Source organism: Cololabis saira, chromosome 14 (genome assembly GCF_033807715.1).
Source record: "Cololabis saira isolate AMF1-May2022 chromosome 14, fColSai1.1, whole genome shotgun sequence".
In the NCBI taxonomy this organism is placed as follows: Eukaryota; Metazoa; Chordata; class Actinopteri; order Beloniformes; family Belonidae; genus Cololabis; species Cololabis saira.
The window spans coordinates 31,291,248-31,351,784 of record NC_084600.1 but is presented as its reverse complement, the minus strand read 5'-3'; the positions used below and the strand labels follow the sequence as shown (position 1 = coordinate 31,351,784).

At 40.8% G+C, this 60,537-nt stretch overlaps 2 protein-coding genes and 2 non-coding genes across 7 annotated transcripts; 2 read left to right on the top strand and 2 right to left on the bottom strand.

Moving 5' to 3' along the window:
• The first annotated feature begins 10,411 nt into the window (after window positions 1-10,411).
• Window positions 10,412-41,356, top strand: timd4 (T cell immunoglobulin and mucin domain containing 4). 4 transcript variants are annotated; one of them, XM_061740388.1, is made up of 14 exons: window positions 10,412-10,502; window positions 11,885-12,015; window positions 14,101-14,710; window positions 17,114-17,322; window positions 20,427-20,541; window positions 21,008-21,194; window positions 21,342-21,461; window positions 31,959-32,140; window positions 34,902-35,064; window positions 35,342-35,437; window positions 37,055-37,134; window positions 37,218-37,329; window positions 40,506-40,539; window positions 40,787-41,356. In XM_061740388.1, exons 3-14 carry the CDS (start codon window positions 14,243-14,245, stop codon window positions 40,869-40,871), a joined length of 1,851 nt encoding a protein of 616 aa, XP_061596372.1. In that variant the 5' UTR covers window positions 10,412-10,502; window positions 11,885-12,015; window positions 14,101-14,242; the 3' UTR covers window positions 40,872-41,356. The 4 variants fall into 4 exon arrangements, with proteins under 4 accessions (XP_061596372.1, XP_061596373.1, XP_061596375.1 ...); XM_061740389.1 differs by having other exon boundaries at window positions 14,091-14,710; XM_061740391.1 differs by lacking the exon at window positions 14,101-14,710 and having other exon boundaries at window positions 40,787-41,354.
• Window positions 41,357-42,834: 1,478 nt separating this feature from the next.
• Window positions 42,835-42,907, top strand: trnav-aac (transfer RNA valine (anticodon AAC)). Its single transcript has one exon. It is a non-coding gene; the product is annotated as a tRNA-Val (tRNA).
• Window positions 42,908-44,137: 1,230 nt separating this feature from the next.
• Window positions 44,138-44,210, bottom strand: trnav-cac (transfer RNA valine (anticodon CAC)). Its single transcript has one exon. It is a non-coding gene; the product is annotated as a tRNA-Val (tRNA).
• Window positions 44,211-46,327: 2,117 nt separating this feature from the next.
• LOC133459956 (early growth response protein 1-like) lies at window positions 46,328-50,286 on the bottom strand. The gene is made up of 2 exons (XM_061740387.1): window positions 49,874-50,286; window positions 46,328-48,103 (listed from the first exon to the last, which is right to left on the bottom strand). The coding sequence occupies exons 1-2, from the start codon at window positions 50,019-50,021 to the stop codon at window positions 46,995-46,997; spliced, it is 1,257 nt and encodes a 418-aa protein (XP_061596371.1). The 5' UTR covers window positions 50,022-50,286; the 3' UTR covers window positions 46,328-46,994.
• Between the last annotated feature and the right edge of the window lie 10,251 nt (window positions 50,287-60,537).

The following is a 60,537-nucleotide window of genomic DNA, read 5'->3' as shown; positions in this document are numbered from 1 at the left end:
CGCAACAAGTCAAGACAGAGCTGCAACAAGTCAAGACAGAGCCGCAACAAGTCAAGACAGAGCCGCAACAAGTCAAGACAGAGCCGCAACAAGTCAAGACAGAGCCGCAACAAGTCAAGACAGAGCCGCAACAAGTCAAGACAGAGCCGCAACAAGTCAAGACAGAGCCGCAACAAGTCAAGACAGAGCCGCAACAAGTCAAGACAGAGCCAACAAGTCAAGACAGAGCCGCAACAAGTCAAGACAGAGCCGCAACAAGTCAAGACAGAGCCGCAACAAGTCAAGACAGAGCCGCAACAAGTCAAGACAGAGCCGCAACAAGTCAAGACACAGCCGCAACAAGTCAAGACAGAGCCGCAACAAGTCAAGACAGAGTCAACAAGTCAAGACAGAGCCGCAACAAGTCAAGACAGAGTCAACAAGTCAAGACAAAGCCGCAACAAGTCAAGACAGAGCCGCAACAAGTCAAGACAGAGCCGCAACAAGTCAAGACAGAGCCGCAACAAGTCAAGACAGAGCCGCAACAAGTCAAGACAGAGCCGCAACAAGTCAAGACAGAGCCGCAACAAGTCAAGACAGAGTCAACAAGTCAAGACAGAGTCAACAAGTCAAGACAGAGCCGCAACAAGTCAAGACAGAGTCAACAAGTCAAGACAGAGCCGCAACAAGTCAAGACAGAGCCGCAACAAGTCAAGACAGAGCCGCAACAAGTCAAGACAGAGCCGCAACAAGTCAAGACAGAGCCGCAACAAGTCAAGACAGAGCCAACAAGTCAAGACAGAGCCAACAAGTCAAGACAGAGCCGCAACAAGTCAAGACAGAGCCGCAACAAGTCAAGACAGAGCCGCAACAAGTCAAGACAGAGCCGCAACAAGTCAAGACAGAGCCGCAACAAGTCAAGACAGAGTCAACAAGTCAAGACAGAGTAAACAAGTCAAGACAGAGCCGCAACAAGTCAAGACAGAGCCGCAACAAGTCAAGACAGAGCCGCAACAAGTCAAGACAGAGCCGCAACAAGTCAAGACAGAGCCGCAACAAGTCAAGACAGAGCCGTAACAAGTCAGGACAGAGCTGCAGCTGTTGTGTTGAAATTCTTTTGTAACATTCCTCCTCGTGGTATCTCCTTTGCACACACTTTGCAAACTGCAAATTTGTTGTCCTATTCGGACATTGTAAAACATCTGGATATCTATCTGAAGACATAATGAACACAATACAACTACTTCAGATTGCAGCTATTCCTCCCTGTGAATGACGTCCTCAGTCTGAGGACGTCATTCGCTGAGGACGTCATTCGCTGAGGACGTCATTCGCTGGGCATAGACTCTGGTTTTCCCAGATAAAAAAGGGGCGGACGTGATAGTGCGATATGATTTGTCGTCCCGATGTGAAAGACAGTTGAAGAAGCTTTCTGTTGTTTCTCCCTACGTAACTGTTGAACTTCAAACTCTTTGTGGTGTATAACCGCCTTTAACTCCCTGTTCTCTCCCTTACACTTTGTACTGGTCTGATACGCGTCATTTACAATCGAAACCGTAGGTCTTCTTTTGCGATACATTGTAGTCAGCTTTCTTTTAATTGAGTGATAACCGTCTGCGACCATTGCCGTAAAAGAGTTGATGTCACCCCTTTTTAAGTTTTGGGGTTTCAGGGCACATTTTTTAACTTTTTCCGCCATTTCCTTGCCAAGGTACTCCTGCGTTATCGCAATCACGTCGTCTTTATAATTCCCTCTTTCAAGAATGTATTCAGAACTTTGGTTCCATCTATGGTTTTGGTATATTAGTGGGACGGGCCTGCTCCGTTTCTCCCCGTGTTTGTTGATATAGAAATCTTCCTCTTGATCTTCTTGTTTAGAGGAAGGTTTGGTGTGGTCACCATCATCATCATCATCATCATCATGACCACCATCACCACCATCATCATCACCACCATCACCTTCATCACCACCAACAGCTTCACCACCATCACCTTCAACACCACCATCACCACCATCACCACCATCATCATCACCACCATCACCTTCATCACCACCAACAGCTTCACCACCATCACCTTCAACACCACCATCACCACCATCACCACCATCATCATCACCACCATCACCTTCATCACCACCAACAGCTTCACCACCACCAACACCTTCACCACCTTCACCACCATCACCACCATCACCACCATCACCACCACCATCACCTTCATCACCATCACCACCATCACCTTCATCCCCATCATCACCATCACCTTCATCCCCATCATCATCATCACCTTCATCATCGCTTCCATGGGATGTCTTTTGTGGTTTCGTCGTCATCAGTTCTGATTCAACTAATCTATTCGATATGATATACTTTGTAGCATGTTTTTTATTCAGTTTTTCAGTTGATTTTAGTTGTTTTTGTAACATACTAATTTTAAGTTCTAGTTCACCAATGTGTTTGGTAATTTCTAACACAATGAGCTTATTTTTTGCTTCATACTCTTTGTACTGCTTTTGGGACCATTCCTCTCTTGCTTTTGAACTCTGAATGTGATTCCGTTTTACTTTACTTATCTTTTCCTTGCACTTGGCATCTGCATTGGCATAATCTGCATCCACTTTTGATTTCTGCTTCAGCAAATCTTCATATGCATCCGTGAGAACGTCCTGTTCCTTTTTCATTTCCTTTTGTTCCTCAATTAAAACGTCAATTTTTAGTTGAAATTGAGATTTCTCCTTCAGCATGTTTTTATTTGCAATTTTCATTTTTTCAAATGAATTTTTAGATTTTTTGATTTCTTCTATCAAAGCGTCATGTTTTTGTTGAAATTTAGATTTCTCCTTCAGCACGTTTTTTTGCTTAATTTTCAATTCCTCATGTGCCTTTTTTGTTTTTTCCAATTCAACATTTTTTTTATTCAATTCTTCCTTGATATTTTTGAAATCGCTGTTTCTTTGATCTGTTTTTTGTTTCTGCTTATACATTTGTGTCTGTAATTTCCTGTTCGTCTCCCTTAAACCAACAAACGTTACATCGTTTTGAGCAATAACATCATTAAGACAATCATTTTCTTTTTGAAGTCTAGCGTTGTCTTTCGTAATAACATTGTATTTTTCTTGTTCTTTCCGAATTGTTTCTTGGAAATGTTCCAACATTGCGTTGAGATCTCTCTGATATCCGTTTTTCAGCATGTCCTGGTATTTGCTTTCCGGCATTTTGCTTAGCTGAACTTGTGCATGCGCTGCATTCAGATGTTTGCTGTGGACTGAATTTGATTTTGAATTAATCACTTTACCAGAACCAAACAAGGCGAGGGCGCGTTCCACCAGTGTTCGTTCCTCACTGCCGGTGTTTGTTTCTTGTGTTAGGTATTTTGGTTCCGGCATAGTTTCCTGGACCGTTGATGATTTATGAGAAGACATCTCGGTTCTGAGTTAAATGTCTTGTCTCTAATCTTCTTTGCTTAATAATACTGTTATTTTTATTATTTCTTTCTCTTTCTACTTATTTCATAAGTCTTTTTGGAAGAAAGTTGTACTGTATCTAGTGTTGTATGTTCCAACCATTGGCAGTAACGGTAATGCGCTATCTTCTGAATAGAGGATCTTTGGCTGGAATGAGCGGATGGAAAGAATTAACACGTTTATATAGTGTACCGGCGTGACGTGAGAACCACGTCATTCGCTGACGCGTAGCCACAGCTGCGCGTGACTAGATCGCTTTGATGTTTGGTTTGTCAATATATTTCCGCGTTCCATTTGTCCTCGGAAGTGGGGATTTCCTAGTTCCCAGTCGGAATTTTCAACTGGAACGCCCCTCGAAGTGGGATTTCCCACTGGGAAAGTGGGAGAGTCTTCACCACCCCCCGGGTTCACATTCCAAGATGGCTGTCCCGGTTGTAAACAGTAGAAGAGTGTTCTGTAAAAATTCGTGGCACTTCATTCTAGTTTTGGTCACACTAAATCAGTCGTATACAAGTATTGTTCGGCATATATATGCTGCTATAGTGTAATTTACATTTTTCATGTGGTATATGCGAACTACAAACTTGTTTACTTACTTTGTAACTGGAACGCTGATAACTCGGATATGACGTCATTCCCAGTTCCAAGTCCCGACTTCCGAGGTAAATGGAACGCAGCATTAGAACGCAGCTTCGGCGACTCTTCGGCGCACCTTCGGCGACTCTCTCTATTAGAGAGAGTCGCCGAAGGTGCATTCTGGGACGCGGCGGCCATGCTGGACGAACGAGAATGTAAACAAACCACCGCAGTACCAGTGTAGTAGCAGAGTGGTAGCAGTGTTGTTGCACGGTCGGAGAGCAAAAAAAAAAATGTTAAAATCTCAGAAAAGAAGTGGTATTTACCGGGATACCTTAATCAAGGAAGCCAGGGACCGGTATTTGGAAAAAATTGTTTTAATTAACAGTTTGGATCCATACGAAATCCCTGCTCCGACGAGGATTTACTGCCAACGTTCTGCACGACCGACGTCTTCGCCTACCTTGTTTGCGGTGTGAGCGGCTACACTTCAGAGCAGTTCCGTTGCTATAAGTCGTTGGAGTCTCATGTGCAGTTCACTAATGGATGGTGCAGGAGCTTGAGATCATAAAGCCAGTCAAAGGTAAGTTGCGCTTCATTCTAGCAACTGTTAGTGCTTTGTTTGTAGCAGCATGCACACGTGTGCTCGTAACTAGGTGTTACAAAAGTGTAGTTAAGCCATACCTGCCAACACTCCCGATTTAAGCGGGAGTCTCCCGATTTTCAACCATTTCTCCCGCCCTGCTCCCGATTTGTAATTTCTCCCGCTTATCTCCCGATTTTAAAGTGAAATGAGTCAATGGTGTTTCACGTGTCGGGGTTCCTGCATGGATGTATTATATTAACGGGTTCCTGACAAACCTGGCAACCCAACCCAAAAGCACTGCCTACGTCCAAGCTCCGCCCCATGGAGCCGCCAATACGTCAACGTCGCCGCCATATTGGATGTGGCAAGACTGCGCTGTAAACTAATACAAGTGAATGGACTTATTTTCATAAAGCGCCTTTCTATAAAGAAATTTACGTTTTACGTCTCATTTATTCATTCACACACGCACTAATATACTTGGGAAACAGTTAGGCACCAAATATAATATGTTTAATTTTCTCAGATGGCAAAAATAAGAACTTTATCGATCCCACAGTAATTCATGTTATATCAGCTATAGAGAACAAGGTAGTGCCGAAAAACAATATATCCCCCCTCACAAAAACAAGAAAAATAGAGAAACATATTCTCTCAGCAAAGCATTACATAAACATATTTTAACATTTTCAAGTTACAAAATAACATATTTGAACCATTTTTCAGATTTTTTCAGTTATTTTATTGTTTGGAAAATGGTTAAAATATGTTATTTTGTTATTTGAAAATTTGAAAATTTGTTTTGTTTGAGAAAATGCTTTGAAAAAAGCTGAGGGAAGAGTTGGTGGAGTATCAAGTCATAGCAAGCAAGGATCTCCCACAGGAAGAGAGAGTTGAAGGTTCTGGGTTCTTCTAGGGAAAGAGGAGAGCTTTACAAATCTGACATCACTGGTGAAGGCGATGCTCTGCATCCCTCACAGCAATGCCAGCTCAGAGAGGTCACTCAGCATGGTGAAAAAGATCCTCACAGAAAACACGATGAGTATGGATAATTCTACTCTTTGCGCACTCCTTTCTTGCTAGATTAACCATACCAGCCCTGGCCACAAGTATGTTCCCTCCAAGAAAGTGATTGAAGCTGCAAAGTCTGCCACTTACAATTACAACAGGTCCTTGGGTGACAAAGGGAACCTGGAAAATTCTACAAATATTGTATTTTATTGTTATTAATATTAAACTTATTTGGCTCCAAGAAGGCTGTAGAATCATTTTGGGAGGTACATTTTAGCACATTTCATTGTAGATATGGATTTAAAGCTCATTAAAAGTCGCCTTGTTTATATCAGGGCGGGGATGTTGTGAGTGGAGCATTCCAACCGCTACCCCAGAAAATCTCCCTCTTTTTCACAGCCCAATGTTGGCAGGTATGAGTTAAGCTATATAAACTAATATTCAGACGTTATACTTTACTGTCATATACATAAATGTCATTTATAGGTCATGTATATACACAGTCCTGCTAGTGAGTGGCCACTACAATGTTTGGTTTCCTGCATAGAATGATACACAATGAAGTGCTGTCCTTCTCTGTCGTGACATTTTCAAGACTACCATATATATATATATATATATATATATATATATATATATATATATATATATATATATATATATATAAAATATATTATTTATATATATATACATATATATATATATATATATATATAAACAGTAAAGTGTTACTTTAGTATTACTGCTGCTTTCTACAGTTTTATGACAAATGAACTAATGTATGTTCATTTATGTCTCCTCTTAGGAGAGCTGATTGAGAGGATTGCTCTGGACCGAGCCATCGATGACAACACTCCCATGCCTGGCTTACGGACGCCAGCCAGCAGGCACAAGCCCCAAGCCACACTGGACAACTTGTCATTCTTGCAATATGTTGTTTTCAATATTTTTAGATGTACAGTATGTTTACAACTGATACCTGTAGTCACACAGTTTATTCAAAGAAAATAAGAAATACTGTATATTATATAAATATATATATAGTATTGATACCTATTTATTTATAAGAAACATGGATATATACTATTATTATTGAAATAATTGCACTACCTCCATTGTTTACTTGTATCCATTCTTGCAATATGTTGTTTTCAATATGTTATTGTATAGATACCTATTTAATTTTGGTATTGAAAGCATTTATATGTAACATGTATATTTATTATTGCAATATAAGAAATTGCACTACCTCCATTTTTTAAATTGTAACAATTTTTTTAAGCATTCAAATTGCACTAGGTTCTGTGTTCTCAGGTTGCAATACTTTCAAATAAACACTTCTTGTTTTTGCACATCAAACTGTTATTTCTCCTTGTTTATAAGACATATGCATTTAAGTATGTTTATTGTGAAGATTGTGGGTATGGATGCGACAGACACTTATGGCTGTATTTCAGACACATTTATTTCAGTGTGGGTTTTAGCATCACTCATTTTTGCAACACAGGCTAGAACATCCATGACAACTTCGAGGTGTGGAAGTCCAGTGTAGTACTTCACTTTGTTGATGTCATCCTTCAGGAAATGTTCACCCATTTTCCTCTGACCGAGCTCCCTTTTCAGGGCCCTGTTCTCTTCTAGCAGCCGCTTGATTTCATCCTGCCGACGATGACAGAAGTCACATTCTGTCAGCGGTCTCTGGTCAGCTCCATCGTCTACTGGTGCTGGTGTCTCCACTGTGGATCAGATAAGATATAGTTTATTCTGAAGGAAATCGTTAGAGCTAAATGTGCCATATACAGCTGCAACAAAAACAAGATAGGTCTTGTATCTGCTGGCTCTGTAAGGCTTACCTGCTGGAAGAAGGTCATCCATAACTGTCTCATCCATCGCAGGTGTACTGTCAGTCCTCCGCCGTTTTCTCCTTCCCTTCTCTCATAGCGTGCAGTCGATGTGACATTTATCTTAGTGTGGCCCAGGTTGAGAGATGGGGCTCAGTCTGGGTGGGAGCTGTACATTTCATTTGCTGGTTTTCCTGGTAACACAATCAAAATTATCATCCCAAAACATAAGTCTTGAAAAAATATAGAACCTTAATGTTATGTTATGTTATGTTATGATAGGAACACTTATTTGAATGGATGTGCATAACATAGATGTGGCACTCATAATCATGACAAGGCACCTGTAATGACTTTATGATTTTTTACATGTCATGATTATGAGTGTTACATCTATGTAATGCATAGTGTTAGCCTTACGTGTGTTTGTGTGCGCGCTGCTATGTGTGTGTGTGGTGTTGCAGTTGAAGGAGAGACAATGTATAAAAAGATAATCATACAGCATCTTTAACTTACCAGAATGAAAATGCATGGAGCACACTCTCATTGACATCGGGATAATGTGGAAGGTTATATTTGGTCGTCTTACAGCCAGGCCCGGATTAAGAGGGCAGGGGCCCCTGGGCAGAAATTCTTGATGGGCCCCCCCTATCCCCCGAAAACACACAAACAAGCAAACAAACTGGGTTTTGAATTATGGACTGCTATTTGTTGGAAACACCTGTAGCTTATACAGGATTTACACTGATAGGGTACTGTCTGTATGATTACAATGGACAAAATCGGCACCTGCAGATATCCTCCATCATACAGGATTTACACATACTTGCAACTATGCTTTCCTCAGCAAGCAGCTACAATATCAAGACTATCAGCATATTGTTACTCATTACCATTTGCAAAGAAACGCTGCTTCATCTCCACAAGTCCAGATTGTGGATTCAGAGTCAGATTCCTATATAATTCACGCACAAACCCACATACACACACAAAATACCTGTGGCTGTCTCATTCCTGTCTGTCTCTCTCCTCTCCTTCTCATCTGTGTTTCAGTGTGGCTGTCATCATGTTCTGCTAATACAAAAAGGATGCAAAATAGCACTGGTCAACTAGACTAAAAGCCTTATGATATTAAATAAAAATGAAAAATAAATGTAATATAGGTTGTCCTAACACACTAAAACACACACACTAAAACACACACACACACACACACACACACACACACACACACACACACACACAATACCTGTGTGTGTGTCTCTCTCTCTCCACTCCTCCTCCTCTATGTCTCTCTCTCCTCTCCTCCTATTCTTTGTTCCAATGACTCTCTTTCTCTCCTCTCCTCCTCCTCTGTGTTTCAATGTCTCTCTCTCCTCTCCTCCTATTCTTTGTTCCAATGACTCTCTCTCTCTCTTCTCCTCCTCATCTGTATTTCAATGTCTCTCTCTCTCTCTTCTCCTCCTCCCCCTCTGTATTTCAATGTGGCTCTCATTTCTGGTTCATCTCTCTTTTTTTCTAAATGTTTTTTCCCACATTCATCTCTCTCTCTTTCTCCTCAGCTCTTTCTCCATTTTACTCCCATCTTCTTTTCTCATGATCACTCTCTCAGAAAGACTAGTTTCTTGCTTTCTTACTCGCAAACTCAGTCACAATCTCATCAAAGTCCAACTTCTTGACGAGCTGAGACTCAATGGCCATTAGCGCGCCGGGGGATGCTGCTTGTTGGATGTACAAGGCGTGTTCATCCAACAAGCAGCATCCCCCGGCGCGCTGTGGCTACAACTAGCAACCGGCTGTGTCGCGCTTTGTCCAGCATCCTCCTCCGGAGGACCCGGCGGCAGGACCGGCTCCGGCGGAGCTGGCGACGGGGGTGGCTGTACCGGCGGAGCCGACGACGGCTCTTCCTCCTCATCCCTGCTTCTTTTTGAAAAAAAGTTGGATGGAAGGCACACTTTTTAAAAAAGTTTCCTCCCTCTCCTCCTTTTCTCTTTTCCGCTTTCTTTTACTACAACCGCTTCTCTCACTCATCTTTCTCCAATCAAACTCCTACACTCCCACAACTCGGAGCTGTCAGTGCGGCGTTTATAAGGACAGTGACGTCCGACTGCTAGCTGTTTGACCAATCAAAACATTCCATTTTAGTAAAAAAAAAAAACAAATCTACGTGATTTTTATTGGTTATATACAGTCTACGGGTTTCTCAAATTCTAGCTGCCCCAATCCCTAAAAAAAAATAATTAAATAAATAAATAAAAAAAAAAAAAAAAAAAAGAGGCTCGGCCACGGGCCCCCTGATGCGCGTGGGCCCCTGGGCGCCCGCCCATAATGCCCATTGGGTAATCCGGGCTTGCTTACAGCCAAGCGAGCCGACGACTGTTTGTTATCTCAGATGTTTGGAGGTTCTGCCTCAGAGCAGGAACCGGTGAAAAGTTAAACCATTAGCGATTTTTTTCCCCACGTCTGTTATGTGAGGAGCTGCTGCTGCTACAACACAGCAACAGGCTACCAGGGTTTACAGAATAATGTAAAGTAACGATTTCACGTAAAACACGACGAAGAGGGAGCACGTCTGTACGCGGTGCGCAGTGGTCTGAAGAGCTGCTAATGGTTCGTCCAGCATGGCGGCTCGCCAGGTGATGACGTAGATTGCGACTCTCTCTATTCATATATTATTACGTTATATATATATATATATATATATATATATATATATATATATATATATATATATATATATATATATATATATATATATATATATATATATATATATATAAAGGTTTTTAAATCCGGTTTTAGATGACACAAACGCCGAAGTGCCATGATCCATGATTCCAGCACAGAAGGAAGTTTCGTGGCTGTGATGTCGGCCCGCCCACCGCCCGGTCAGCTGATCGTGTGCCGCGTGGAGGGAGGACGGGTCGGGCTTGAACATTGAGCGGCGGGAAACAAAGCGGCATGAGGGTAGAAACAGCTGGAGACACAAGTCTTCATGATAACACCTGAGGGTCTCACCTGGAGCAGCCGTGGACACGCCCAGGTAAGGACACCGGTGGCTGAGATCAGCTGATCAGAGACTCAATAACTACCGTAATAGTAGTTGTAATAACTGTAACTGTGTAACCAGTACTCGAGTTGAGGGGGGGTGAGGGGGGGTGGCATCCCCCCCTGAAATAAAAACGGTCAAAATCATCCCCCCTGTAAAACTGCCATTCCCCCTTTCAATCCCTTATGTCATTTCATCAATGAATGTTGTATTACTGCTATTTCAACATTTAGAGTCATCACCAGAAAAATAACACCAGAAAAATAACTTATTTGATAATTGTCACCTGTTTCAAGTAAATTTTCACTTGAAATAAGTAGATCTTATCTTCTTATTACAAGCAAAGAAATCTTGTTCCACTGGCAGATTTTTCTACTTATTTCAAGTGAAAATCTACTTGAAAGTTGAAACAGGTGAAAATTGTTGTTTTTTTCCAGTGATGAGTCTTGTTTTAAGTGTAATGAGATTTCTTTTGACAAAAACGAGACATTTTAACTAGAAATAAGACAAATATTTTTGTTAAACTTTTGAGTTTTTGCAGTGATCCATTTAACTTATCCTGTGAAGGACAGAGTCATATTGATAAGTTCAGAAAACTGTTTTTATTGTTGTGTTTTGATGTATTTGATGTAAGCCCAGTGGATATTTAAAGCTTACAGAAGGCTGCATTTAACTGCTGCTATTGTCATTCCTGCAGTATTTCTGCAGGTGTTTTGGTCAGTGCTATTATTTGTAATATATTATATTATTTGTAATCAGCACAAATTATCTGTCCCCATATGATAAAATCCATCATCCCCCCCTGTCGAGTACTGTGTGTAACTACTCATGTGATCTTATGAGAACAGATGACGGACCTGAAGCCTACAGAGTTTTAAACTTAACGATGAAATTGTGATGGTATATGGGAAGAAGGTTCTGTTAGCAATACATTTATTTTAGCCTTTGCAGGAGTTGCAGAGAACTGGGAGATAGATTAAAAAGTCAAACATCATTTGAGGGTTGCGGCCTGGCATCCACTCCTACGCAGGCAAAGCCTGCATGATATGGAGATACCACATACAGTAGGTACCGGTAGTTTAGATCTTAATCACTTGAATAGTTCCCTTATCTCAAGCAAACAGCGATGGAGAAGAGCCAGTGCAGAGTGGTAACTTTAGTAAAGGTTCAATTCCACGCTGACTCTAAACCTCAGTTCATCCCCATCAGTGTAGCCAATTATATTGTAATCATTTATCTAAATATTTGAATTTTTGTCAGTAGAAAACTATGATGCATATTCAGTCTGTGGTCTTTTCTGAGGAAACTTCAATTGATATAAGTTGTTTGTCTTGTTTGTCTTGTGTGTCTTCTTTCTCTTATCAACGAGCACGCAGGTTTAAAATACTTAACAATTTGGTGACCCTGACGTGATGTGAGAAGAAGTCCTTGACTTCCAGACGTCGCTGATTGGACTCCGCTGTCAAATTCCCGAACCCCACGGCACACACAGGACCGCCCAGATAAGGTAACCGGAAACCTGTTGCTTAAGAGCCAAATTTCTGCGAATTGAATACTCTAAAATGTATGTGCGTGAAGAAAAGATAAGGTTAACTGACCTAAATTGTTAAAATATAGTTTTTGTGGTTCAAAATATAGTGAAAATAGTTATTCTATCAGTAATATAGGAGATTCAAGGCACTTTTTGCAAATACTGTAAATACTGAAATCCTGTAAATTTGATAGATTCTGTTTTTGGTTGAAAATCCCACTGGTTTGATATCCTGTGAAATTTGGGTGGTTGAAAATCCCTCGGGTTAAACTCCTGTAAAATCTGTGTGTATCTTTATTCACACTTTTTTCTTTCCTTTTTCCATTCGTCAGCGCTGTCTTGTATAATTTTTCCCCTTTTCCGTTTGTGCAAAAGTTTAGTTCTTACTTCTTTTTATGTTTTCTTTTAATGAAGAATGAAGAAATAAATATTTATGGAAGAGCAGGTTGTGGGACAAGTGGACTGTGTTAGGCTGCGGAGGGTCTTTGTGTGAGTGCGTGTATGTATGTATATATATATATATATATATATATATATATATATATAAAACCTATAAAATATAAAGTAGGATAAATTAAGAATTAAAGTGTAATTTATCTTATAATATGAAAGAAAAAAATCATATAAAAGACTATATCTATGAATATGTGCGAGTAGTGAGAAGACATCCTTTATTTTTAGAACAACAGCACCATCTGGTGGACAAAGAACAAAATACATCAAGAGTACACTGCCATCAAACAGTGGAGAGGAGGTATAACGTCCTCTGGCTCCATCTGGTGCACAAAGGCTCTAAATTGAAATTAATTGAAACAAATAGTGATTTTTTTTTTTTTTTTTTTTTTTTTTTTGCTCATAGAACGACATGTAACTTTATACGTTCAAAATAAAGTTAATACAAATAAACAGACTAATCTAACACTAATAAACAGATTAATCAAAAACACACATGCCCACACAAATGATTAATTAATGTGGAAAATAAGTACCTACATGAATAACAATAATATAATACACACTGATATAATAAATAAATAAACAAGCCACAAACACACTAAAATAAATAAATAAACAATCTTCTTTGAAATTAAACAAATAAATAAAATGTAAGAAAAAAAACATTTTTAGAAAATTCCGGTTTTGCCATTCGGGGAATTTCGATTTGACTCAAGATCATGCCATCTGAACATTTTGGTTCATATTTCAAAAAACATATGGGCGAAAACAAAACAAAAAAACAAACATTTTCAAGCTATTCTTTTTTAAGCTGTGGTTTGAATCAAACCACACATTTCTGTCATTTCTTCCCAATAAAAATGTTTCCAATTTTGGTTTAAAAGTGAAAGTGAAATTAGCCCGTCTGAAGCCACAGAGGTGAGGCCATGGAGGAGGACTTCGGTGGGCCTTGAAGAAATTCTGGCAAACCGTCCGGCGCATTGAGAGGAGTCAGCTGAGGTGGCTTGGGCATCTGTATCGGATCCTCCTGGACGCCTCCCTAGGGAGGTGTTCCAGGCATGTCCCTCCTCCCTAGGGAGGTGTTCCAGGCATGTCCCTCCTCCCTAGGGAGGTGTTCCAGGCATGTGCCTCCGGGAGGAGACCCCGGGGAAGACCCAGGACACGCTGGAGAGACTATGTCTCTCGGCTGGCCTGCAAACGCCTTGGATTTCCCCCGGAAGAGCTGGAGGAAGTGTTTGGGGTGATGGAAGTCTGGGCATCTCTGTTAAGACTGCTGCCCCAGCGACAGCAACGGTTGAGCGAAAAAAGATGGATGGATGGCTTGAGGTAGAAATCGTAATTTGCTACACTCGTTCATGACTTCATACCCTAGTTCGTTAGTTCGAGAGCAAAGTTTTGACTCTGGATCTGTTGAATCACGCAGCAACTTAGTGCAGACTGCCAACCGTTGGCTGATTTGCCATCAATACGTTTGTGAACTGTGCATCTGCCGACAAAACTGTGCAACAAACTTTGAAACCACGTAGTCTGAAATAATTAAAACTGCTCCAGTTTGTGTTGATGGCTCAAACATTGAATGTTTGACTTTATGTCAGTGTGTTGCAGAGACCAACTGATGTGACGTAGTGGATGTGGTCTGGAGCTTTCAGAGATAAAAAGGTCTCTGCAAGTCAACTCACAGAGAACTCATCGTCCTGACAACAAGTTTTTATTCATCTTCTTCATCTACATCATCCCCATCTTGACAATGCAGAGTCAAACAAACAGGAGAGGCAACCTAGTACATTTCGTGAAATATCGCCACACAAGGCTGGATGACTTGAAACAGATAGCGAAGGATTTTGGATTGCAAAGCAAGTACCTCTACCTAAGAAACCTCCCAGAGAGCCCCCACCCAGAGTTTCACACGGTTCGTCTGAAGCATGAAACAACACCAGATGGGTTACGTGGGATCAGGAAGGACCAAGGTTTCAGGGATCCATCTGAAGACTCCCTGGTCTGGTGGAGTCTGGCCATGGGACCAGAAGAGATTCAGTCTGCTGAGACCAGGTTCTTGGAGGAAACCTTCCCAGACCGGACAGAGGAGCAGGCCTCCGAGCAGCAGAGCTTCCTGTGGAGGTTTACCACCTCCCCGGCCTTCAAGAACACATCCAGGCTGGGCTGGTACCGCTTCACCTTCCCTCTGGAGGAGGTGCTGGGGGCCTACAGTACGCAGGTAAAACTAGATCTGTTGGGCTTCGAGACCAATATGAGAAATAATTTGAGGTCAAAGATGGAATGTGGTGTTGTTTTTTACTGAGACAGAAACATCTTGTGGATTCAGAATACTGCAGTTCTTTGTTCGGATGTCAAACGGAGACTTCAGACAGAGCGGTGTTCAGATATCTTGGGATTGATGGGTAGTCCCGAGCGACGTTGTACCAGACCATAGACCGGATAACAGGAACTGGACTAATCCTCTTTGACTCACAAGAGTTAACCGTTCTTCTGAAGCCTAACTGGCTAAAGTGATGACAGTGAACCACTAGGTGCAGGGAGCTGTCAATCAAAATACCCAGCCCTAATTATGCACGTTTATATAATTGTAGCTTCACTCCCAGCTGCTTCAGACAAACCCCGCCGAGATATCTGCAGAGCTGCCGTCAGACATTTCCAGCGGGATAAACCGTTTAACATGTTGACTCGACGGTCAACTAAAAAATGACCTCACGTTTAGTCCTCGCTGCATTTGTACAAATGGGTGGTTGCTTTGCGAAATACAGTAGCATAATGACTATGGATGAGGAAATGATAGCGACTAGCCATTGGCTAAACTGACTGTCAGTCAATCATATTAGAAATAAATGTGTTGCTTTATATAAACTCTCCTGGCATGGTACAAAAACCATTTACCCACCTTAGAGTCGTCGTGGATGTGAGATCAAACGATTGAAACCAACACAGACTGTAAATATGTTTATTTCTGCTCTAGAGTTGGACATTTTAACACAGAGGTCAGTGGAGACTAACTCGCTTTTGAAGCTTCTTCCTGCCAGTCGAGGAACTGCAACCAATCTTCTCTCCTCATGAGACTCATCCAGAAGTGAGATGGTTGGCGCTTGAGAACGACTGTCCAATTACAGACGAGATTCACTGGCGTGTCACACATTTGTAACAGGAGCTTATCCATACCATAATGCATAAACGGTTGGTACCCTTCCAAAACCTCAAATGTTTCCTGAAAGTTGAAACTGAGAGGTGTCCGATGATGTACGGTTTGATACAAGAGACATTACGGTAAAAGTACACTGAGCGAGGCAAACTTTGAGTAGTGAGAGTCAACCAGAACAACAACAGGCATTATGGACAGTTTTGGAGAGCAGTTTCTCCAAAGGCCAACCAGAGGACACCAGCTGGACTGCCTCTAGCTCACCAGTTTTTACTAGTGATGCACCGAAATGAAAATTTGTGGCCGAAACCGAAAATAATAATAAACACTTGGCCGAATACCGAACAATACCGAACATGGTTCTTCGCAGTTTTTCATTTATTTTGCCAATTTTTTCACCATTGCATAAATCAAATACATTTGATTTAGGCATGCTTTTAAAAGAAAGAAATATTTTACAAAATTACAAGGTAGAAAACATTTGTTGAACATAAAAAACTGAACATTTTTTAATTTCCCAGCATTTCTTAAATATTCCAGCAGACATTATACCAGCAAAGAACAATAACTTAAAATAAATAAATTAGCAAAATACATTTTTTGGCCATCTTTGAGCTTACGTTAGGCTTAACTGACTGAACATTGTAACATAGGCCTTAAAACAATAAAAATGCATTAAAGCGCTCAGGGTTTTTTATCATTTCAAATGATAAATCAAACTTGTAGTGCTGAAAGACTTTGCAGATGTGCCCCTCTAGATATTTGAGCAGAACATTCATTGCAAACAGCCATTCTTGTATTATTCTTTGCCACTCTAAAATACTTCCACACTGCTGACATGTTTGCACCACAACACTTCACTCCACGCTCTTCGCTGTTTGATTTCGTCATCTAAACGCACCTGTAATAGATTGATTTATGTTGTTTTGGTTCCACCTGCTGGTGAATGTTAGGTAAAATTCTTATGTGGTTAGCTTTTGGTTGGCCAACGATTTATGTGGTGCGCAACAGTTACGGAGCGGCCAGTCTATTTCCTTATATTACAACGCCGTTATTAATTGTTAGTTTTTTTTCCCACTTATTCCACCGAACACCGAAAGTGTTTTTTTTGCCATTTTCGGCTGAACAATTTCGGTTAGCGAACAATCTGTGCATCACTAGTTTTTACCTCTTTTTCCTTGGATCATATGGATTCTTCCAGGTTGATGAACAAGATTGCTAGCCAATAGCGTGCATAACCAGCGCTACTGGAGCTGAAACAAGGACTTGTGATGCTCTGCTGGGACCCGTCGCTGCTCAGCTACCACATACGAGTGTAGACCAGCCACGAAGGTGGATCAAACCTGCTGACCCGGGTCCCAGCGGAGCTCCGCTGGACCTCGTTTAAGCTTTACCACCGATTTCATTACAGCTTAACATTACTGGTAAAATGATTATACCAGTAAAACCTAAATGTCATAATTTCCTCAGTTTTGTGGCGGTGTGCAGCCGATCATGCGGATCTACAAGACTGACTTGTACAAACAGGAGGTGATGCATGTCGTGCTGGTCCACAGCCCAGCTGATCAGGACGACTTCTCCGAATATCCTTTACTGACTGATGACGACCCGAATGCCATCTGCGTCTTCAGAGATGGTAGATTCATCTGGAGACCTGAGGCCATGTCCGAGACACACAAGTAAGAACCACAAACATCTGAACGAACATTGCATAACAGACCGTTTCCTGCTTGTTGAGTCTGCAGAGATTCACCAAGGATTTTAAAGCACGAGACGTGTTGACTGTTTTGTTAGGTTACTACGACGGGAGACACATGTAGCTCAGTGCTTAACTTTTATTTTTAATCCACTCTATATTCTTCTGGTTGTTCTCCGATATGTTCCCCTAAAGCCTGACTTATGGTTCCGCCTTAAATCGTGTAACGCGGAACCATAAATCAGCCTTCACCCGGTACATACATAGGTTTCTCTAAACATCTGTCCCCGCTACAGTTTTAACTAAAAGAAAATGTGCTCCAATACAGCAGGTCTCATAATTTTATTTTGAACACTGCCAAAACGTAAGTAGAACTTAAAATTTGCTTGACACAAATGAAAGTTAAATTTTAACACGTGGGAAAAACACCTAACCTTTTAAGTGATGTGTGTTATCAGGTGTAATGGCATTTTTAGGTTAGAAATAAGAACATTTCTTGGTAAGATCCTTAGTTATTTGAGTGAAGGCAGTGAATTTGGTCAACTGGTGTAAGTTCAGGGTTTTAGTAAAGACACAAGTAGGGAAATGTTATGCCAGTACCCCCAATATTTGTAAATTTGTTAAGTACTGTGTTTAACAGTTACATTCATGGCTGAAAGGTTACTAAGCACTTTGTTACCAAGCACGTTTTTATCATGTGAATGTATGTTTTTTTATATATATATAATGACAGCAATGGTGCTGTGAGTTTACTTTATGTTGCGGCATCTTTAAAAGTGCACAATAAAATGTAACACTGCATTTGAAACAGCACATTGTGGTAATTCATTAATCTATTATGAAATACGTATTACTACACTGAAATGTAGTAGAAATGTAAAAATTTGGTTAGCGTGTTGATAAACAATGTGCGCTCCTAAAATTTCTGATTGTGCCCCTAAAAATTTTCAGTTGGGGGCTACTGTGCTCCTAGTGAAAAAAGTTAGTCTGGAGCCCTGGAACCTTAAACCTGCCTCAGACCATCCATCCAGATTCTTCTTATTCAGGGTCACAGGGATCCGCTGAAGTCTATCTCAGCTCTGTTCACATGAACGCCATGGGTGTATCCATCAACAGAAGCCTCACTTTCACCTATTATCCCTGGGCCATTAGACTGTTAGATAATACACAACATAGCATAACAATACATAACATAACACAACAATACATTACATAACATAACAATACATAACATAACACAATAATACATAACATAACAATACAAAACAGAACAGGTGTATTTTCTGAATGATGTGGGAGTGATGTATGGGTCACAGTTTGTTGCACTTTATCCATTCATTGTTTTTATGTTTTTATACTGTGCTTTTTATACTTATTTATTCCTTATTTTGATGGCTTCCTTTCTACTTTGGTGGGAACATCCTAACCGATCTCGTTGTAACCTGAGCACAATGACAATAAAGTCTATTCTATTCTATTAAACCAACCCAAGAATAACCCTACACGTTTAATTTTTTCCTGGTGGTTTGCTTTTGGTAATTGTTGAAACATAAAGTCCCCTATACACACCAACAACTTGCTGGGATGTTACCTGGCAGTGGAGGGATGAGGATCTTCTCAGTCCCACCAGCTTCCATCCACCTCGGACTGAGCTCTCCAAGGTAGTGAAAAACTCTGTGGCTGCAGGACTCCAAGGGTGGATAAGGTCTGCCCTGAGTTCCTGAAGCCCCCAGATGTCAAGGGGCTGTCTTGGTGACATGTCTGATGATGTCTGTGAATTATTGTGTGGACATGGGGGAAGTGCATTTGGAACCAAGCAAACGAATGGAATAGGTCAGTCTTAGTGGCCTAAGAATTACAGCTCTGCTGTTTGCAGATGATGTGGTTCTGTTGGCAATATTAAAGCAGCACAATGTAACTTTCAGCTTTTGTTGAGTTTGGCGGCTCCTTTGGACAAAAGCGGAAATGCTTTACCAGTAGTGTGGCAGGGTTCCTACCATCCACCTCCAAGTTACAGTACATAGTGCCAGTGATAGTTACATAGTGATAGTCCATGGGCCAGACCCCAAAATTTCACTGGTCAGTACCACTCAAGGTGACCAAACTTACTGGTGATTTTTGAAAAGATCCATGTCTGTAAATTACATTTTGGTATGATAACCCTTCCTAAGTGGCAGCTGGATCATAGTTATCAGCTCATGAAGTTACCCACCCCCTTCAGAAAATTACACTTTACATGCTGGTGCATATCCTGGTTTAGACTCATGTACAGGATATCTGTTAATGTTTCACAATATTGTCTTTGGTATCATTTTAAAGGGGACCTTTTAAGCATTCATTCAAGCTAATATGTGATACATTTCCTGAATCCTTATGGTCCTGTGAGTATTCCAATGTTTCTATTTTGTGTCTCTGTTGTTCCTAGATGACACAGGGATAAAAGATAGTATGTCATTTAGGCAAAAATTGTGTAAAAATGTGTGTTGTTTATAGTTTAAAGAGCTGCAGTGACCTCACTGATTCACATCTTAGCTTGAACGAATGCTTAAAATGATACCAAAGACAATATTGTGAAACATTGACAGATATCCTGTACATGAGTCTAAACCAGGATATGCACCAGCATCTAAAATGTAATTTTCTGAACTTCATGAGCTGATAACTCTGATCCAGCTGCCACTCAGGAAGGTTATCGTACCAGAATATCATCTACAGACATGGATCTTTTCAAAAATTATAAGCAAGTTTTGTCACCTTGAGTGGTACTGACATCTGGTCTGGCCCATGGACTATGAAGGCGATACCGACCCCTCAGACCATGACAGAGGTGTCATTAAACCTTTTGTAAGTTGATGTACCATCACAATGACTCTGGAAATTTTATATTAAGGTGGAAAAGTTACATTGTGCTGCTTTAAGCTGCGATCAGAGGCTCAAGATGGGGCGGTTTACGACAGGGTTGAGACTCCAGATGAGAGACCACGGTTCTGTTGGAATGCTCACTGTGGGTCATTATATTGTCCACACTTTCTGGGAGTTGTGCAGTTGAATAACATGTTGTGTTTGTTGTTTTTTCCTTCCCGTCAGCTTGGAGCTGATCTACACACAAGGTAGAAATGTGATGGAAGTGAAGGACGTGCCTTCTGCTCGGTTTTATGTTTGGGATCATGCCGCCGTCGCCTTCCACGTGAAAAGGGGACAGGTACCGTCACTATTTATGCCAATAGGATTTATAGCATGTTAGAAAAAGGTTTTGTCGTTCTTCTGATACACTTTCTGGATGGTGTGACTGCTAATCATCACAACCTGCATCATCAACATTTATCTAAAGAAGCTGTAGTTATTTTTCTCTGTTGTTGTTGCTGAGGGAATCAAACTTTAAGCATTTCAGGCGTAGCCAATCTAAAATCTGGCAACAAAAGGTCCCTACATCTATTGAGTGAGGCATCAGGGGTCTACCCTGAGGTCCTGAAGGTTGTGGAGCGAATCCAGGCATTCAACCTCCACAACCGAGTCCAAAGTCTTTTCCAAGGCTGTTGGGACATGCCCAAAACACTTTTGATCAAAAATTAAATAACATGATATTCAAACCCTTTGAATAAAACACAGAAAAATCATCTGAAATTCATGTATCAAAATTGACTGATTGCGTCTTTTTCTTTTTGTAGACCCTGAAGTTCGATATTGATGGACTCAGACAGAACCTGAAGTACTGCAACCCTGACAAAGTTCAATACACTCTAAGCAATGAAACACATCACACTTTTGATGAGGCAAAACAGCTGGTTAAGAGTTTGTGGCCGGACTTTGGCCGCCGCCTGGAGGTGGAGCGTTCGCTCCTGCAGGGTTTTAGAGGTAAATCAATGCCGTCCTGCATCTCAACCCTCCAACACCATCCGTCCAGCCTCAAAAAAACGTCTGGAAGTGCCAGGCAGACATCAGACTTTAACATCTGCAGTTTTGAACAACTTATGTGAAACTAACGTCAGCTTTTTCTTTGAGTGTCGGCCATCAAACTGATCCTCGTTGGATGGATTGGATCAGGGAAGAGTTCCATTGGAAACCTCATACTGGGAAGACACGCCTTCGGTACGGCCAGTCCTGCTGCCAGCCCACCAACAGGTAACAGAAACAAATCAAAACGGAGCAAATCTGAATGTGCGCTTCCAAATAGAAACAAACAACTTTATTTATGTGTACAAAGTTCCCCCGTGGCCACTCTCTGTGGGCATCACCTTCTTTTAAAGCTCAGGGCCTCAGACAGAAACCTGGGAGGTTGACGGGTCTGTGCAATATTTTTGTTCTTGTGTTGCTTCAACTAATGTAGCCGTCACCCTAGCTTTCTTCTGGAGTTTGTCAACCACCACAGTATCCGGTTGGTCAGCTATCCACAGCTTATGCATCTGGGTTTGGAAATCCTGCAGGTTCTTTACTCTTTCATCCTGCACCTCTGCTCGAGACAGTTCCTGTGCAGGTGTTCTTGTTCATTGTGATGTTTGATTTTTACTGGATTGTCTCTGGAGCATCTCTGCACAGCCTGTAGTTGTGATAGACCTGGTCTGGGGCCTCATGTACAAAGAGTGCTGCACACAAAAAACGTGCGTACGCTACATTATGCTCATGGTCCGGTGTTCAAAAAGTGACTTGAATGTGAAAAGTGGTTGTCCTTCATGCACAAATCATGTATGGCGTACGCACATTTCTGAGGTTTTGTCCGTTGGCGACACTCACTGGCGATGCAGTGAAGTGCAGAATATGAGGAAACGTGACGTCAACAATAAGTTCACGACCACATGAAGGACATGACAGTCCCCACATCACCAGATAAGTTACACACGAGTGGAGCTGCAACAATCTCACAATCAGCCACATGGACATATAAAGGTAGGAGCAAGACAACGTAACCTGTCAATCCCCATGGCAGCTTTGGCTGATGGCAGGATCAGGAGCGAGTCTTCAGGCACCACACCGATCTGCTGGTCCAGGATTAAAGGCTGAATTATGGTTCTGCGTCACACCAACGCAGAGCACACGCCGCAGCCGTGACGCCATCGTGAACCCTTCGGACTTCTCCGTCACTCCATTTGGCCGCGGTGCAGTACCCCCCGCGGCCGCTAGTTAGCGATCTTTTTCTGAATGGTTTATCCGACTTTTTCCGGTCACAGTAAATCAAAGAGATAAGGACAACTATTGTGCAAAAAACCAAAACAAAAAAAATCACATATAAACGAAGAAAAGAGCCCTGAAAGTTTACTACTGATTCAAACTGGAAACCGGAAATGCTTCGCATAAGTCATTAATTAATTCCTGACAACAGTTCAACTCTCAAGCCTGAATTATGGTTCCGCGTTAAATCTACGCCGTAGTGTACGGCGTAGGGGCGCGCGCCGAGGGGCGCGTCGCCGCATACCTTACGCCGTAATCTGCGTTGGTGTAACGCGGAACCATAAATCAGCCTTAACTCCTTTCCTCTCCTCACTCGCCAACTCTTCCTCTACGCAAATATGGGTTACACATGCGCACTACACCGGCATCATCCGAGATCATCTATAAATTACAATTTTTATTTAAACTAGATATATCTTTATAACCAGCCCATTACATTGATGTAAACACAAAAAAAAAAAAAAAGTCCCCAGGTCCTCCGCGTGCGGGCCCTGGACACGTGCGGTCCCCTATGCATTCGCATTGTCTGCATATATGGTAGTTTCGCCACTGACCGGGACCCAGACCGGTCTCTCCTCCTGCGACTGAAACACTCCGAGTTACAGCAACTTTTTCTTTATTTTGTTTTTTTTATTTATTTTATTTAACCTTTATGACACCATGAAACGAAAGTCATTGAGATTAAAAATCTCTTTTACAAGAGGGTCCTGGCTAAGACAGGCAGCAACACAGTAACATGATTCCGACATATGACACGACACATAACAAAACAAAACACTGTTGACATTGCTCATAGCATCTGCAGGCAGAATTGGACATCTCAAGATCTGTCAGGAGCGATTTAAAAGCATTAAGTGAGACCAGGGGCCTCATGTACAAAGACTTGCGTGGATTTCCTACTGAAACATGGCGTACGCTTAAATCCAGAAAACGTCCTACGCACAAAAAAATCCAGATGTATGAAACTGTGCGTAGGCATGAATCCAAGCACATTTCCTTTGTACATCCCAATCAACGTGGAATTGAGCGCATATGTAGGAGTACCAGACTCCTCCCTGTCCACGCCTCCATTTAAATATGCAAATGTGTTTAAATACGCCCTCGAGGGCCGGTTTCCCTGTTTAATTGCACCATGATACAAGGAGCTGTGTCATCAACAGAAATATCCAGACTTTGATGACAAGCTGGTGACGATCATTAATTAGAATCAGGTGTGTTAAAGCAGTGGAACATCTAAAACATGCAGGACACCGGTCCTTCTGGGATTCAGTTTGACACCTCTGACATATTTTTTTATTTTTTTTTTAATATTCTTTATTTCATTCAAAAAAATAAAATAATTCAATACAAATACAAATGTTTTTAACTCGTGAATGAAAAGCAAGCAGAAAGAAGAAGAATCTTATCTGATCTGCTCCTTTTTCCAAGAAATAACTTCACAAATAACATAAATTAATCATATAATCTGTACATTAATGGAATGAAAATGCTTCCTGTTAACGTACACATATCCATCCATTGATGGTGGTTTTATAGCAATGTGTGTGCAGTCGATAGCTCCGATTACATTAGGGAAAACCGGCTAAATATTCTTTCTCTTCTTACTGCGCCATTTGTGATATCTTCTAACACTGCCAAAGCTGCCATTGTTGTTAACGGGATTTCTGCACCACTTTGCGCATGTTTTTATATCCACTCGTGTAATTGCAGACAGTTGAATGTGTTAATTGTTCATCAGTGTGTCTCTGATGTGCACACATCACTCTGAGGGCTAATTGTTTTCACATTATTAACAGTTTCCCAGCATCACCACTGGGTGTCGCCAACGGACCAATAGCTGTGGAAACGTGCTTACGCCAGCCATGAAGTTGGCGTCGGGCACCGCACATTTCCACGGTCATTTCACTCTTGATACATCTGAACGTTTGCGTGGAAAAGGGCGTACGCCATGTTTTTGTGCGTACGCACCCTTTGTACATGAGGCCCCAGCTCTCTGAGATGGTCCGTGGTTTATTTCTTACGTTTGCACCTCGATATAATGACGTTGGCACAACTTGTCTTTATTTCTGCAGCAGAGGAATCAGATCGTGATGCTTCATGTTTTAAATAATAGTTTATGTTGTTCACATTGTTATACTTATAAGAGAAGTGATCATGGACACGTATTCTCCGAGTTGTAAGACTCAAAACACACGTATATTGGGCTTAATCTGTTGGTACGTCAATCACGTGACAGTAAAACGGAGCGAGGAGTCTTTTTTCGTCCCACCAACTTTTATTAAGTTCTGGTGTCGATTCTTAGAAATTCAAACAAGAAAAAAAAGTGTAATGATGCACCAACGTTAAATATAAATAATTCAAAAACCTGAACGAACATAGTAAACCCACAGAAGGCAACACAAAACAAGGAACAATGATATCCATAATGCAATGCGGTCAACACAACTACGGCACTGAAACTATTCTGTTTTCTTTCACAGCTTAAATCGGAAGAAAGCCCCCAAATAAATTATTTCTGACAGGAGCGTATCGAGCTCATGGGCCATGTTTTTTTTTCACTTGTAACTTGTTAGGATGAGCGTTTTTTAATGGATTTTTATCCTAATTGTCATTCAAATTGATCTATGTGAGGGAGGAGACGGGGAGGAGTGTTGTACTGACACGTCGACGTTCAATTTCACGTTGATTGCGATGTTCAAAGAAACGTTCTTGGATTTGGGCGTATGCAGTTTTGAACTGTGCAAGAATTCCACGCAAGGATTTACGTTGAAATCCATGCACTCTTTGTACATGAGGCCTCTGGTCTCTGTTGTAGCTGGGGTCCTGCGTTTGTGGTAGACCTGGTCTCTGTTGTACCTAAGAGGAACTAGCTCAGTATCAAAACCCTGAAAACTGGTGACGGATGTTTCCAGGGTTTGATTTTACATTAAAAACATAATGACTGTCAGTCAACTGTTTACTTACCAATGATTTGAAAACTTTAGAGGAGAAGAAGAAATTAATTTGATTTCGAAGACGTGCTCGACGTGGTGTGATGAGGTCAGTGACTCCCTTTAGAAAAAATATACAGTTATTTTTGGTGTCCAAGATAAGTTCACGGGAAACAAACCAGTCTCCCTCAACAGCGGGACCTTTTTTGTGACCGTGTCAGCATGTGGACAATCGAGTGAAAACATAAAATGTCAGGTAAAGTAGTACCTTGAGGTAGGGCTGTTCGATTAATCGTTTTTAAATCGTAATCACGATTATGTAATTAGAACGATGTTAAAACGTGAAACTCGTAAAATCGATTTTTCACTTTTTTTTTTTTTTTTATACCTTGTCTGCACACATATTAATGATTGATACCATATTAATGATTGATGGAAATACCTCTCAATACCTGCGACAAGTGCCCCATCGGAGAGGCTCTTTAATGTATTATTATTTAGCATGCAAAGACCCAGTTTAGTTTAATTAGAAAATGTCTTGTTTTATTTAATTGGAAATATAACTTACTGTATGTTTGCAAGTGCTAATTTGCTGTTTTTTTTTTCAGAGATAAAACTTTATATTTTATTATATTTTTTTTATTTTTACAGAGTTTTTTACTTTATTCATTCATTTTTGGTTTAATAAGATCAAAGTTTGCACTTAAAGCCCAATGGGGCAAATGTTCAATAAAAAAAAAGCATATTTGAAATCATTTCTTTGCCTTTTGTCAATTCACAAAATAATCGTAATCGAAAATCGGATTTTGAGAGAATTTTTTTTTTATTTTTGGGCAAAATCGAACAGCCCTACCTTGAGGTCGTCTGTGACTCCAGATGATGAGCAGAATTATGAAGCATTTCAAATGTACTGGTTTGTGTTCCTCCTTGATCCAACTGGTCAAAACTGAGACCGTGCTCAGAGGTTTCCTCTCCCCAGGGACCCCTCACTGCTGTCTCCAAAGAGGGAAGGTGTTTGACTGGATGGTGGACGTCATCGACACTCCCGGTCTCTCTAAAACAGTCAGCCCCACGCTGAGGAGCGAGCTCTTCGGTTGCATCAACTCATCGGCACCGGCACCCCACACCCTCTTACTAGTCATCAAGCTGGGGCCGTCTTTTGCAGAGGTGCAGGACACCTTGAGCCAGGTGGAGAAGATGTTTGGTGAGAACATCTGGAGGAAGACCGTGGTCATCTTCACCACAGAGGACCAGACTGAACTGGACATTGAGGAGCAGCTGAAGGAGGCTAAACGTCAGCTGCGCAGCGTCTTGTTAAAGAACGTGAACAACAGATACCAGGTCCTGAAGATCAACCCTGACCACTATGATGACGGTCAGCAGGTCTGGGATCTGCTTTATGCTGCAGAAAGGACTGTTCTCAACCAGGGCAAGTGACCATATTTGGTAACTTCTATGGTTATTACCAAATATAGTGACAAAGTTAATAGAGGTCCTTTGAGATTAAAGCAGCACAATGTAACTTTCAGCTTTTGTTGAGTTTGGCGGCTCCTTTGGACAAAAGCGGTAGTGCTTTACCAGAAAAAACACTACATTTCCCATGAGCACCAGCGCGTACTGCCGGAAAACTCCCGTCCCCGTCGCATGCATTTGATAATACGCTCTGGTTTTGTTCTACGGCACCTTTTTCCTGTCACGTTTTTTAGAGGGACTTTTCATACATTAGTAGTCCAACATACCAACATACTCAGCCCTGCACAATTTAACAGTTCTCAGGAAAAATAGTAGAAATGTTCTTTACATTTTCTTTGCATTGCATTTTTTCCTCTAGTGCTGTAATTCTATTCAATTGTATTATTATTTTATAAAGCTTCCTCATTGCCAATTACACAATTTTATGATCACTATTATTATTCTGTATCTGTTGTTGATATTGTCAGTAATTTTAGAATTACCAAAACCCAAGGCGAATCCTCTGATAAAACTTTTATTTTCTTCTGATTTTTCGCTGCTTCGGCCATGATACCAGCTCCGCGTTAAGCTCAACAACAGCTTCTGCTGAGCTCTGCGCTCCAAGCCCCGCCCATTTTCATCTTGACTACGAATCTGGAAGGAGGGGGAAGTGACGTATGCCGTAAAGCAGTCAAAGCCGTAATATGATATTGAGGTGGAAAAGTTACATAGTGCTGCTTTAAGGAACCTCTTTCAAGTATTTTATTGACTGTCCTGTAAAGGGTTGCTATTAAGGCTTTGGTACCTATCAGTGATGTTTTGCTTTTTCGAAATGGGGGGGTGAAGGAGACAGATTTTGGGGCCCATGGTTGAGGGCCCAGAGAGGCCCCCAATGATAATGAAATGATAAGACAGAAAAATAATGACAATAAGTTATTAAAGCTAGGGTCTACGATCTTGAGTTTAAAAAAAAAAGACACCTACTCACCATACAACCCCCTTTTCGGGCTGAATGGCGCCTATTATTTGACTTCTTTGCAGGATTACAGCAGATAGAAGAATTATTTTCTTTTCGTTCTTTTTGCTAATCATATTTCATAGGTAACGCTATTGGGCCATAACAACCTTATAAATGATTTTGATAAAAATGTACAATATGTAAAATCGTAGACCCTAGTTTTAACTAACATATAATCACAAATGTTTTATTTTTTTAATGTCCTGGTAGCAATAACTTTATTTGTTTTGGAAAAATCGACGCCTGCAGGGCCGCCCCTCTCTATTTCTGTACAATGGTTGACTCCGACTGGATCAGCGGCGGTTTCTCACAGACAGAGTGCTCAGCTCTTCCCCTACTGTACTTATCAACTGTCATGTTGTTCTTTCACAAATATGGTAATGATAGTCAAAAATACCATTAAAATGCATAATTGCATGTAAAATAGCATCACAACATGTTGACGCTGTGTCTTGGGAGCCTGTAAAGATTCTAGGCCCAAAATCCCTAGTGGCGCTCCTGGACACGGTCACAGCAAAATGAAGACTCATCTCGATTTACTTTTATTTTGAAATGTGCATCAGATGAATGTGACAATGTTCCTGAAAGTGTCAAGCATGTAATAATGAGATGTTTATATTTGGACCGACCAACATGAATCAAATTCTTGAATGTGTACCTTGTTATTATGTCTGAGCTCCACTGATGATGGTTAAATTGTGATCGGCTTGAGGTTGCAGGGTGCAGTCTTCTCTCCTGAACCTCTGTAGAAGTTAATATTTAAATGTGCAGAACTGTTCAGTCATAAACTTTTCTTCCTTTAAAAATGTTCTTATCATATTGAATGTTGCTTTTATTTCTGCTGCTGGAAAACATTTTAACATTTTATCTATCAGGTCCATTGATATCAAGGTGATTTAAATGATGTAATCGTGTTTGTTTGTTAAAACAAAGTAAACTTTAGTAAAGTAAAGTAAAATGCTTCTAGTTTTTGCTTTTGTGGTTCATGATATTAAGAACATGAAGATTTTTGTTTTTTATCATTCTGGTGTAGATCTGCTGGTGTGTTTGTGATCATTTCCTGTCACATGACCCAGTTTCATCCAGTTTTCAGCTGTCAGACAGATGTCCTCACATTTGTCCCTAGAAGACTCTGGTCTGCAGAGGACTTCCTGGTCCCTCAGTGATAGGAAGGTGTCCAGGTCCTGTAGATGTTTTGTGGACTTCAGTCCTGCTTCCATGTTCCTTTTAGACAGAAAAAGTTTTCTCCTGGAAACTCTTGCAGACGTCCTGGTTCTGTTTCTGATGGTTCTGTCATGAACTTCAATGTTTTACACGACCACTGAGGTCTGAGATGATCAGCACTGCCTTTGATAGTACGGAGGGAGAAACAACTCCCTGGTGAAAGAAGACGGTACTCACCATCTTCTCTCTGCCCTCGTTTTTGTTAAATAAAGACTGACATGGTGAAAAAAAGTGAACCGTTGTCATCGTTGTTTTTGTCTGAGACCAAGTCCCACCCTGTTTGATTCTGATCTGTTTCATTTTCACACCTAAAAAAGACTCTTTTTCCTGCTAACCCACATACGTAAAAATACGTCAAGCATTCTTTAGTTTGAAGTAAAATCTGAATATTTAATTTTGGTTAAAACTCTGAAGTTTGAGGAAAACAGACAAAAAAAGGAAACCTAAATGTTTGAAATGAATAAAGAAGTCTTTGTGTGACTGCGACATCTCCACGCTGTGTGTGTGTGTGTGTGTGTGTGTGTGTGTGTGTGTGTGTGTGTGTGTGTGTGTGTGTGTGTGTGTGTGTGTGTGTGTGTGTGTGTGTGTGTGAGTGTGAGAGAGAGAGAGAGAGAGAGAGATGCAGAAACACAAAGTCTTTTTGTGCTCCGTGTTTCCTTCACTGTAAACAAGCTCATCCGCAAACTTAAAATCCGACTGACGTCTTCTGTCTATTTTATTTAATTTCCTCAACAAAACATAAAAATTAAACTGGTTAAAGCAGATCATGACGTTGAAAAGGAAGCCGTCATGAAGGATGAGGTGTTGAAATGAAACGAAGTCAAAGACAAAACTGACATTTATAAAAAAGTTTAAATATAATTATTCTACATAAAGTTTGATGAGACCCTGTCACACAAACCCAGTGTGTGTGTGCCTCGCCACTCCCCCGATGACCCCCCCACATGACCCCCACCCCATCACAGAGCCTCACTGTTGTCGAGCTGGACACTAACACACACACTAACAGCAGGATGGCCGCCGTCTCGCCGCGGACGCCGCACGCCTTCATCACCTTCATCTTCGTTCTGTCAGGTGAGCGTGCTCGCCCTGTGACGTCACGGCTCGCCCTGTGACGTCACGGCTCGCCCTGTGACGTCACAGCCGAGCTCAGGGCGCTGTCCTTCACCTTGAGGTGCAGAGACTGGTGTCGGGGGCATCGCGTCTGCGCAGGTCTGCAGGTCTCTGGTCCCCGAGGGGGTTTCAAGCTGTGAAAAGCTCTGCAGCTCCTATAATATTTCTTAAAAAAGGGACATTATCAAAAGTTGTATTTTTTTTATTTAAAGTCAGTAGTAATTACATTGTAAGTAGTTGTTGAGTGTGTTACAGTTTAAATCTTTCTACTTGTGTTTGCAGCTCATTGGAGCAGTTTTAAGTCATTGTTTTACAAATAGTAAGTTGGTGAATTTTAAAAAGGGTAGTAAATTGATTTTTTTAAAGTTGCAACATCGTCTGTGTTCGCGCATCTCCGCGGGAGTTTATGAATCTTTTTACATGTAATTAGATTAGATTAGAGATTAGATTAGATTAGATTAGATTGTCCTTTATTTCTCCCTCAATGGGGAAATTCGCTTTGTGCAGCAGCAGTACACTCAATGCAGGGAAAGGGTAAAAATATATAATTACAAAATATAAACAGTATATACATTGGAATGAAAATAACAGTAGTGCAGAACGGGAAAGAAAGAGAAACAGTGCAAAAAAAGCAGGTAGGCCAGACCTCTCACCTGCGGTTCAGACATTTCACTAACTGTTAGCAACTAGACCATCATGAAATAAAAAACACAACAAAATAGATCCCGGACTGTTGAGCAGCTCCAATCCTACATCAGACAAGGACAGGACAACTCCATCAACCCTTCTCTTTTGGTCCAAACTTAAATGAACCATTGTCAGATTTAAAACTTCATCATTTTCAACATTAAATCAGAATCAGAATCAGAATCATCTTTATTGGCCAGGTTCGAACATTGTCCAACAAGGAATTTGACTCCGGTAGTTTCGCTCTCTATGGTATAAGGTGAACAATAAACAGATGAACAATAGACAAATAGACAATAGACAAATGTGGAATTTCTATGTACAAAAATTATAAACATTTTAAGGTGCAGCAGTTTGAGGTAGTGAGAATAAGTATGACCTATTTACAATTTCTACAGACAAGAATTATGCAAAAATACAAGATAAAAAATTAAAAATTGTACAAAAGAAATAAAAAAGTGAGAGGTGCAGCAGAGTGAGGCAGCATGAATATTAAAGAGGGGTGCTGGATGATTTATTTATATTTTGATGATTTATTTTTATATTGCACGTGTTTGGTTACTCTGAGACTGTTATTTGTGAGAGTTCATCAGAGCAACCGCTTGCGGGAAGAAACTGTCTCTGTGTCTGGAGGTTTTAGCCTACAGTACAAATACAAAATACAAATACAAAATGTTTGTATTACTGCAAATAAAATGTGGGCTTATAAGATTTGGAGATCATTGCATTATATTTTTATTTACATGTTACACTTGGTAAAAGGTTATGGCCCAACATAACGCCTTGAGGAACTCCTTCAGTTTAGTAAATCAGCCTGCTACTGGGTCGGGCAGCTTATTGATGAGAACAGACAAAACCGGAGGAGTCCCTCTCTCTTAATGAGGTGATTTCTTCAAACACTGTGACAAAGGTGTCTTTCGTTGGACCCCGAGGAAAAAGAGGCCAAGAGAAGGCGTTTTCTCTCTCCTGTGAACTCTGCAGGTGGACAAGAGTGGATCAGTGTGCTCCTGTTCTGTGTTTGTGCTGCAGGTGGACCCCTGTCACCAGTCCTCTCTTTTAAAGTCATGGAGGGCGGCGTGGCCTCTCTGACCTGCCAGTACTCAGTGAAGCGGTTCGGCCTGAGTCGGGTTTGCTGGGGCCGCGGGGGCTGTGGGACCTTCTGGTGCAGCAACATCCTGGTGCAGACGGATGAGAACGGTGTCATCTCTAAGGTCAGCTCACATCACGTGACGTTCGCTCACTCATTTCAGCCTTAAAGAAAACTGCTGAAGGCTGTTTCCCTCTTTACAAGCTTTCACTGGGTTAAACATGTCAACATCAATAAAAGCTAAAATCACCTGAGCACACACCTACTTCTCTTCTTGTTTGGTTTTATGGAGCACAGGAAAAGAAAGCTCTTCAATGCGTTCATCCTCCTGCTGCTGTGAAATTGACCAATAGTATAAGAACAAAGAAATAAAACCATACCTCAGATTAACTCTGGTTTGGATTTAGGACGGGGATAAAATAAACTCCCTGGATACCTGGAATCAGTAGTACGAGTACTGCAGAGACATTGGTTTATTTCTTTTTTTGATCATGAGTTCAGGGTCTTCAGATGTCTGAGTTCGGGGCCCTGAGGAACTGATATTCAACAGCCATTGGTTTAGCGGTGTTTGAGAGGCGGGTTTACCGATCCAATCTGCAGCCGTCTTGGTCGTTTTGAATAATGGCTCTTGGACCCTTCAGTCTGAGTCATGGCATGAACTTGAACTTAAAGAGCATATTGCAGGTTGGAGACCCCTGTGAATCAATGTGTAGGAAAATAATGTAGGAACTGAATTTTCATTGAAATACGCATAAATATATACTACAGTGACCTCCGGGGTTGTTTTTGTGAGAGTATTTTACTTCCGCATCTGAAAAAGCTGAACCGGAAGTGACGTAGCGGGAGGGAGTGCGGTGAATTTCAACAATAGGCAAAATAATGGATCTTAATGTTAGTTGTGACACTGAAGAGGTTGTGAATGTGTATTCACACCAATATGACGGGCCACAGCCTTATAATTACGTTACCCGTTAGTCCCCCCACGTTCTTTTGATTGACAGCTGAAACTCGCTTTTTAAAAGGCTGATTTATGGGTCCGCGTTACACCAACGCAGACCCTACGGCGTAGGGTACGCAGCGACGCACCAAACCCAATATAGCTTGGAGAACAGATGGTGGATCATCCGTAGTTCTGTAGTAAAGAAAGGTTGCACGTTAGACGTCAGAATCAGAGCAGATTTGTTGTTGTTTTGGAGCATAATGTGACGTTCGAAAACGCAAAACTCCGGTTGTCTCTGTCTACACGCATCTACATAAACTGAGTTTTCAAAAACTTCACTTTGCCCAGAGTTTTTTTAAACATTCGTTTATTTGCATTTTCATGTGGATGACAGGTCCAAACGTAGGAAAATATCTTTGGTTTAGCAGATACCCGGCTACGTGTGTACGGGGTCTGCGCAGTAAGGGCCTGATTTACTAAAGGTTTACGTGCGTAAAAACGTGTGCAAACTTGACAGCACCCGCAAACCAAAGTGCAAGCTGATCTACTAACAGCGTGCAAAGAGGACTGCGCCTCTCAAATGAGCAAAATAGCACACGCTGTTCATTTAGTACTTTTACCCTGATGAATGATCAATATGGGGCGTACCCGCCAGAAATCGCTAAATACTGGGAGGGGAAAATGCAAATAGCTCCATTTACCACACGCAATGAGATTTACCAAGCCTGAAAGTTTTTGCGGGGATTGTGATTGCGTCTGTATTTAATACGTTCGAAAGGAAGGTGCTAATCTGCCCAGCATTACGCACCGATGCTTGTTGGTGCCTGATTTGAGGACTGGGGTGGGGATTCTCCACATGCAAAAGGAGAAATATTTTATTTGAATGTTAAATCGAGTATTATTCAGCAAAAGGTTGCCACAGGAGGCACATTCATTTTTTTATTTGTGATAATAAATAAATCACGTGTTTTCATGGAGAAAAAAGTGTTTCTTATTGTTCTGCAGTTGTCATACCCCGGTGTTGTGCCGTATTCAGCACCCCTGCCGTGAAAAGCACCCCCTCGTCTGACAAAAATTATATTCTCATTCCGTGTCACGTTCTGTTTAGCGTCCAGTTTTGTGTTAATGATTCATGTTTAAATGCGCTCATGGATTCCACAATAGTCATACTTTTCCACAATCACAGTCACAGATAACAAAAATCGGGTAAATGGTTATTGATGTAATTAATTAATAGCCTGCTTACTGTGTTGTCTTCCATAATATTTGTAAATATATATAATATAAACTCCTAAGTATGTGTTTGTGTGAGTGTGTATATATAAATATATTGAAGTGTCAGTGTGTTGTTTTTTTTCTTGGTCTACTTATCATTGAATATACAAGGGGGTGCTTTTCACGGCAGGGGTGCTGAATACGGCACGACACCGGACCGGGGTATGACAACTGACAACATGACAACAATTTGCCTCTTCCACTAATATCTCTAACTCCAACTCGTCAAATTTCATTTTGCGCTCGCAAAAGACACGCAACACCTCATTTAAATACTGAGGTTTGCACCTGTTATCAATTGATCTTAGTTGATCACCCGCAAAACACACAACAACAGCACGTGCAAACTTTTTCACTGCACACGCAATTTAGTACTCTTTATTTAGGATCTTAGTAAATCGGGCCCTCAGATGGGGCAGAGCTGTGGAGACGTCTCCCTGGTGCTGTGTCATATGACGCGGCGTTCAGAAAAAAAAGCGCTTGTAGGAGCTTTGCTAAAATCAGCCACTTTTTCCTCTGAATACGTGCCCTTATGTCTTGTAAAACATATTAAATCCTACATTAACTTCTCACATAGTCATTTTCACATAAGGTCAGGTATAATTTTTGAAAAAACCCTAACCTGCAATATGCTCTTTAAACTCCTGGCGACTGATCGCTGGGGCTGCAGGTGGAAGACCGATACCGTCTGACCGGGGACATCTTGGATGGACAGATGGACCTGGACATCCTGAACGTGAGGCGGACAGACAGCGGGCCGTACTGCTGCCGGGTGAACATTGACGGCATCTTCAACGACAAGAAGATGATCATGAACCTCAGAGTTGTCAAAGGTGAGCGGAACCTCGACACCGGCGGCAGCTTTACGGGGAAATCAGGACTTTATGGCTGTTTTTTCCCGTTTATATCTGATAAACTGCTGAACTACAGAGTCCAGACTCAATTATAGAGTCCAGCAAATGAACAGGAGCCGTTAATCACTCCGGCTACAGTCATACGACTCTCTAACGGGATTACAATACTTCTTAGTTCAGCTTCCGCTGTATTTTCTGTCAACCACGCTGCTTTGTGTGGAACATGCAGTCAGAGGTGTGTTTCTCGTCCTCCCAGCTCCAGCCAGCAGCCCTCCTCGCCAAACTACCACCATAACGATGACGACTGAGTGTGCAACCGAGATGTCAACCCCCGCAGAGGAGACAACGACAGGTCGGTGGGTCTGTTCCTGGTTGTTCATGTACATGGAGGTCAGTGGATAGGGTTGCCACCTTTCAGAAATAGAAATAAGGGACGCCCCGATTTCAGCAGCACAGGAGCCAAAAAAAAGCCCCAAAACTTCTAAACTGCATAAAAATGTGTTTATTTTATATGAAAAAACAAAATGCTTTGATTTAAAGTTTAAAGTGCTTTAATAGCATTGAACTTGCATGACTGTATAGACATCCAACCATATAGCAACTGAAATAGCCTCCTATGCTATGTATGTCCACATCAGCCAAGATGTATAATATACATACAGGTGAAGAATATGGTGTAAAAGTTAATTTATTTCAATAATTCAACTAGAATATGGTGTAATGGTTAATTTATTTCAATAATTCAACTAGAATATGGTGTAAAGGTTAATTTATTTCAATAATTCAACTAGAATATGGTGTAAAAGTTAATTTATTTCAATAATTCAACTAGAATATGGTGTAAAGGTTAATTTATTTCAATAATTCAACTAGAATATGGTGTAAAAGTTAATTTATTTCAATAATTCAACTAGAATATGGTGTAAAAGTTAATTTATTTCAATAATTCAACTAGAATATGGTGTAAAGGTTAATTTATTTCAATAATTCAACTAGAATATGGTGTAAAAGTTAATTTATTTCAATAATTCAACTAGAATATGGTGTAAAGGTTAATTTATTTCAATAATTCAACTAGAATATGGTGTAAAAGTTAATTTATTTCAATAATTCAACTTAAAAGGTGAAACTAATATATTACCTAGTTTTATTACATGCAAAGCAAGATATGTTAAACCTTTTATTTGTTATAATTTTGATGATGGGATTGTTTATTGATTTCATAAAATATTCTCTAATTTATTTTTTATTTGTTATCATCAAAATGATAACAAATAAAGGCTTGAAATATCTCACTTTGAATGTAGTGGGGAAATAATATATTTGTTTCACCTTTAGTTGAATTTACTACTAATGAAGTTTTGCAATATATTCAAATTTTCCGACCTTCACCTGTATATTATGACATCAATAAATAAGAGCATAATATATGTCCGGAATAATAATGGAACAATACGGAACGCAACTTTTAATTCCCAATTCCCAACCCCTACCTGGAGGTAAAGCCCGAGTCCTCCCCGCTGTCTGACACACACACACATATATAATAATAATAATAATAATAATAATAACATATAAAGATCTGGGCACAGACGCAGCAGGTCCTGTTGTCCCGCCACAAAGATTTTGCTGGACTTAATGTTTCCTGTGTTTTATTTTGTTCATTATTTATAAATTTAGTGTTGATGTGTGTGTGTGACAGACGTGTGTATGGGGCGTTAATGAAAATACGGGACAAATCGCGTCCCGTATTAGTTCAATACGGGACGCAACATTTTCTTCTCAAATAAAAGACAATTCCGTATTTTACGGGACGGGTGGCAACCCTATCGGTGGAGATGGATCTTGTTTACACAGCCAGCCCCTGGTGGTTATTCAGGGAACTGCATGCTTTTTGAACACCTGGATTTGTGTTAATTTTGAAAAGCAGATGCAGTCTCTCGGTTCAGATCTCTTCTTGTCCTTGTAGTGAACTGGAAAACCCTGCTGTCATCCCAGCTGGACCTGCTGAGGAGGAACTCCACCCTGCTGCGCCCTGACACCGTCGCCGTGAGTAACCATCCCCCCGTTCACCTTCTCAGCAGCAGACAGGTGTGACTGCAGCAGGTAACTGAGTCTTCTCTCTGTGTCAGGTGGAGGACTCTCTACCTTCGGTCTCTCTTCAGATCAACGCTCCCATCCTCTCTCTCTCCATCAGCGTGTTGCTGGTCATCGCTGCCGTATTCCTCCTCCTGGCCTTCAAACGTAGGTCATCTGGTTTTGCTATCCTGGGATAACCTCCCTCTTTGCTCTGCTTTGCTGCATGCCAGTGTTTTCTTTGTAAACTGACAGAGGTGGGGGAAAAAAATCGGACTGTATTTTAAGCCACTTAATTAGAACATTTAAAGGGGACCTATTATGGCATCTAATACCTATTTAAACAGGCTTTGAATGTCTTAAAAACAAGCTTTTGATTGTTTTTGCTAAATAAATTAGAAATTCAGCCTCTGAGCCATGTCTTTATCTTCCCATTCTCTAACCTCATTATCTATGAGGGATTCTGAGTGGGCGGGGCTATGATAATGAGGCACTGAGCTGATTGGCTGCCTGAATGACGCGATACACCGCTACGAAAAAATGGCGGAAGCTCCGGCCGGTTAGCTGAGTAGAGTTGAGTTAGTTGTGGGCGTGGTTTCACGCATCGCGCCCGTCGTTACGTAACGACGGGAGCAGAATCTGAACAGCTCATAGAAGCCACATCACACTGGACGGCTCATCTGGGCGGCTGTACAGACACTGCAATATTTGGTTACTTTCCTCCTTCTCTGAGTTGGCAGGCTGAGGGGAGACCACTTTATATATGTTAAAGCAAGAAAAAACTTGTTTTTCATAATAGGTCCCCTTTAAGTTAAGTGCGCAGAACTGAAATCAGGTTGAGAGCACCCACTGGGTTGTGATCTGAAAGGGGTTTCTCACATATTTCTGAGGTTTTTGATTCCAAAACCTCAGAAAAATTTCTATCCTACAATTTTGCTAATTAATAAAGTCAGAATATCTTTTTTTTTATAATTCCCATCACGTCTTAATTCCTTCACTGGTTTCCTTTTAAGTCCAGAGTAGAGTTTAAAGGTGCTTTCACACCTGTCCCGTTTGGAGCAGTTGTTCTGAAACAGGAAGCGTTTCCCCACTAAAGATCGGTTGGTTTGGTATATGTGAACACAGCAATCGCGCTCGGATGCGGGACAAAACAATCAAGCGGAGATCGCCTAGGAGAGGTTGGTCTCAGTTCGCTACCATTCCAGACCTGCAGGGGTTCATTTGCAGTGAGAACATAATCGACAAAGCAACCGACACAACTCACTCATAACTGTGGTTTGATGCTCCATAGTTGTTGTTTTTCCCGAGGTACGGAAGAGGAAACTCCTTCCGCGTTCATTTCTGACCAATGAGAGAACAGTTGGTTCGCGCATGGCATTTGTTAACAGCTTTGAACCGCTACAGACAGTTGCCTTGTGAATACAAACGCCACAAACGAACAAATGAAACAACCGTATCGATTTAGCCTCTGAATCGGAACCAAACAGGTCTGAAACCACCCTAAGTTTTACACTGGTGCCATTTAGGTCGGCCTAAAGGAACTCTGGGTATGAGTGCGGATTATTTGGGTCCGCGTGAACACGGGAACCTTGCTTTGGTGGGCACCTTAGCGACTTTACCGAAACCACTTTGACAAGGTGGTCTCAGTATGCCCATCAGGGAGCTCTGGCGTGGGCCATGTGTGGCTTCCCGACCTCAGTTTGACCCAACTACAGGTAGACCAAATATGTTTGAGCTACACGGCTTCTGTTGACAGCTGGGCAGTGCATTGTGGGTCATGAAGGAGCACATACGTTTCTCCAGAGTGGTACAAATTAGTATCAGCCAAGTCTGGGTCCAGCGGGTTGCTGTTTTGCTATGGTTCTTCTCCTCAGGCCCGTTGTTATTGACCAAAGACTGACTGTTGTCAGGTGTTTTGTGGTGCGGCATTGGGGTGGAGTGAAAAATACTTGTGAAAATGAACCAAACCAACTGAAAGATGATCCAGTGTCATCTGGAGCGCTTGGAGGCCGAAGCAGCAGCCTCAGATTCTTCTTCTTCAGTATGAGGTTCCCTCTGACCTTAAAGACCTGAGGTCCACATCATACAGAGCATCTGTCTGTTAGACTGGCGTCTTACTGCCGGTTCCTGGATTTTCTGACAGCAGAAGACACGTTCTCGTTCCTTGGAATGACCTGGACCAACTGAATGACAATGAACTGGACTGAACTGGAATATCATTGAACTGAATTGAGTTGCCTTTGACTGGATGGTACCGGACTGACCTTCTGTTTAAAGTGCTTAAAGATGATTTTTGCTCGGAATTGGTTTAATAAATAAAGCTGAACTCTGTTTACTGTTTATAAAATACAATTCTGACTTTTTTATGTTTGTATCTTATGTTTTGTTTGTGAATTTATAAAGTGGGACATTAATATACTCTTTTCTTTTCAATTTCATGAAGTTGAAATTATTGAATCCTGCTTGCAAATTTGCGAGTCTGTAAAGTCAGAATTTGAAGGCTTTTTACTTGGAGTTCTGCCCTCCTCCCCATTTGATTTTCTGAATAGCTCAAATACACTGTCATGGTAGCACAGCCAGCTACGTGTTATCTTTGTCAAATTCTGTTCTTACGTTCATTATTTTTCTTGGGAATTTCTGGGTCTTTTTGCAAATGTGCAAGTTTTGATGTGTGATTTTTTTGTGAAATTTGAATGCAGTTTTTGTTTTTCTCTAATAGCCGTAATACCCCACCACGCTCGCTTACCTAGCCTCAGACAGGATTTCTCTTGTTTGCTTGGTTGCAATCTTGGAAAACCAGGACATTTTTGATCTTGTTATGATATTGTACCCGTTCCCTGCACCACTTCACTTTGTGCCCTCAGTTAACCCTAAATACCCAATCATGCTAACTCACATGGCCTCAGTTAAATTAATTGTTGTTTACAGATGAGGAAGTGATAACGAGTCGCTATTAGCTTAGCCGGCTGTCAATCAATCATATTATAAATAAATGTATTGCTTTATATATTTTTATCTCCTTTACTTTATATTTTATCTCCTAGCGTGGTACAAAAACATTCACTCCCCTCAGAGTTGAGCCCAAAACGCTTTCTTAAACCAGACTGGAAATATCTTTATTTCTGCTCTAAAATGGGACATTTTACCATGGAGGGCGGTGGAGATTGACTTGCTTTTGGATCCAGCCTCTAGAGTCCAGTTGAGGAACTGCAACAAAGCCTAGTTCCTCATGGGCATCAACGTGAAAATAAGATGGTTGGTGCTTGGACTGGACATTAAACCGCGTAAACATGCCCTCTGTTCACGTCAGCGCCCGTTTCATTTTCACTTTTCTTGTGCTGCAGGTGGAGTTTACAGAAGAGGCTTGAAGAGCAGCTGGTGAGTTCTGGGAATTGGTTCACCTGATTTCATGATTTTTTTATGGCTTTACACAGAAAATGGTTTTAAGATGCTTTGACCAACCTCTAATGCCAATCAGTGCTACTTTAGATTTATTCTGATCAAATCTGTCCGAAAGTCCTCAATTTAAGAGTCACTACTGCAAAAAAAGTTGCCATGTTGTTGTTCATCGGAGGTTGAATTTGACTCAGATTATTGAAGCATGTTTCATCTCTGTCTTCCTCAGTTTCTCCTCCGAGGAACCTCGTCACATCATCTATGAGATCCGCATGAGGAGACCGGTGCAGGAGAATATCTACACTCTGGACTAGCAGCAAGATGACCACAGCTACTCACTCATTCATGTCCTGCTGACTCTTTTGTTCGTTTACATTTTTTTAAATTTGTCAAACTATAATAAAAAAAAATATCAAATGTCTCACTAATGGCTCTGCTATTGACATATGTCATTTCGGGAGGTATGTGTCTGTTCTGGTCTGTCGTAGGTGAAAGTTGCGCCTCCTTTACGTGTAACTACAGGCCTTTACAGTAGGCGCTTGCACAACTTTCCCGTTAAAGTGGGACACCAGTTTTACACCAGACACCAGAAGCCAAGAGGGACTCGACGTTGTGTGCGTGAAACAAGACAGAAAGCACAAACCACTTTTATCGCGCTCATATTATTAAAAATGATCCTAAAAATCTCCCATACAGCAAAAAGGTACAGTGAAAATATTCATGTCACATAATGCAAATTTAATCAATGTCCTATTACCAATTACCGTAGTCAAATCCCTTGTTGGACAACGTTCGAACCTGGCCAATAAAGCTGATTCTGATTCTGATTCTGATTCTGATATTAATGTCATACCGAATGATCGTGATGACGTCATCCTCTAGTTGGCGTGCAAAGCTGCGGTTTGTTCAACTGTTTTAAAATTGGATATAATAACATTATAATAATAATAATAACATAGTGCTGGTTTCATTGTCTTTTTGAAAACTAATACTTTTACTTGTATCTTCCAAATTCAGATTTTTTCAATTATTTAGAGCAAGAAATGATACGTGCAGTCAACAGTGTTCACCTCCAGGTGTCTATTGCAAGTAGTTTTACTTGTTTGATTCGTATTGTGTTGATTCACGGAGGTAATTTCTCTCATTCTCTCAGGCTACCTATTTCCGAGTTAACCTTTTCCTGTTGTGATGACCTTTTTTATGTAAATTTGATTGAAGTAGCTATCAAAGTTTTCAATTTTAAGTTAAATCAATGTCTGTTCACAACAGCCTACTTAGTAACTAACTTTATATTTATTAAATATAAAGAAAAATGCAAATAATTTACACTTGGCTGTTGGCTTGAAAAGGAGTATAGGCGATAATTGAGAATGGACATTAAACAGTTTAATCACTGGGAATGATAACTTCTATGCAAATTATTCAGGAAGAATATTTTAGAAATACCATTTAAGGTTACAATAAAAAAAGGCACAGAAAACGTAGCATTAATATGACAAATCAAAGTTGCATAAAATCAATTGGTAGTAAAATGTTTTTGTTTTGTTTTTATATACAAACTTGTTTGAATGACATACAATAGTAAAATGTACGGTTCATATTATAGATATTTTTGCTACACTTGCATGCATTCTTAATTTTGTTATTCTAATAGACAACAATTAGCCAGTAACTAATCAATAAACAAACAAAACTGCATATCTACTTGCGCTATTCTGCACAGACAGAATAGTTTTGGAGGATCGGGGGTAAAGAAAGGCTTTGGAGCAGCATCCCACTGGACGTCTCTGCAGGTTCTGCCGTAAACCCCTGAAGCAAGGTTCATATTATAGATATTTATAGATATTTTTCACCAGCCCAGGAACCTATTCAGATTCAGATTCAGAAAACTTTATTCATCCCCGAGGGGCAATTGCAGGACAACTGAGCAGCAAGATGTTGAAAATCTCAAATAGAACAAGAATAAAAATAAAGTAGAATAAAAATGAACAGGGCATGTCTCCTTATGTACAAAAAATAAAATATGCAAATGTCAGAAAAAATATACAAATGTCAGAAAAATCTACAGCAGTGTGACTGTAGTGGTATAATACTATTACTAATAAACTATGGAGCTAGAACAGTCTCATAATTCACAAATGCACACGCCCAAAAGTCTTGAGGTCTGAGTCTGAGATCAATCAGTCTGGAGTCTGCACTTTACCTCAGTGTCAGGTAAACGCTGCAGTTTTTTTGTTTCATATTTTGTCTTTTTCCCACCGTGCAGCTGGTATGGCGGTTTCCGTAGTGTAGTGGTTATCACGTTCGCCTAACACGCGAAAGGTCCCCGGTTCGAAACCGGGCGGAAACACATTTTTTTTTTTGACTCTAATATTCTCCGGATGTTTGTGAAGTAATGAGTAATGATGAATGGGAAACTTTGTCAAAGAAAGAGAAGAACCCCTGAGACTAGAAAAACATCCAACAGCCTTATGCCTTGAAATATAAAGAAAACATTTCCGCCCAGTTACGAACCCGAGATCTTTATGTAAGATACAAAATGCTTAACAGACACTGAGCAGGAAGAGTGAGTATTAGATCGCTAAGTTTTAAACAGAAAAGTAAAGCATAATGTAGTAATTGGGTCTATTTAGACGGGATCGGAAATTTACATTAACAATAAGGTAATTTCATTAAAGGACTAATCATAGGAATAATATAAGCAGGGGCGAAAATCCCGTTTCATAGTTGGGGGGGACAATAAACAGTAACATTTTAGAGAATAAATCCAGGGGGGGAAAAGGAATAAAAGTTTTAGCCTTCCTTTAATACAGCATTTTGACATTTTCAACTCTATCTCGCAAACAGGCAGAAGACCTTTCTTAGAGTAATACAAAACAATGGTATTAGGTGGAAGGTGGCAATAATACAGCACATCTGACATAATACACTGCAAAAACCCCAAATCTTAACAAGAATATTTGTCTTATTTCTAGTTAAAATGTCTCATTTTTAGTTAAAAAAAATCTCATTACACTTAAAACAAGACTCATCACTGGAAAAAAACAACAATTTTCACCTGTTTCAAGTAGATTTTCACTTAAAATAAGTAGAAAAATCTGCCAGTGGAACAAGATTGTTTTGCTTATAAGATAAATCTTGTCCCATTGGCAGATTTTTCTACTTATTTCAAGTGAAAATTTACTTGAAACAGGTGAAAATTGTCAAATAAGTTATTTTTCTGGTGATGACTCTTGTTTTAAGTGTAATGAGATTTTACTGTTTATTATTATTTTCGATTTCGGTTTCGGCCACAAATTTTCATTTTGGTGCATCACTACTAAATACTACTGCATTGTTCCAAAATTATTAATTCTGTCTCAAATTATTCTAGGGGGGGACAGCTTTACTAATGGGGGGGACTGGTCCCCCCTGTCCCCCCCGGGATTTTCGCCCCTGAATATAAGTAATGATGGGAATAGTTTGGCTTATTTGTGTGTATATGGGAGCGTTGAAAAAGCGCCTAGGCTGTCCTTGTACTAGTAAGGATCATTTCAATTCACCATTGCAATGGGAAAAAAATTATCCAGTAAAGAATAAGTGTTTCCGCCCGGTTTCGAACCGGGGACCTTTCGCGTGTGAGGCGAACGTGATAACCACTACACTACGGAAACCTGTGGAGGGCGATAGTGAGAGATCTGGATTCGTCCTTCTACAGGATAGCCGACTCCTTCCGGCAGTTTTCAGTATGGACGGTAGAGGACGCTGTGGGACCATGCATAAATACAGAATTTTAACGTATCGGTTTTACTCTTCAACAAAAATAAATAAATAAAAAAAGTTAAAATGCCTAAACTTTTTCTAGGCATTTTAACTTTTTCTAAGCCATGATTTAATAAAGGCCTTTTATATTTTTCTAACTTCTTGAGTGCGGTTTTTCTAAATTGTTTTTAAATAAATAAAAATGTCTTGGTCTCCATAGCTGGATTTCACATCCCTGAGAACTGCATAGAAACCATAACATTTATGAATAATTAGAGGCATTCTTTTCTACCCTTTTCTCTCTTTTTTGTGACAACTGTCTTTATGACAACATTATAACTACAATAGAAATAAACTGGACTTATATAGCGGTGGGGTGAGGTAATGAACTAACAGGACGGCTGCTCTTGTGAATGATCCCAAGTCATTCACACTGCAACAGCATCATTTCACCATGGAAATGAAGTTTTATAGTCCACTTCAGAGAGCTGGCTGATGTCACAGGGTTTGTGTCCAGTCTACAGTGGACGCATTAAAATATACACTATGTAGGTTGCAGTACGAGTTTTTAATAGAATAGAATATAATAGAATAGAATAGAATAGAATATAATAGAATAGAATAGTAGACTTTATTGATCTCCCAGAGGAGAAATTCAGTCGTGCAGCAGCCAAAACACACACACGCTTTATACAAAAAATTTAAAATAGAAATTACCATAAATAGTTAAATAATAAAAAAGAGCAATATAAAAATTTAATTGCCTAATGTAATTCCTTTTTTTGAATACGTTAAAAAAATGTATTTTTTTTAACTGCAAAGTTTGAAGTTCAAGAGTTCTCAATCTCATAGAGTCTTAAAAGCACGAGTAGAGAAGTTTGTTTGAGCTGCAGAGTAAAAGCTGTCGACTCTCCGGTCCAACCTGCTGTCCCTGTCCGCCTGGTAGTTACATCACACACACACACACACACACACACACACACACACACACACACACACACACACACACACACACACACACACACACACACACACACAGTGTCTGGGCGTCCAGCCAGAAGGAAAGTCCATATATGGTCTTCAGGATGTCCGCTGCAGCGGCAGGAAGCGCCATATTTGGTCTGAGGTTGTGTTGATTTCCTGCAGGGAGCAGACAGGACTGGTGGTGGGAAAACCTGATCCCATTGGCTGTTTGACACACACACACACACACACACACACACACACACACACACACACACACACACACACACACACACACACACACACACACACACACACACACACACACACACACACACACGTCAGGATTTACTGCAGACATAAAAGCCACTATACAGATGGAGGCTATGCTCTCTACAACTGCCTCTGTAATCCACTGAATAAACCTTTGACCTCTGATGTTTCATTTTCACAGAAGATAAAAACCTGAGACTCGTCTGGAAAACTAAAAACTTTCACCTCCCGGACTCCAAATTCACAATAGCAGCATGAAATAAAAACCAGCAGAGAGCTTAAACCTCCTACTTTTATTGCAAATTACCAACTTTGGTCTCGTGCATCAATTATATCTAATGTTGCGACAACGCTGAAAACATTTAATCAGCCCTTATACATAAAACGCCCAAGTTGTTATTAGATTTGAACATGTTAAGTGATTTTTTTTAAGCTTTCTAAGTTATGGGCTGTGTGAGTGTATAAAAAGAACTGGACAACCGCTCTGCGACGTCATCTGCAGGGCTCTGAAGAGTACTACAGGACAAATGGAGGACAGCAGAATTCTTAGTCCTTAAGCTGCCTAAAGTTTCTGACAGCCAACTGTCTGCCAAGTGCTAAACTTTTTCTTGCTTCAGGGAGGGGGACCCAAATGAACCCCGTGGAAAAGATAAGCACCTTAAATGTGAGTTTTTGCACACTTTTGAATTTCTTTTACCCCCTTTTTGACACATTCTGATGAAAAGCCGTCTAATTCAGGCCGACTGCAACTGCTCAGGTTCTGACAGCCAAAAAAACCCCAAAACACTCTTGACATCTTTGAACATGTTTTATTTTGAAAGGCCTTAAAGAGGAAACACGTTCAGTAGAAAATCAAACACTGACCTGCGTGTCAACATACAAACATCCAGAACCTACTCAGTAGGTAAAACACCAGTGCACGCTCCTGTGTGCACGTTCATGAATGTACAACATCGACACAAGTTTCGTGCACAAGTCCAGGGTCGTTTCTAGCCGCTCGAGGGCCCTGTACAAGAGATTCAACTCATTCAGATGATCCCATGATGCAGTCATCGGTTACACTTCAGGTGTAACACTTCAAATTCAAGCTAGCTAACACTAAGATTGACAGCTGAGGTGCTGAGCTAGCATGGCGGCCTTTTGGGGCCATTTGAGAAAAATAAAAATAAAAAAATGCACAGCATTGAGGGGGATATAATGAGAAAACCCCAGATGTTCTGAAATTATGTACTCCAAAATTTAGGAAAGAGAACTTTTGAATGAAAACTCAGGCTAGTAGTGTAGCCTGGGTGCCCCCTAGTGGCCACGTGGATTCTTCCACCTGCACAGCAGGAATCGGGCCTGAACAATTCAGTTTTTCTGTACAAGTTCGGGACTCAGTCATTGGCTCATCAAAATAAAAGTCTGACACGTCCCTCTGTGTTCAAGTTTGTGTGAAGTCGGTGAGGGTTCTCTGTCTGTCAGCAGATGTTGGAGCTGTGAGGGGAGGGCAGCTCTGACTGGGGACTCCCCATAGGGGAGGAGCATGAGGAGTAGAGGTGAGGTGACGGGGAGGAGGCGTACAACTGAGACAACGAGGAGGAGGGAGAAGGGGTGAAGCAGGGGGAGGAAGAGATGTGAGCAGGGGAGGCGGCAGGAGCAGGGCCGGCTGCCACCGGGCCAGCAGGGGCGATGCGGCGCTCTCGCTGCCTCTGGTGGATCTTGGTGTGCCGCTTGCGCTCATCGCTGCGGGCAAACTTGCGGCCGCACTCGGCACAGGCGAAGGGCTTCTCGCCAGTGTGTGTGCGGATGTGCGTGGTGAGATGGTCACTGCGGCTGAAGCTGCGCATGCAGATGCGACACTGGAATGGCTTCTGTCCCGTGTGCACTCTTACGTGCCGCGTCAGCTCGTCAGAGCGGGAAAATCGACGGTCGCAGCCGTCTGCAGGGCAGGCGAAGGGACGCTCGTGCGGTGGCGTCTTCGACACCTGACCGGTGGGGGACTTCCTGGGCTTAGAGGACCTGGGTATCTGGTGGGGGGGGCCCTGGGGCCGCACCTGCGAGGAGAAGGCTTTGATGGTGGACAACGGTGTAAGTGGGGGCGGTTTCTGGTCTGCGCTTGGCCCGAGCTCTGCATCTGAAGGTAGCAGGTAGTCGGAGAGCATCGGCCCTGCCATGGCAGACGGCGGCATGCCCAGCCTAGAGGCCGTGGAGGGGTAGGCCGGGGGGGGGCCCTGGGGCTGGAAGGCCTGTGGCACTGGCAGCGTGTCGGCGGGGGGTGGGAGCGGCTCAGAGCTGGGGGCTAACGTGTACGCCGGCTGCGTTGATAAGATGGAGGCAATGTCAGCAGACGGGGCTGATGATGTCATCAATGACGAGGAAGGGATGTGGCTGCAGGAGGCAGGGGGCGGGGCCGTCACACTGACCAATCCCGTCAGCAGGCTGAGAAGAGGCTCCGCCCACAGGCTGCTGCCACTGCTGGAGGTGGAGGTGGACGGCTCGAAGGTGAAGCGCCCACTGTAGGACAGAGGTTGGAGTCGAGGGGTGAGGGGGGGGAAGTTCTGCAGGTCTGGGAGGTCCGACAGAGAATCTGAGAGACGAAGAAGAAGAGGAGAAGTCAGATACATGCTCTCATCTCATTGGCTGAAAGTTACGATTAAACATTGTTGTTGTGTTATTTAGGCTCCATTCTAATATTTATTTGTTTTTTTATACATTAATAAACAAAGTTTGTGTTTTTATAAGTTCATATGTTTCGCCAAGTGCTCCATGTCTCACAATGTCCAAGAAGATTTATTCCAGCTATGGGAATAGTTTAATTTGCAGTTGAGTTTTTTAAAGAAACACAGAACTGTGGGGCGTGTCCAGCTGTTTTAATGCTCTGTGCAAGATTCTGATGGGTGGCTCCTTATTTACAAATTGTCAAGGGGTTCATTCAAACACTTTCAGTTGCCCTGACATAAAGCGCTAATCTGTTAATCTTGAGTTGAAAATATAAACCTAGCTAGCTAGCATAAACTCACGTGAGGCTAGCCAAGCTACGCAATGGCACTTCTTCTGACTTTACAAAGATGTATATTTATTTTCCAGGGAAAAATTCAGAGATTATGTCGTAAAAATTTGCATTAAAGGAGCATGAGGCTCCTTTTACGAAATGAGACTCTCTAGCGCCACCCTTCACCACGACGGCCGTCGGGGGAACTGCAGCTAACAGCGAAGCCGGCACGGGAGAACGGGGAGAACGTGCATGCAGCGTCATGTGACGTCACATCCGCAGCCCAGAGCGGGAATTTTGGGCCCGAATTGCAGCACATTTTGCAGCACACAGCCTGTTCAAGGCAAAGGAGAGATACGCTAGAGGGCTTATTCTTTTGGGTTTGGAACGCTTCATCTGACATTATTACTAGAAAACTTAAAACGTATACGAATTTTTTTCATAAATCCTGCCTCAATCTCCTTTAATTAATTAATTAATTAATTAATTAATTAAATGTATTAAAAAAATTGAATGTATATAAACAGACATATTTATGAGAGGAACATTTCTGAAATTCTGACTTAATCAATTCTGAGATTTCCATGGCTATATCTATCCAACATGATCCTGAGTTTAGGAGAGATGATCGGCTACAGACCCTGAATGGCTGAAATTATTCCAACAATTAAAAACAATTTCCAATAAGTTATAAAAGTTTAAACACTAAATCTATCGATCTATCTATCTATCTATCTATCTATCTATCTATCTATCTATCTATCTATCTATCTATCTATCTATCTATCTATCTATCTATCTATCTATCTATCTATCTATCTATCTATCTATCTATCTATCTATCTATCTATCTATCATGTGCAGCAGCTTTTAAAACAGAGCCTGTGAGTGGTGTTTTTATTGCATTTATTTCATTGTTAAAACGGTGATGGTTTTGATATATTTACATTATAATTACAGAATCAGAATCAGAATACTTTATTGTCAGTATACCTGGGTACTGTGAGATTTGAAGCAGCATCACCTCTCCAGTGCAAGACAAATAGCAGTAGTGCAAACAATAAGAAATATAAAGCAATAAGAAATATAAGTAATATAAAAATATAAAAAAGGTTAAGGTGCATTAATCGTTTTTTTTTTTTTTAAGATGACAGTATATATGTAGGAATATTGCACAGAGTCCGGGAGAAGTATTGCACAGTTAAAAAAGACAGTAATTCACAAGTTGTTCAGGGTGATTATGGCTTTGGCTTTACATGCATTAACTGATTCAAAACATGGGAAATCTTCTTCAAACCAATGCTCATCATTTCCTCACTAACGTGTAACCCTGCAGGACTGAGAGTATGAATGAAGCCTCCTCACCTGGGAACTCCGCGGACTCTGCTGCCAGCAGCCCGGCCGCCTCCAGCAGCATGTGCAGCTCCTCCAGCTTGCTGTAGCCGTCCAGCGGGGACGGCGGCTCCTGGATCTGCAGGGCTGACCGCAGCAGCTCCGCCTTGGTGGCTGACATCTCCCTGGAGGATGAGGAGGAGGGTGAGGAGGAGAGGGAGCTCCGACGCTCCCGGGGCTGGTCCTGCGAGGACGCCGGCGCTGCGCTCCGGCCGGGCGGACGCTGCTGCTGCTGCTGCTGCGGGCGGCGCTCGGAGGAAGCCAATGTTGAAATAGTACTGTATTAAAGCACTTTTCTCGAGTGCTTGTGGATGATAAGGGACATAAACTACATCAGATGTTTGATTCTGGTCACCTCGCCGGTGCGGGAACTTGAACTTGGGCTCTGACTGTCAGCTCGCCGGCGGAGGATTCCCACCTTTATATAGACTCCTGTGTGACGTATGTTCCCATATAAGGCAGAGAGGAAGCCCATATTTGGGCAGACCGGGGAAGGCGGGTTTCCGGGTATCTCTGTCGCTCTTTGCACCGCGATATTCGGGGACTGGACCGTCCGGTTCGGTCCGAGGTCCAGCCGAGCCCCGTGCGGGAGGCCGACGGCGGCCACGGTGCCTCGCTGAGCGCCGGCCGCCCGCCGCCATAGCCCGGAAACCCCCGAGACACGTCACGGCTCGGTGCTCCGGGGTCTGCGTCACGTGGAGATCTTCCAGCGACGTCATCACTTCCTCGGACCTTATTTGGCTGTTTTCCTGTCAGACCGTTGAACTGGGAGCGAGTCCCGTACCGCACCTGAAAAAAAAAACTACAACAAAAACAGAATTGGCACACCTGAGCTACACGTGGAGGCATGCAGACTAACAAGAATGTAACTGGAATAAAACTCACAATGATTGCCACACATTTGGATAACTGAAAACGCCAACAGGCAATACTAGGGTTAGGGGAACAGCAATGTTTGACACAACAGCAATAAGAACAAATACAAAGGGCAGATGTATATCTGTTTTAGGAGTAAAACTGTGGAACTCATTAGACAACGACCTTAAACTAGCAAATTCAATAAAAGCATACAAGATATTATTCAAAGCAAAGGTAATGGACACATATATAGAAACACAATAAGCAAACAAAGAAGAATGCACACATGCATGAGATGAAATGACAACTTAAATTGGTTTGTCGGTTTCCTTAGCATCTTTCCACTTTCTGTTTTCAGAGCTATCATTATTATTATTATCAACAAGGGCGTAGGTTTGGTCTCAACATTGGTAGGGACGATATAACAGCATAACCTGCATGTACTTTTTGCTGGGGACGGGACATTAATAAGACCAAACAGATTGGATGAACGGGGGTCAGGGCTACATTTGTCACAAATATTAACCTAATTAATTGATAGGCTAAATGATCAATGCAAAATAAATCTGTATTGACTTATACTAACTTTTATGTGTATTGGTTCACCTGATACACGGTTCGATTTAAACCTTTGTTTTCAAAAACTACTAAAGATACATTTTGAAAACGTCCAGAATATTCCAGGATTTTATTAGCAATTTAAATTGCAATATTTGAACATAACTTAAATTATATTAACATACACAATAAATGTATTAATTGTACTTATTAATAATCTCTTAACTATCCAGAATGCAAAAAATAAATATTTGTCTAAGACCATCAGCCAATCAAACGTGCGTTTGAGGAACAAAAAATGGACCGGCAAATTCAGCAAGGGGTAAATATAAGTCTGAATATAATGAAAATAATTCACTTAATAATGGTAGGGTCAATTCTATCCTTACAACATTTGGGAAGACAATCTAAATTGCCTATATATCTGAACTCATTATATAATGCAAATAAGGTTGCTTAAAAGTTGGTGGGGACAATTTGAGCCTCCTGAAAAGTTGGTAGTGTTATGTCCCTACCGTCCCTATGCAAACCTACGCCCTTGATTATCATTATTATTGATATTATTATTATTATCATCATCATCATCATCATCATCATCATCATCATCATCATCATCATCATCATCATCATCATCATCATTATTATTATTATTATTATTATTATTATTATTATTATTATTATTATTATTACTATTATTATTATTTTGTGTAGACTTATGATACTTCATTTGTTCTTTTTGTATATTCTATTCTGTTAAAAGGTGGGCAACATAAGCTTTATGCTTCAAGCCCAGACCTTTTCGGTCAAATAATCACAATGTTGACCAGGGAAAAACCTGTGTTATCTTGTTTGTTGATTTTTGTTTGTGATTGACCGAAATAAATATTAACTAACTAACTAACTAGGTACCCGCTACTGCTTCAGGATTTAAGATGGAAAGATGTAGGCAAGTGCAAATAATCATCAGTCCTTTGATGAACTGATCATTTTTAAGGCAAGGCAGGTTTATTTCTATAGCACAATTCAACAACAAGGTGATTCAAAGTCCTTTACAAAGACATTAAAACATAATTAAAAAGCATAATTTAAATTTTAAAGAAAAAAGAACAATAGATACAAATCTGATAAAAGCAGTAATTAAAATATGATCAAGTTTCTAAACAAGTTTAAAAGTAACAGTGCAGGTTTTGAGCTTTACTCAAATGCAGCTGAAAACAGGTGAGTCTCCAACCTGGATTTAAATGAACTGAGTGTTTCAGCTGATCTGAGGCTTTCTGGGAGTTTGTTTCAGACATGTGAAGCAGATAAGCTGAATGCAGCTTCCCCATGTCTGTTTCTGACTCTGGGAACTGATAAAAAAAACCAGATCCAAATGACCTGAGGGGCCTGGAAGGTTCATACTGGGTCAGTAGATCCATGACGTGTTCTGGTCCTGGACCATTCAGAGCTTTATAGACCAGCATCAGAACTTTAAAGTCTGTCCTCTGATGGACAGACAGCCCGTGTAAAGACCTCAGAGCTGCACTGATGTGGTCCACTTTTTTGGTCTTAGTGAGGACTGGAGCAGCAGAGTTTTGAATGAGCTGCAGTTGTCTAACTGACTTTTTGCTAAACCTGTAAAGATGCTGTTACAATAATCAAGCTACTAAAGAAGAATGCATTTTTTCAGACTCTGCTGACACATCAGATCTTTTAACCTTGATATATTCTTAAGGTGATAGTAGGATGACTTGTGTTTTTCCAAATTTAGGTCTGAATCCATCACTACACCCAGGTTTCTGGCCTGGTTGGTAGTTTTTAGGTGATTGATTAGGAGATTAGGAGATTGAAGCTCTGCGGTGAAATGTAATTGTTTGTTCTTTGGCTTCAAAGACAATTACCTAAGTTCTGTTTTTGTTTAACTTGAGAAAGTGCACATGTGTTATTTTCTGCTCATATGTAAAGTTACCAATTAGAAAAAGTACTTCCTATTTCTCTAAGTATATTTTGAAGCAGTTTAGTACAGTTCTGGAAATACCCGCCCAGTTCTTCATTCATTTGAGTAAAATATTGTGGTCAACTGTATCTAATGCAGTACTGAGATCCAGTTAAACTGAGACTGACATGTTTCCACTGCATTCAGACATATGTCATTAACAGCACTCGAGTTGTAAAAAAAAATCAGGGGGGACGGTGGATTTTATCATATGGGGACAGATAATTTGTGCTGATTACAAATAATATAATATATTACAAATAATAACACTGACCAAAACACCTGCAGAAATACTGCAGGAATGACATAGCAGCAGTTAAATGCAGCCTTCTGTAAGCTTTAAATATCCACAAAGATTGTGTTACATCAAAACACAAAAATAAAAAACTGTTTTCTGAACTTATCAATATGACTCTGTCCTTCACAGGATAAGTAAAATGGATCACTGCAAAAACTCAAAATCTTAACAAGAATATGTCCTATTTCTATTTAAAATGTATCATTTTAGTAATAAAATCTCATTACACTTAAAACAAGAGTCATCACTGGAAAAAACAACAATTTTCACCTGTTTCAAGTAGATTTTCACTTGAAATAAGTAGAAAAATTTGCCAGTGGAACAAGATTTTTTTTGCTTGTAATAAGAAGATCTTGTTCCACTGGCAGATTTTTCTACTTATTTCAAGTGAAAATGTACTTGAAACAAGTGAAAATTGTCAAATAAGTTATTTTTCTGGTGTTATTTTCCTGGTGATGACTGTAAATGTTGAAATAGCAGTAAAACCACATTCATTGATGAAATGACATAAGGGATGGAAAGGGGGGATGGCAGTTTTACAGGGGGGATGATTTGGACCGTTTTTATTTCAGGGGGGGATGCCATCCCCCCTCATTCCCCCTCAACTCGAGTACTGGTCATTAAGCACTTTGTTCATTTGTGTCTTGTCAAGATTGTTCTTGTAGGAACCATTTCTATGTGGGTGTGTGTGCAAGGTACCACATTGGGCCAGTAGGTGTCCTCACTGTCTCAGGGGTAAATGTTATATAGGTGAGAACTTTCAATCAGGTGTCAGGTGTTGCTAGACGGAGGAGCACATAGTTTTTCGACCGCTCCGCTCTGTCACGTCTGTTTGTTGTAGTAGTGAAACAAGTCACACACAAGTCACAGGACTTTTATATGCACTGGTAATGGATCCCTGCACAACATTAAATATCCTGAAACGGTGATCAACAAAGAAAGCATCAAAAAAAGAAGTGAACTGTAAGTCGTCCACTGCTTATCAATTAATTAGCTCACAATATAACAACCACAACTAGTCACAATTATAACAATAACTAAGCACCGGACTCTGCATTGCTGCAATCTCAAACTTCATCTACACACCCCGTACAGACCCCCCCCCCTGTTTTTTTTTCTTTTTCTTACTTTTACTTATTTTATTTTTGCATGTACCATACTCATGTACTGGCAGCACTTTAATATTCAACTATTTAACTATTTATTAGTATTTATCATGTACCACAGCAGATACAAAATAGCACTACAGCACTTTAGTTCTCAAATCATTCATTTCCCCAGCACGGTTTTTATCGTCATTAACTTTTATTGTGAATGCATATGCCATGTTATGTGTGCTATATTGTTTTCTTTTTTTGTGATTATTATTATTGTTGTTTGTATGATTTTTGCTGATTACATCTGGCAGGGGGACCTACCGATGTAAATCAGCCTATGGCTGCAATCTGGGTGCATCTACATTTTTTTTTATTTCTCTTTAAAGAAAATGTTGATTGATGTACACTGTCCCTACCAAATAAAATAAATTGAAATTGAAATTGAAATTGAGTCGTTTGTTTCACTAGACACAAAGTTACAGTAGTGCAGCAGCAAGCGCGTCGATTAAATTTAGCCTGTTTTTGCAGCTTTTTGTGGCTTTAAGTTTTAGGCTTAGTCCTTTATCAGCAAAAGTATAATTACATCTGTTTTTAGTGGCTCTGGAAACACACCTCACATTAAGGACAAGTTCACCATCAGTAACAGGTCTGAATCCAAAATCTTTGAGACCTTTTTGAAAAATTGTATTGGCAGGATGTCTAAACGGCAAGAGCAGGGGTTCAGCTGATGAAAGATGTCTCCAGGTCTTTGCTCTTAATGGGTTGAAAAACTGTGTCATCGTATTTGAACCGGTTTTCAGTGGACAAGGTACATATGCTGTAAGTGTGTCATTTGTAAGCGTGCAGACCTCTATAAGAGTAGGTATTTGGTGGTCAGATCAGGGCTGTTAACTTACTGCAAGAGAGAACGATATCAACAATGGTCTTAAAGAAGCAAGTGTTGCTGGATATTAATCTGGAAAGCATTATATTTGGACTTCAACACTCTACAGTGAGAAGGATTATTCACAAGTGGAAAACATTCAATACAGTTGCCAATCTTCCCAGGAGTGGATGTCGCATAAAAATGTACTGGTTTTCAGCATGAATTTTCTACATTGTGTGGTCTGATCTTCATCTATTTTACACCAACAGATTTAACATGGTGTTGCAAAGATTAGATCATGTTTTATGGCAGATTAATGCAGAAAACCTGTTATTTCAAAGGAATTCACATGTTTTTCTAGCCTTCTTTTTAGTTCTCCCCACATGTTGGATACTGAGGCTGACTTTGTTGCTTGGAAGCCCCCTAGTGGTTATCCTGGTGGCCCCTGGTGGCCCGTGGTGGCTCGTGGTGGCTCCTGGTGGCTCGTGGTGGCTTGTGGTGGCTCGTGGTGGCTCCTGGTGGCTCTTGGTGGCTCCTGGTGGCCCCTGGTGGCTTGTGGTGGCTCGTGGTGGCTCCTGGTTCTTTTTTTTTTTTTTTAATTTCCCTTAGAGTCCCACAATGGGGAAATTCTTTTTCTCTGCATTTGACCCATTTTCTAGTTGAACTAGTAGCAGTGGTCGCCATGCAAAGGGCACGGCGCCCGGGGAGCAGTAAGGGTTAAGGGCCTTGCTCAGGGGCCCAAGGTGGTTGACTTTTGGTTGCAATCCAGGGGCTTGAACCTGGGTCCTCCAGACTCCAGCCTCCTCTCTTCTTACACAGTCTGTGGTTTGCCTCTGCAGGTTTGTGGCGTCAAACAGCTGCAGCCACCGAGGCAGAGACTCAGCATCACTGCAGAAACCAGGGCGTCTGAGGAGGAGCAGAGGCGGTCTGAGGCCCCAGCACCAGCACACTGGTGTCCCACATGGACCCCACCTCCTGCTCACCTCCTCCCGGCAACAAACGGACTCCGTTTGTCCCACAGCCCGCAGACCGTCTCCGCAGCTCTGCTCCAAAACCCTCTATGATCTCCACAAACACTGTGTCATTCCCTTCACTTTGAGACAGTTAATGAAATTTCCTCTGAACTGCTCTAAAATCTTACCAAAAATGCGCTGGTGGTGTTTTCCTTCAGATGTTGGAGCTGGTTCACTTCCAGGTGAGCTGTACCTTCAGACGGGCAACGCCACCTGGTGACATCCTCAACTCAGCCCATGAAAACAGGAGGTGTTTTCATGCAGCTTCGTTGTCAACAAGCTCCCCTGCGGTTTACTGTTGAGAAAATATTCATGATCCAAAACCAATGTATTGAGTGTTACACCCTGAGGAAGGCTGTGGCCGAAACACGCAGGCTGTAACCCACTTTTTTTAATCTTTCCACATGAAATAGCCCATTTAAATAAAGGCTTTTTATATTTGAAGAAGAGTGCCTTGGATTTTTCTTCCTTTTTGCCAAAACCAGTTGTTTTGAAAGTTATTTGTCCTAGATAGATAGATACATTTCTAAAGTAAAATATCAAATTCTGAATTCATAAACGCAAATTTGAGGGAAAATAATACATCTATGGGTGATCATCAGTTTTGTTATAAATACTGGAAGTTGAAGCCATCCTTGGACGCCCTCTCGTGGTGGCACCACGCGTTACAGACGGGCTGTTTAAACAACTATACCTCATAGTCACATATGTTATATATATTTTTTTTTTTATTTAATTTTTTTTTTGCCGTCTATCTATCTATCTATCTATCTATCTATCTATCTATCTATCTATCTATCTATCTATCTATCTATCTATCTATCTATCTATCTATCTATCTATCTATCTATCTATCTATCTATCTATCTATCTATCTATCTATCTATTTATCTATCTATCTATCTATCTGAATGAACAAATGTTACAGCTGAAGTACTTTCAACACCAGAAATGACAGGGAAACCTCTTTTGGTGGATTCATTCCAGAACAGTAAATAAGATGACAACAAAGAAAACTAAGTCGCACGCGCGAGATAAAAAGTCGTGCGCACGAGATAACAATAATAATTTCCATGTCACCTCCAGGGCTCCGTAGAAAACAAACTTAAAGACAACAACAACAAAAAAAACCTTCAAAAACAGATTTGGAGGATGCGGGCATCGATCTCTACCTGCGTGTGTTTATGCTTGCTGCAGCGGGCCAGAAGATTGGGTCCCTTCCTTACTACGTGATTACATACAATATTCTTTTCCTGTATATCCAATTTTGTGAAAAAAACTCTTTTTACTTAGCAGTTCAAGGGACATACAACTCCTTTAGGCTGATTGGTCCAGACGGTCCACATGACGGTTAAACATCTGAAAGTATGACCGTCCCGACCAGTGTTTTTGACCATGTAACAATTAGAACAAAGCCAAAGGAAACATTAATTATTAAGTTGTTGATTATCCTCGCAAAATTCCACATCCACAAATCCAAATTCTTACGCAAAAAACCCTCTTTTTTAACTTTTCATTGTGAATTAAAACAGTATCTGGACTCTATTAAGTTTTCTAATAATTCAAAAGCAATCAAAACCATAAATGTATGTAAATGTTTTGGCTTTCTGTTAATTTCACCCCCCCTGGCTGGTTGTAATGTGTTGTGCTTTTTGTTTTGTTTTTTATTTGAGTTGTACTCTTTATATGTTCTAATTCAACGTGAATTTGCATAATGTGAAGTTTTGTTATCATTGTACTGTTTGCAATTGTTAATTAAAAAAAAGACCGTCCGGACCATAGATATAAACACGTAGATGCCTCACCAGAGACGTTCTATAAACCTCACTGAGCGCTGAATCACACTTATATCAGAAACGAAATCCAGATTGGGTCTGAGGATGTGTTTTTTCCTGGAGGGGAACATTCAAGAAACACAGTTTGGTATTAACAATCACCCTTTTGTGTTGATGTCAAGAGTGGTGTCGGTCTTCCACAAACTGAGGCTGCAAAAACCTCTGCAAGGCTGTTCTTTTCTAAGGTTTATATTGCAGTCGTATAGCTGTTTAGATGTGTGTGTTTGTGTTCATATGTTTATTAATAACCTGTGTGTGTGTGTGTGTGTGTGTGTGTGTGTGTGTTCATATGTTTATTAATAACCCATGTGTGTGTGTGTGTGTGTGTGTGTGTGTGCGTGTGTGTGTGCGTGTGCGTGTGTGTGTGTGTGTGTGTGCGTGTGCGTGTGCGTGTGTGTGTGCGTGTGCGTGTGTGTGTGTGTGTTCATGTTTATTAATAACCCGTGTACAGATCTGTGTGTGTTCATATGTTCACATTGTAAATGTTGATCAATGTCAATATAAAACTGATTTATCAGTATTATGTGTACATTTTTGTCATTATTATACATCACAGTAAAGGATCCACAGCAAACAGTACATTACATTAGTGAGACGAAGAAAAAAATACTGTGGTTTAATGAATGAATATTAATGACTGTGTGTGTGTGTGTGTGTGTGTGTGTGTGTGTGTGTGTGTGTGTGTGTGTGTGTGTGTGTGTGTGAGAGAGAGAGAGAGAGAGGGAAAGAGAGTGTAAGTAATGATGGTAAACCGAATAAATAAACACTGACATGATCAGTGTGTAAAGAAAATACAAGAACAACAATCAAGTAATAATAGTGATAATAAATCAATGACATATATGTAAGAGGTAGGTAAATATAAACATACAATGGATCAATTAATAAAGTTAAAACGTTTTTTATACTTAATGGAGTTAGTTAGATTATATACAGTAATTACATGGTATGAGAAAGGAAGAATAACAGAAGGAGGAAGAAGACTCAAAGAGAAGAAAAAGGAGCGGCAAAACAAAAATGATTATCATATTTCATAAAATAATTAGGAGAAATGTTGTCTTTGATGCTTGTTTGATTTCCAAATACATTAGTGTTTGTGTGTGAATAGATCAATAACTGACATTAGCTTAAAATACCTTTTGTAAAACACTTTATGGAGTTTGGTCTATTTCAATGAATTGGTATATTGGTAAATTTGCCCCATCCAATATGGCGGACGCGGTGACTTATCACAGCAACGGGCCATCCCGCTGAATGAGGCGTGTATGTTTATATGTCTATGGTCTCAATACCAGGAAGAGTGACGGCTCTGATTGGCTCAGAGTCCTCCAGGGAGCAATATGATTGGCTGCAGTTAAAAAAGGCGGGAGGAGCAGGCTGTCTGTCTGGAAATAGAAAGGTTACATGGGGTGACTCACCTGAACAGCTGAGAAACTAAACCTGGATGTTGAGAGTTTCCTGGAGAATGCAGCAATACGTCATCATCAAATAGAAATACAACCTCATTAACAGCAATACAACTTTGTTTTAGCCACACTACCACTGATTTAACAAAGAAAGAAAGAATGAATGTGGATTCAGGTGTTGCAAACCACCAGTTCTCGTTGGACTGGTCATCTGCATGTGTAAACCATCGTAAAAACAGATGTTTTGGCTGTTTGCTGATCTGGAGCATTCAGGTTTGTGTAAACACACTGACAGAAGGGAAAGGAATAAGCAACGAGCTTAAAAAGGCAACTTTTGCTTCACACCAATATGTAAAGGGTTATAAAACCATTTCCAAATTATTTGGAGTTTAAAATCACAGTGAAAAAAACGTAATCAGAAGTGGAAAACATCTGAGACCCCAAGGTTTCCGAGGACCAAAGTGGAGATGTTTTGTGTTCAGAAAAACATAAACACCATTTCAACAGAAACACCTCAAAACCTCTACAAAGTGGGGGGGCGGTGGTCTGGGACTGAACTGTTCTGTGTACCACAGTTTTCTGGAGGTGTGACAAGACATTGATCACAAGCATAAAAGCAAATCCATATCAGAATGGAAAAGACATAAACATTTTTGAGCAGACAGTGATGAAGCAAGGCCCAAAAGCCATTGCTGACCCAAACCACATCCTGCATAAGGAGTATGTGCTAAT

Excerpts from the sequence above, each read along its gene's own strand:
- LOC133459956 (XM_061740387.1), bottom strand. The coding sequence starts at position 50,021 with ATGTCAGCCACCAAGGCGGAGCTGCTGCGGTCAGCCCTGCAGATCCAG. Across the intron at positions 48,104-49,873 it reads AGAGTCCGCGGAGTTCCCAG|ATTCTCTGTCGGACCTCCCA; the intron begins GTGAGGAGGCTT and ends TTCGTCTCTCAG.
- timd4 (XM_061740388.1), top strand. The coding sequence starts at position 14,243 with ATGCAGAGTCAAACAAACAGGAGAGGCAACCTAGTACATTTCGTGAAA. Across the intron at positions 20,542-21,007 it reads TCCACGTGAAAAGGGGACAG|ACCCTGAAGTTCGATATTGA; the intron begins GTACCGTCACTA and ends TTCTTTTTGTAG. Across the intron at positions 37,135-37,217 it reads TGCGCCCTGACACCGTCGCC|GTGGAGGACTCTCTACCTTC; the intron begins GTGAGTAACCAT and ends TCTCTGTGTCAG.